General features: G+C 43.9%; 2 protein-coding genes across 3 annotated transcripts; one reads left to right on the top strand and one right to left on the bottom strand.

Annotated features, from left to right (window-relative positions):
* The first annotated feature begins 19,545 nt into the window (after positions 1 to 19,545).
* Positions 19,546 to 30,800, top strand: LOC139159677 (major histocompatibility complex class I-related gene protein-like). Of its 2 annotated transcripts, XM_070737000.1 has the most exons (7): positions 19,546 to 19,762; positions 22,174 to 22,410; positions 24,388 to 24,660; positions 25,086 to 25,373; positions 25,972 to 26,040; positions 28,251 to 28,402; positions 29,587 to 30,800. In XM_070737000.1, exons 1-7 carry the CDS (start codon positions 19,615 to 19,617, stop codon positions 30,064 to 30,066), a joined length of 1,647 nt encoding a protein of 548 aa, XP_070593101.1. In that variant the 5' UTR covers positions 19,546 to 19,614; the 3' UTR covers positions 30,067 to 30,800. The 2 variants fall into 2 exon arrangements, with proteins under 2 accessions (XP_070593101.1, XP_070593102.1); XM_070737001.1 differs by lacking the exon at positions 22,174 to 22,410 and having other exon boundaries at positions 19,619 to 19,762.
* Positions 30,801 to 44,749: 13,949 nt separating this feature from the next.
* Positions 44,750 to 66,043, bottom strand: LOC139159683 (major histocompatibility complex class I-related gene protein-like). The gene is made up of 7 exons (XM_070737009.1): positions 65,854 to 66,043; positions 64,578 to 64,814; positions 58,122 to 58,397; positions 57,025 to 57,312; positions 55,536 to 55,598; positions 52,428 to 52,528; positions 44,750 to 48,131 (listed from the first exon to the last, which is right to left on the bottom strand). Exons 1-6 carry the CDS (start codon positions 65,924 to 65,926, stop codon positions 52,428 to 52,430), a joined length of 1,038 nt encoding a protein of 345 aa, XP_070593110.1. The 5' UTR covers positions 65,927 to 66,043; the 3' UTR covers positions 44,750 to 48,131.
* Positions 66,044 to 68,365: the final 2,322 nt, after the last annotated feature.

The following is a 68,365-nucleotide window of genomic DNA, read 5'->3' as shown; positions in this document are numbered from 1 at the left end:
CAGAGGAAGGAAGCAAGGAAACTTATGAAAGGGGAGAGTAAGAGAGGAATGAGTGAAGGGAGGGAGGGAGGGAAGAAGGTGGGAAGGAGAAAGAAAAGAAGAAATAGAGGAAGGGAAGGTAAAAGAGAGAAAGAAAAAGAGCAAGAAAGAAAGAAAGAAAGGGGGAAGGGACAGGAACAGAGGAAGGAAGCAAGGAAACTTATGAAAGGGGAGAGTAAGAGAGGAATGAGTGAAGGGAGGGAGGGAGGGAAGAAGGTGGGAAGGAGAAAGAAAAGAAGAAATAGAGGAAGGGAAGGTAAAAGAGAGAAAGAAAAAGAGCAAGAAAGAAAGCTGCAAGCACCCCCCCGAGCCCCCCAGGCCGGCTGCAACCTTTTAAAACACGCGCGCCGCTTCGCAGCTGTCTCCTGAAGCCGAACGCGGAAGTTAGCGTTTGGCTTCAGGAGACAGCTCCTTGGTGCTTGTATCTCGAATTTGGGCTTGTAAGTAGAACAAAAATATCTCTCCCCTCCCAGCTCTTATCTCGAGTTGCTCTTAAGTAGAGCAGCTCTTATGTCGGGGTTCCACTGTATTTATCTTTAAACCTGCTACCTTTCCATATTGTTCAATAGTTTGCAGTAAAGTAGGAACTGTTGTTATCGGTTCTTCTATTATGAACGTTAAGTCATCTGCAAAGGCTTGGACTTTATAAGTTTCATCTCCTACGGTTAGACCTTTTATTTTAGGATCCGCTCTTATTTTAATTAATAGAGTTTCAAGAATCATGATAAATAACAATGGTGATATAGGGCAACCTTGACGAACTCCCTTATTTATATCAAGTGTTGGTAATTGATTGTTGTTCAATATTATGTTAGTTGTTTGTTTTGAATATATAGTATCTATTAAGTTAACAAATTTTGGGCCAAATCTCATTTTATTTAATTGCATTTTTATAAATATCCAATTGATGTTATCAAAGGCCTTTTGAGCGTCTAGAAACATTAAAGATGCTGTCTTACCTGGATATTGTTCATAATACTCTAATGTATTTATTACTGTTCTAAGATTGTTCTTAATTTGTCTCCCTGGTAGAAACCCATTTTGGTCTTGGTGTATTATTCCATTTATAACTCTTTTGAGTCTGTCTGCATAAATGGCGATAAATATCTTATAATCTACATTTAATAATGATATGGGCCTATAGTTGTTAATTTTTTCTGGGTCTGTGCCCTGTTTATGTATTAAAGTTGTCAGTGATTCTGACCAAGATTTAGGAATTTTACCCTCAAGTCTACATAGATTGAAGGTTTCTAACATATGGTTTCTTATTGTTTCATTTTCTATCTTGTACCATTCTGCCGGTATAGCGTCTGGGCCTGTGGCCTTGTTGCTTTTCTGGTTTTTAATTGTTGTTAGGAGTTCTTCCATTGTTATCGGTCCTTCCATGGTGGTCTGTTGGTCTTCTGTTATTTGTGGTAATTTTGAAGCTTGTAAATAGTTAAAGACTTCATCTTCACTAACATTATCTTTGGCATATAGATCTTCATAAAAATTATACACAATATCAGCCTTTCCTTCTGTATCATATTTTATTGTACCATCTTTGTCTTCTAGTTTTTTAATTAATTTTGATTGGCGCTGTTTTCTAAGTTTATATGCTAACCATCTACCTGGTTTATTTGCATGTTCAAAGTAGTGTTGCTTTGCTCTTTTAATTTTTTCAGTTATTTGGTTTTGTTCTATAATTCTGATTTTATGTTTAATTACATTTATTTCTGTTTTTAAGTCTCTGTTCTTAATGTGTTGCTGCGATAAAAATTCTAATTGTTTCAATTCATTTATTAATTGTGCATACTTTAATTTATTTTCCTTGTTATGTTTTGCAGTGTAAGATATTGTTAATCCTCTTATATAAGCTTTAGCTGTATCCCATAAGTTCTGTGGCGTAGTTTCTGAAGTTTTGTTGATTTCAAAAAATATTTTTAATTCCTTTTCGATCCAATCCTTATATTTCTTATCCTTCAATATATTTCTATTCATCCGCCAATTATTCTGTTTGTTATTCATTCTCATAGAAACCACTATTGGATTGTGACCGGCCCATGTATTAACGTCTATCTCTACCTCTCTTATTTGTTCTGCAACTGTTTTTGGTGCCCATACCATATCTATTCTTGTCCATATTTTGTGGGGGTTAGAGTAGAAAGTATATTGTCTCTTATGGGGGTATCTTTCCCTCCAAATATCATTTAACAATAATTCCACTTTCATTTTTTGAAAGGTACTAGGTAGCAAATTCCTTCTTGTTTTTTTGCTTCTTTTCCTTTTATTGTTGCCTCCCCCCCCCCGAATGGTCTAATTGTCTGTTCGCAATAGCATTAAAATCACCTATTATTAATACATTTTCAATAGCTAGGTCTATTATTGTTTGATGTAAATTTTTATAAAATGTCATTTGATCTTCATTAGGAGCATAGATAGAAATGACAGCTAAAGGTCTAGGTTCAATATCAACTTGTACAATCAATATTCTACCCTCATTATCCTTAAATATTTGTTTGGAATTTATAGAATTCTCAACATACATCACTACACCTCTTTTTTTTTTATCTGCTAATGCAGCATACATTTTTCCAATTTTTGGATTCAACAATAATTTTTGGTTATTTTTTTTAATATGCACTTCTTGTAGTATTGTAATTTGAGCATTTTGATTTCTAATTTTAGAAAAAATTTGTTTCCTTTTCCTTGGTTCATTAAGTCCATTAACGTTTACAGAAAAGATTTTTAAATCTTTACTTATTGTCATTTGATAGGTTTTTTGGTTTCTCGCTGAGGTTGAACTCTTCTGGCACCTTGGTCCTGCTCTATTACCTGAGCAGTGGCCCCCAAATCTTCTTCTTGCTGAGTTATTAATTTTTCCCCTGGTTGTTGTTGAACTGGTTGTTGTTCAACCACTTGTTGCTTATTTGCATAGTCCAGGCGGTTGATGCCACTATTTTCAAAAAAGTACATAGCTTGTTCTACATTTTCCAATTTGTATCTTGTAGAGCGCCATGTCAGAGAAAGGCCTTGTGGAATAAGCCAACGGTAGGTTATATTTTCTTTGATGAAAATTCTGGTTAGAAAGTGGTAATCTCTTCTGCTTTCTCTGACACTTCTTGGAACTTGTTTTAAGATTTTTATTTCAACTCCTTGATGTTGGAGTTTGGCATTTCTTGACCAATGGAGTATGTCATCTCGCAGAGCTTTCCTTGTAAATTTGATGTGTATCTCTCTTGGGAGGTTGTGGCGACGAATGTAGCTGTTCGAGATTCTGTAGACTTCATCGATTTCTTTCAGTAGTGCTGTGGGATCCTCTTGGAGTATTCCTCCAATAGTTTCGGCCATAGTCATTTTTAAGTCTTCATCTTTTTCCTCTTTTATATTCTGAAATCGAAGTCCATAAGAAGCTCGTTGCATCTCCAACTGAGTGATTGATTCATCATATCTTCTGTATCTTGCATCAGCTCTCCCTTCAAGGTAGTCCATTCTTTTTTCATTTTTGTCAGATTTCTCTTCAACTTTTTTAACTCGGTCATCACTTTCTTGTAGTGTTTGTTGAATCTCCTTTATCTGGTCTTTCATCTCACCCATATCAACTTTCAATTGAGCCATCTCCATTTTAAATTCTGCCAAGTCTGCTTTTATAGCTTCTCTTTGTTGTGTTGCATCCTCTTTTATGGCCTCTCTTTGTTGGGTGGCTTCTTCTTGGGATTTAAACATAAAGTCCTTCAAAGTGTTTAAAGTTTCTTGTAGTGTTGCAAAATTAGACTGCATTGTTTTATCTTTGTCTTTGTCCTTGGTAGACATGGTTAACACCTGGTGCGACGGAGAAGGATGCGGTGACCCTTGTGGGGAGGGAATTGTTGCTGTAGTTTGTTTTTTAACCGTTTTAACAAAGGTTGAAGTATTTGACATTGTCAAATTTGAATCCGCTCTTTAAAATTTAAATTAATTTAAATTAATTTCAATTTATATGTAGTAAAAGGAAAAGAATTCCTATAAATTCCAAATCTGTCAATCTATTTTGTTAACAATTTCCCTTAAAATATGAGTATATATACCAATTCAATTACCAACAATTACCAACAAAATTATTATTCTTTTTTAAAACTTTAAATATGCAATACCAGAAGGAACAGGTGTAAAGCTTTTTTTAAAAAAAAATAAGTGAAAAGTAAGAGTTAAAAATAAGTAGTCTGGTAGGAAGGCAAGGTAAATAAAAAAAGGGAAAATATTAACTATTCATAAGAAATAAAGGAGAGCATGGAAAAGAAAAATTATGGAAAGAAAAAAAAAGGAGAGGGAGAGAAAAAAGAGGAGAAAATTAATAAAAGGAGTGGAGAGAATTGTTTTAGGGGAAAGAGAAAATAAAAAGGAGGTAATATTTTAATTCAACTAATTAAAATAGAGCAGGGGACCAAGGTTTGTTAACAATGCATATGTTTCAAATCAGGTTTCTTTTAGAACTAGCAGTGCACAAAAAAGAAGAGAAAGAAAAGAATCAAAGAGAGATCAGGAAAAAAAAAGAATAATTATTCAAGAAACACAATTTCAATATCAATATTGTATACTTATGTTCTTCTTATAGGTCCAGTAGTTGTGCTGGAGAATAAGGGATGTAAATCCGAGTCTCAAAGGATAAAGTTATGTTTAGTTCCAATTTCAAGTTCAAATATTATTTTACTGAAAGAGTAGTAGAACCTTGGGACAAACTTCCAGCAGACGTGGTAGATAAAATCCACATTAACTGAATTTAAACATGCCTGGGATAAACATATATCCATCCTAAGATAAAATACAGAAAATAGTATAAGGGCAGACTAGATGGATCATGAGGTCTTTTTCTGCCGTCAGTCTTCTATGTTTCTATGTTTCTATAAGTCCTCAGGCTGCAAAAGAGAGAAAATTGAGAAGTGTTGGAATACATTGTTGTAATGTATTTTGTGCAACAACCACAACAGTATTCAACCAGTTAGATGGTAATGTTTATACATTTGTATCTATGATATACTGTTTGGGTTTTTTTGTATGGAGTAAAGTTTCCTGTTACAATTAAGCCGTAAAGCACAGAATGACAATGCACTTTGTGCTGTAGGGCTATATAAACAGAATTTCTAACAGGAAGTCAACACCCCAGTTTGTATAGGGATGTGTGTTTTCTTTCCTCCTCTTTGCAATCAATTACTCCCACTATGACTTTTATTTATTTATTTATTCATTCATTCATTCATTCATTCAACCAACCGTATTGCATACTTTAGACTCTATCAACCCTATTGCACACTTTAGAGTCATCGGAATATCAAAGCTATTGCACACTTTAGAGTCATCGGCAAATAGGCAAACCTTCCCTACCAAACCTTCCCCTATGTCACTCACAAACATATTAAAAAGAATAGGACCCAGAACAGACCCTTGTGGCACACTGCTTGTAACCTTTCTCTACTTGTGTTGTGATTCAGTCTGAGGCTCCTCAGGGAACGGCTGGAACTCTGCCGGCTCCATGCTCAGAGGGGGAGGACGAGGAACAGGAGGAGGAGGAGGACCAGGCAGACAGGGAAGAGGAATGTCAGGCCGAGGAGGAGGGAGAACAGCCTGAGACCCGCGGGGGGGAGCTCTCCCCAGCGAGTAGCCTGGAATCCTTAGATGAGAACGCACAAGCCATCATAGATATGAGGCAGAGAAGAGCAGCACAACGAAGGGGACAATTAGCCAGGTATTTCCATCCCTAATAGGCAACAGCTGGGTTTGGGTGTGGTTCTCCCCAGAAAGGTTGAAAAGGCTGGCCCGCCCTTCCTGTATTGTGGAGAGTTATGTTTTGGGAGTCCTGTGACCTTGCTTCGATCCTTGGCGTTTTTGATCCTGGCTTGTGGACTTGAAGGCTGAAAACTTGGGGGAGGCGTGGGTTTTTATTATCTACAGTGGTGTGTGTGCCAGCAAGAAGCCTGTTGTATTGTCTGGCCATCGTGACTCTTCTGTGAAGCTTCATAGTATTCCAGTTTGTAAGAACAGTTTTTGTTCTCTGTGTTTGTTTTCAAAAGATATAAAATGACTTTGCTTTTTACCAGCGTGTCTGGATACTCTTTTTAGTTGGTGTTGACGTCTGGGGGAACCCAGACAGAACAACTTGTAACCTGGATAATTCAGTTTGGTCAGCCCAAATTGAATTTTTTCTAGATGCAAATCAGGAACCTTATCTTTTAGTTCAGCCCCAAATGCTGGATTGGGAATTAAAATTTCTTCTGCTGTGTAAGATGGATCTCAGCCTTCATCCCATGCCTAATTAGCTTCCTTGTTTTCTCTTTGATAAACTTATTTTAGAGCACATTAAAAATTATTTTCCCCATTGTTCTAAAATATCTTTTTTTGATTCTTTTTTCTCTCTCTCTTCCCCCTCAACCCCTCTCAAAAATCATTTTGGCAGGCATCAGTGATTATTTTTCCCACTATTTTATGATAGACTGAACACTCAAACCTCTTTCTGCCAAATGTATAAAGGGTGGCTTGTTTGTGTGTGGCAGAAATAATATAGGGATGGGGAGAAAAGGGACCCTATGGAAACATTGCACAATGGAGGCCCCCATTTTGCCACTCACTGGTCCTCTCCAGAGCATCCTTCCTGTATGTCTGCAGCCACTTAACTTAGGTCTTCTCCAGGTAGTCTTTATTCCTATGGGACCATCTTGGATCTTCCTCCCACTTCTCCTTCACCTTCTCAGCTGAGGTGATGGTCTTCTTGTCAAAGCTGATGAAATCTAACCCGTTGTAACCATAGCAGAAAACTCCCTTTGCTCCCATCTTCCCGGAGACTGAAGGACTGCAAAAAAAAAATTACTACCACACTGTGGGCGTGGCTTATTGTATGGGTGTGACTTGATGGTCATGTGACCGGATAGGCGTGTCTTGCCAGCCATGTGACCAGCTGGGAGTGGTTTGACAATCATATGACCAAGGGTGGCTTAAGGGTCATGTGACTGGTGGGAGTGGCTTACCAACCAAGATAAGTTTTCAGATAGGTGCCTGGACTCTTTTTCAGTTGATTAAGTCACATTATTTGAATAGCCATAAAAAGGAGAAATGATAGACAGCAATATGTTTGGAGGAGCACCGTCACATTTTAAAGTTTTGTACTGAACACACAAGGTTCAGTATGATAACAGATTAGGCAAGTAGCTCAATTTTCTTTCATTACTATAAAAGTTCAATTCTAGATAATGATTAAAATGATTAAAGCATTTATGGATAAAAACATACTATTTAATTATCTCCTATTTTAAAAAGTAATTAAGGATCATACTAAGGTACTAGAGAAGGAAGGACAATAAAAAACTATTAAGTATTCAATAAATAGTATATAAACTTACTACCCCCACTGTGTCCCCTCCCCACTGGTGGCAGCAGCCCATCACTGTTCCCAGAGCTCACAGCCCAAAATCACCTGTCAGTAATGATGGGCGAAACGAACCCACACAATTCGGGTCCATACCGAATTTTGCGGTGTTCAGTATGCCAAACCCGAACCTGAAATTTTTTAAAACTTTGGGCAAAGTTCGGGGTCGTGTTCAGCATTTGGAGCTTTGACGTCACCAGCAGGTTGCTAAGGACGCCAAGGTGATCACTTCCTTGATTCCATGGAATCCAGGAAGTGATCACCTTGGCATCCTTAGCAACCTGCTGGTGATGTCAAAGCTCTGCCCCCAGAATCTCTTCATGAGAGGGATTCCCCATTCAGGTTCAAGTTCGGGTTCGGTTTGGGTTCAGTCGAATTTTGCGTGAAGTTCATTCGAACCTGCCGAACCCGAACACCGTTGGGTTCGCCCATCACTACCTGTCAGGTTTGAAGCCCTGAAAGAAATTGAGAGAGAGAGAGGTGGGTGAGAGGATCCTAGAATTCCTCTCCTCAGGACCCTTCCTCTCACCCTGGAAGGGCCATGAAGAGCCATAATGACACAGCAGTTAGAATGCAGCACAGGTATTTCCCAACTTAAAACACTTCATTAGGTGACCATTCAAAGTTATAAGGGCATTGAAAAAAATGTGACATGATCTTTTTTCATAGAATCATAGAGTTGGAAGGGACCTCCAGGGTCATTGGGTCCACCCCCCTGCTCAATGCAGGATTCATTAAACCATCCCAGAAAGATATCTGTCCAATCTCTGTTTAAAGACCTCCAGTGAAGGCGAGCTCACCACCTCCTGTGGCAAGCTGTTCCTCTGGTTTATCACATTGTTAGAAAGTTTTTTTCGGATATCTAATCTAAATCTATTCCCTTGCCGTTTCATTCCATTGTTTCTAGTCCTTCCATGTGTTAATGAGAACAATGCTGATCCCTCTGCTCTGTGACAGCCCTCCAGATATTTGTAGACAGTTATCAAGTCTCCTCTCAGTCTTCTCCTTTGCAGACTAAACATCCCTAGATCCTTTAACCGTTCCTCATAGAACAGGGTTTCCAGACCACTCACCATCCTTGTCACTCTTCTTTGAACTTGCTCTAGTTTGTCTATGTCCTGTTTAAATTGGGGTCCCCAGAACTGAACACTGTATTCCAAGTGTGGTCTTACCCAAGTACTGTAGAGAGGAATAATTACTTCACATGAATGAAATTCTATGCTCCTCTTGATGCATCCCAGGATTGTGTTTGCCTTTTTTGCAGCTGCTTCACACTGTCGACTCATGTTTCATCTGTGATCTTTCATAGTTACAACATTTGCAGCGTTCCCATGATCACCGGTTCAGAATTCAGATGCCTGGCAAATGATTCATATTTATGACTATTGCCACGTCCCAGAATCACGTGACCCCTGTTGTGACCTTCTGGGGATACTAGATTCATTTAGCAAACTTTTCAACTGCTTTGATTCGCTTAACAACTGTGGAAAGAACGGTGATAAAATGGGTCAAAACTCACTTCACAAATGTCTCAGCGACAGAAACGTTGGGCTCAATTGAGGATATAAGTAGAGGACTACCTGTATCGCAGGCTAATTCTGCTAACTGCCAGCAATTCGATCCTGACCTGCTCAAGGTTGACATCTTCACTGCTTTCTGTTATTGCTGTCTCAGTCAAGGAGTCTTAACCTCATCTGGCCAGCAGAGACTCGGTCAGTCTTTCCCCTCTTATTCCACAGGGTGGAAAGTTTTTTTTAATTTTTAAAAAAATCAACTTAAGTGCTTAATGAACAGTACATTCTATGGAAAATATAATGAGGAATAATAAGAGCTAGATAGTAGAGAGGAATTGGAGTCTAAAAGTCAAAAAACATGTTCCAACTTAAATGGTGAAGTAGGAAAGTAGTATATTTTAACCCAAATTATTGTAAAATATATCATATAGTGTCCTTAATGTTTATATTTGTACCTATTCCATATTTGTTCAATTTGATTTTTGTCTTGTTATTTTTTACTTTTATTTATTTTTCTTTGTCTTGGATTTTTTTTGTATTTGTATTTTGTATTTGTGTTTTAACGCTGGAAAATTAATAAAGACTATTTTAAAAAATGAACAGTGCCTTTTCTGAGTCATTTTACTTATACAAGCTAATATCCATGATCATAATAATAAATGTAATGATAATAATCATAACAATCATAACAATCATCATAATAATGATATATTGTTCACTTGTATATAATAATAGTCCGTCATAATTTACTTGTACCTAGTAATGTTCTTTTATCTTCTAGTTTCTACTTCTATTGTCTAACCATTGATAAAACAAATCCCATGTTGAGAAATATTCTGATTTTCCCTTATCCCTGATGCCACTCCCAGGGCCAAGTGGGACACCTGTCGTAGCAGCACCCACCCACCCCTCGCGGGCACTGGCACCTCCCAATCCAGGCAATTTTCAGTCCGCCCCCTTCGGAGCTCCACTGAAGATCTCCGCCCCACCCAACCCCGAAGCTTTTCCAGTTGCCTCCCACTTTTCATCCTGAAACTCAACCCGAAACTCATCGCATTTGACCCACCAGCCCCAAGTGTTAGATATGCTGCCCAGTTACCAGGGTAAAAGTCAAAAGTTCGGATTTGTTTATTGCCTGTTGATTGGTTAGCCTCTTTTGGCACTAAAATTGTAGCAAAGTAAAAGCTGCCTGTTGCTGGGGCTAGTTTGTATAAATACTGAAACTGATATTGTATTGCGCTCTCAATACACACTTGCTAATTGACTGTGTTAAGCTACCTTGTTCCTGTCAGAACAATAAACGTGTTAATTGATTCAGCTTAATTTGAGAGTTATTACACCATGGACTCCAAGCACAGCCCACAGGAGTAAGACCTGGGGGCGCCCATCGCCCTCCGCCTTGCACTCATTTAACAATCTGCTCCACCCTTCCCTCCCGCTCTTCCACACTCAGCTGAAATTCTCTGCCCATCCGTGACAAAGAAACAAGACGCTGCCGCTCCTTTGCTTGCCTGACGCTGCTGCCTAGCCCCCATCTGGAAAAAGAGAGGGGGAATGGATTCGGAGAGCCACACAAGAAGAATTAGCGAGGAGGAGGGCATCGCGGTGGCTGAGGTCACAAAGCAGATGTGCGCTAATCTCCAGGTTGTGAGCAATGTAGAGTCATTTCATTTATCCAGGGCTCGGAAAACTGCAAGGAAGCTGCGCTGTTCATTCTTTCTTTCTTTCTTTCTTTCTTTCTTTCTTTCTTTCCTTCATTCATTCATTCATTCATTCATTCATTTATTTTCTTCCTTCCTTCCCTCTCTCTTTCCCTTCCTCTCGCCCTCCTCCTCCTCCTCCAGTAATATGCAGTGGAGGTGGAGCGAAGAGAGGCGCGCCCTTGGGGACAAAGAACGTGGGTGCCTTCGGTTAGCAGCGCACGGCAGCCCGCGGTCCGAGAGCGATGCTGCTTCCCCGGGCACCCCTCTTGTTCCTAGGGGTTGTGCTGGTGTCCTTCAGACCGGGGTGCTTTTGCGGTGAGTTTGTGGAAGCCTTTGCGAACTGGGGAAAACGGGAAGGAAGCATAATGGGTGAGGCGCCCAACAACAGAGACAAAGCACAGCTGCTCAATACTTACTTTACATCAGTCTTCACACATAAATAACAGCAAATAACAGCCCCGGAACCGAACTCAACACAGACAAAGCTACCATTAGGGACTACTTGAGGGAGCTTAATGAGTACAAATCACCGGGACCTGACGGACTCCACCCCAGAGTCCTAAAATAACTGGCAAACACCATAGCAGAACCTCTTCTCCTCATCTACCAAAACTCTTGGGCCACTGGAGACCTACCAGAAGACTGGAAACGAGCGGACGTAGTTCCCATCAACAAAAAAGGGAAAAAGACGGATCCAAGCCTGACTTCAATACCTGGAAAAATACTGGAGAAAATAATAAAAAAAACAGCTTTGCCACTACCTGGAAACAAACAAGATAATATCCAACAGCCAACACGGGTTTATCAGAAACAAATCATGCCAAACCAATGGAAGAGTCCTGAGGCAGGCTAGGTAAAGATGGTTTCTTTATTCAGCTCTTAAAAGGGGAAGTGACTATCAGTGGAACACGTCTGCTCTACCTGGGGAGAAACCGCTTCTTTTATACATTTGCGGCTCCCGCCAAAAGAGAGCAGCCCGCGCCTGAGCCAATCAGGCACGACTTCCTGTTTCCCGCTCAGACAGCATTTTCACATGGAACAAACTATTTACAAGGATACAACACCCCTCCCTCCTTAGTCAGAATACAACACTCAAGAAAGCCACGTGACGAAGTCCTCCAATCTGCTCGGTCTTCGCAGGGCTCGCTCCGACCTGCGCAGTTCATTTGAGTTCTCGCTTCCAACGGTGGAGGTCGGTTCGCCTGTACTTCCCCAGTGCGGCTGGGGCCTAGTTTGGGCTCCGGCCCGCTGAGTCGATTGGGCAGGCACAACACCGACCTCTGAGGATGAAGATGGCTCGGCGTCGCTGGAGGACCCTTCCTGACTGGATAAGTCCATTTGAATGTCCATTAATGCGGGTTGCGCGTTACAGTCTATTAGAGTGGGAGAGTCTGTTTTAGCGGTTTGTTCAGGGGAGGTTTCAATGCGCTTTCGTACATGGTCAATGTGCCGCTTCCACATTCGACCATCATCCAATTTTACAATGTATGTTTTAGGAGCAGTTTGTTGTACAATTATTCCCTTCATCCAATTTAAACCCCCATCAAAATTCTTTGCAAAAACACTTTGACCCAAATACAATTGTCTTTCAGGGTTCACATACATAGGGTTATGAGTACAAAACCTTGGGTGTAACCTATCCAGTGGGGACCTAAGTTTCCTTCCCATTAGTATTTCAGCAGGGCTTATGTGTGTGTGGGAATTTGGTGTAATATGTTGTGTTAACAAAAATTGGTCCAGATGCTGTTGTACATCTCCAGGGCCTGACCTGCGCAATGCCTCTTTTGCCACCCGAACGTATCGTTCTACGAAACCATTAGCCCAGGGCAAGTAAGGCGAGATGAGAGCATGTCTGACCCCCAAGTTATCTTAAAATAATTCAAATTGCCTGGCTGTCAATTGGTCCATTGTCTGACACTAAGATGTCAGGACAGCCATGGGTGGCAAACAAATGGCGCAGAACCTTAATTGTGGCACTCGTGGTTATATTATTCGTTGCAATGATTTCCACCCACTTGGAAAATGCATCTACTACTATTAAGAAATATTGTGACCCCACTGGCCCTGCAAAATCAATATGGACCCTGGACCAAGGCCCTGCAGGTTGTTCCAACTTTGCTGGAGTTGTTTTTTTGGGGGGGGTTAGGCCGAGACTCTTGGCATGGATCACACTTGGCTACCCACTTTTCAATATCAGTATTCAGACCTGGCCACCATAAGTGCCCCCTAGCTAGGCCCTTCATCCTGACAATACCAGGATGGCCCACATGTAACATTATGAGTACTTTGGTCTTTAGACTCCCAGGAATGATTACCCGATCACCCCACAACAGGCAATCTTTAACATATGACAATTCCAACCTTTTGGTTTTAAAGTCACTTAAATCAGATTCTACAGAGTCATTCTGCCACCCCTTAAGTACACAGTTTACCACCTTTTTCAAAATTGGGTCTTGCTGCGTGTGTGCAGCCACCTCCCTTGCTGTTGTTAATGGGTTATCTTCGAGCTCTATCATTAAAACATCAGCAGATGGGGCAGGGTCCTCTACTAACTCTGCCATTGGGCACCTACTGAGACCATCTGCGCGGTTGATGGTTTTACCCCCTTTGTGAATGAGCTCGTACTGGTATCCTGAGAGGAACAAGGCCCACCTGATTAATCTTGGAGACATAAATGGGGGAGTTGGTTTGTTGGGGGCTAAGAGGCCTAGTAAAGGCTTGTGGTCGGTAACCAATTCAAAACTCCTGCCAAAGAGATAATTATGAAACTTCTTCACCCCGGCCACTAATGCTAGAGCCTCCTTATCTAGTTGGCTGTAATTTCTCTCCGTATTGGTCATTGTCCTTGAAAAGAAAGCAATTGGGGCCTCTGTATTATTTGGCAACACATGTGCCAAGACCCCTCCCACGCCATATGGGGATGCATCGCACGTAAGCCTGACGGGTAGTAAAGTGCTATACTGGACTACTACACTTGCGGAAGTTAACAACTGCTTAATTTGTAAGAAGGCTTCATGCTCAGTTCTCCCCCATGTCCAAAGGGTTCCTTTCTGAAGTAGCTGGTGTAGAGGCTCTGCTGCTGTTGCCTTCTGTTTTAAAAAGACAGAGTAAAAGTTTAGAAGGCCTAAGAATGCCTGCAATTCTGTTCTATTCTGTGGCTCTGGGGCTTCCCTGATGGCTTTTAATTTTTCAGTAGTGGGGTGTATGCCTTCCCCATCGATTCTATATCCTAAGAATTCTACACTGTTGGTTCCCCACACACATTTGTCAGGTTTGATTCTTAGCCCTTTATCTTGTAGTCTATGTAATACTTCTCTTATTCTTCTGTTGAGTTGAGATTGGTTTTCTCCTGAAATTAAAATGTCATCAAAATAGGGAATGGTCCCTTTAATTCCTGACAACAAACGTTCCATTATGCTTTGAAAAATCCCGGGAGCTATGCTTACCCCAAATTGTAATCTGGTACATTTAAATGCACCCCTGTGGGTGACAATTGTCTGTGCGAGTGCTGTTGGTTCATCGACAGGGAGCTGCTGGCAAGCTTGGGCTAAATCGATTTTTGCGAACACTTTCCCTTCCCCCAGGGAGTGAAGGAGCTGTTGTACCACTGGAATGGGGTAAGGGTGATGTTGGAGGGCTTTGTTGAGTGTAGACTTATAGTCAGCGCAAACCTCAAAGAGCCATCCGGTTTAAGAGGCATAACTATGGGTGTTTCCCATGGCCCCTGCTCTACAGGAACTAAAATGCCCTGGCTTATGAGCTTATCTAGCTGTAGGTCAAGCTTGGGAAGGAGCGGAAGGGGTACCCTGCGAGGTTTGAGCCGGACAGGAGGGACCTTGGGGTCAATAGAAAAGGAGATAGGGGGCCCTTTATACGATCCCAAGGTGGGGCTAAACACTTCTGGGAATTCCTGTAAGAAGTTAGGCATGCTATCAGAGTTAACAGTACAGATACCAGAAATTTCAATTCCCAATGGTTCCATCCAAGCCAAACCCAGGAGAGAGTGTCTAGCCCCTGTAACAACAATCATAGGAAGGGTACATTTAACAGTCTTAAACATAATAGGTACATTCACTTGGCCTAGAACAGGTATTATTCCCCCTTGAAAATCTCTAATTACCAATGAGGTTTGTAAAAGGTCAGACTTTGAGAGGCTAGGCATGTACATTATAAGCTTTTCCCACAGCATAATGGTGTATTTAGACCCCGTATCAAGTTCCATAGAGCATGGCTTGTTGTTTAGGAGCAGTGAGATTACAATCTTGCCCCCATTTTTTGTTGCCGTGCTATTCACGGAAAATTGATTGTTACCTCTTGAGTAGTCGCGGTTAGCGGTTGAGTAGTTCTTGCGGCCGGAAAAACCGGGGAAACCGGTTTTCATGCGGTTGAGGTGTTTGATTCTGGAAACGAGGAGGACGAGGAGTGTAGAAAGATTCCTCAGGCAAAGGTGCTCTGCAGGCTTCGGCGATATGGCCGCGTCGGTTGCAGCGGCGGCAAATGGCGTCCCGGAAGGGGCAGCGTTGGCGCAGATGGTTTCCTCGGCAGCCGGCGCAGGGGGCGACGGGGCGAGGGTATCTGGGTTGTCTCGGTTGGTCCTGTTGCAGCAGGAAACAGCTGTCCTCGTTGAGGGCTGGTGGGCTGAGGTCGTCTGGGTCCTCAGCGCGGGAAAACGTGGAGTCGATCTTGGCGATGACTTCTCGCTTGTCGTGCTCCTTCAGCTCTTTGGCAGCAGCGTCGGCGACCTCTGCGGTTTGTGCCAGCTTGATTACTGCCTGGAGAGACGGTTCGTCTTCAGTGAGGAGTTTGTTCCAGACCATGGCATTTCTCATGCCGAAAATTAAGGCATCAGTGAGGCGAGATTCCGGGCTATCAAACTTGCATTTTGAAAGCACCGTTCGAAGACGCGTAGCGAACTGATTAATGGATTCGGATTCGAGCTGGGCCATTCTTGAAAACTGGTGCCGGAAAACGACGGCTGGTTTCGTAGGCTTGAAATGGCTCGCGAGCTTGGTTTGCAGGACGTCCCAAGCAACGGATTTGGCTGGGAGCGGATCGGTGAGAGTCTGGGCGAGATCGAATATTTCTGGGCCGCAGTAGTTCAGGAAGATTGCCCGCTTTCGTTCGGCATCCCTTATTACAGCGGCTTCGAGGAAGATCTCGAACTTGGCTATGTAGGCGTCCCAGGAGGATTTCTCCGGATCGAAGAACTCAGGAGCCCGGCCGATTTGAAGGTTGTTCATATTGCACACGTGGTTCTTCCGTCCGTCGTCGCCAGTGAAGAGTCCTGAGGCAGGCTAGGTAAAGACGGTTCCTTTATTCAGCTCTTAAAAGGGGAAGTGACAATCAGCGGAACACGTCTGCTCTACCTGGGGAGAAACCGCTTCTTTTATACATTTGCGGCTCCCGCCAAAAGAGAGCAGCCCGCGCCTGAGCCAATCAGGCGCGACTTCCTGTTTCCCGCTCAGACAGCGTTTTCACATGGAACAAACTATTTACAAGGATACAACACCAATCTCATATCCTTTTTCAACACCATAACCAAATCGTTAGACCAGCGCAACACGGTGGACCTCATATACTTAGATTCCAGCAAAGCTTTCGACAAAGTCGGCCACCATCTCCTAATCAACAAATTAGAAAAAAGTGGAGTAGACTACAACACATGCAGATGGATCAATAGCTGGCTGACCAACCACACCCAACGAGTTGTCCTCAGCGGTTCCAAATCCACATGGAAGAACGTAGGCAGTGGGTTACCACAGGGTTCAGTCCTGGGCCCTGTGCTTTTCAACATTTTCATCAACGATTTGGACGAGGGAATAGAAGGGCAACTGATCAAATTTGCAGACGACACCAAGCTGGTGGGGGTAGCCAATACCCTAGAAGACAGTCTCAAATTACAGAAAGACCTAGACAAACTAACACAGTGGGCCCATACCAACAAAATGATGTTTAACATCGACAAGAGCAAAGTCCTTCACCTAGGCAGAAAAAACCCTGGACACACATACAACCTGGGAGAAACCCCTCTTAGCAGTAGCGACTGCGAAAGAGACCTCGGAGTCTTGGTGGACAATCAACTAAACATGAGCCAACAATGTGCAGCAGCAGCTAAAAAAGCCAACACAATCCTAAGCTGCATCAACAGGGGAATACACTCCAAGACCAGGGAAGTCTTAATACCACTCTACTATGCCCTGGTCCGACCACACCTAGAGTACTGTATTCAGTTCTGGTCACCACACTTCAAAAGAGACATTGAAACTCTGGAGAAGGTGCAAAAAAGAGCAAACAAGATGATTAACTGATTGGAAACCAAGACTTACAACGAGAGACTGAGGGAACTGGGCATGGATAGCCTAGAGAAAAGGAGAGCCAGAGTGGACATGATAGCAGTCTACAAGTATACGAGGGGATGTCACAGAGAGGAGGGGATCACTTTATTCTTCAGGGCACCAGAGGGCCGGACGAGGAACAACGGCTGGAAGCTGACCAAGGAGAGATTCAACATGGAGATAAGGAGGAACTTCCTGATGGTCAGAGCGATCAACCAATGGAACAACCTACCAGTGGACATTGTGAACTCCAACACTCTGGACATTTTTAAGAGAAGATTGAACTGCCACTTGACTGGTGTACTATAGGGTTCCTGCTTAGGCAGGGGGTTGAACTCGATGGCCTTCATGGTCCCTTTCAACTATAACAATAAATAAATCTGAGTTAGGTCTTTCTCTACCCCATCCCCCCCACTCTCTCTGTCCCAAACTACTTTCCCAAAAGAAAACATTTTCCCCTTCCTCGCGGTTCCCTGAGCTTCGTTTAACCCTGCTGTTCCCCTTGGGTCTTTTTAGACCCAAAACTAATTTTGAGACCCTGTAAAAAGTTTTCGTGGCAAATCTGAAACTTGAAATTCCATGACTTTGTCTCATTTGAGGGGTTCTTTCTAAGTGTGGTGGGGGTTTTGGTGTGTGTGTGTGTGTGTTTAGTTTTTGCTGTGCAAAAAAGTGTTACACATGTTGCCTTCTGGGTCCTTTTAGACTCTGAGTATAAAAAGGTTGGTTCTAACTACTGAATATTTCACTTTATATATCTGGTGGCCTAGAGGTTAATTCTCTGGCAGAGGCTGCCGGATCAAATCCCAGTAAGGGTGTGGCTAGCTGATGAGGCCACAACAAGGTTGAAATGGTGCCATCCTAGTCTCCCTTAATTTTAAAATTTCAACAAAAAACATGTGATACATACACAGAAACATAGAAGATTGATGGCGGAAAAAGACCACATGGTCCATCTAGTCTGCCCTTATACTATTTCCTGTATTTTATCTTATAATGGATATATGTTTATCCCAGGCATGTTTAAATTCAGTTACTGTGGATTTACCAACCACGTCTGCTGGAAGTTTGTTCCAAGGATCTACTACTCTTTCAGTAAGTAATATTTTCTCATGTTGCTTTTGATCTTTCCCCCAACTAACTTCAGATTGTGTCCTCCTGGACCTTATTTAACCCTTTAACATATTTAAATGTTTTGATCATGTCCCCCCTTTTCCTTCTGTCCTCCAGACTATACAGATTGAGTTCATGAAGTCTTTCCTGATACGTTTTATGCTTAAGACCTTCCACCATTCTTGTAGCCCATCTTTGGACCCCTTCAATTTTGTCAATATCTTTTTGTAGGTGAGGTCTCCAGAACTGAGCACAGTATTCCAAATGGGGTCTCACCAGCGCTTTATATAAGGGGATCAAAATCTCCCTCCCTTATATGTTGTGAGCCTCCCTGAGTCCTCGGAGAGGGGCGGCATAGAAATTTAATAAATAAATAAATAAATAATAAATAAACATGATCCAGTTCAGCCAGGGGATTCAATATTTAAGAGGTTCTCCCAGACCTTCAAGAGAATGTTCTCCACGATGCTGCCCTGAGAGTTTCCCATAATCTACAAAGCATCTCTCTGCCATCTGCCCCCGCCCACCCAATAATATTTTCTTTAGTTTATTTCCTTTTCCAGAAATGTGCGGGGATGGGAGGGCAGCATCTTCCTGCCTTTTGCATTGTGCACTCTGTGGGGCACTGTATCTCTTTCCCCCTTGAGTTACACACCTGCACACCTGCACAACCTTGCTGCCCCAACCTCAGAGCCTGAAACCACCAAGAGAGGCTCCTAAAGAGCACCGGATGGAGAGTTGGTGCAGATGTTCATCACCTGAGCTTCTTCTGAGAAGAGCCATGTTTAGCAACTTCATGGCAGTTAACTAGAGTTTCAAAGGGGCAGCAGATGAGGGGCTTCTTCCAGGGGATTAGGGAAGTCCTAACTTGGGCTTTTGCCCCCTCCTATCCCCTCCCCTGTAGCATCCTTCCACAAGCAGGACATCCAGAGTCCCTTCCCATCCTTTAGATGTTAGGGAAGCCCCCTGGGGTGGGGTCTTCTGGCATACAAACATTTAAATAATCAGATATGGGGAATTTTCACTCACCTTCTACCCTCCTTAGTAATGGGGGGCTGTGGAACCACTCCAGGAACTGCCTGTAAGTCAGGGGAGGCCTTAGGGGCTCTGCCATATTTGGAAAGATAGTGACCTCGATGAGGGAGGGGAGATCAAGTTGAACAGTGGAGGAAGTGGAGGGTCGGGCTTAGCTCCCTGGTCTGCCTTGCTGAGAGGCACCGGCCCGCAAATGATTGAGCCCCCACCCTCTCTGATAGCATTGACCCCCCTCCTCCCTTCCTCCTGCATTACCTCTGACCTGGGGCAAGCCTTTCCTCCTGGGGAATGAGGAAGGACTAAGGCTGGCCTATGTCCAGCAGGTGCGGCTCAGCTTTGCAGAGAGTAATTGAACAAACAGAACAGACTTGGCAGGTCTGTTCTAATCCAGAGTCAACTTTTCTGGGTTGGTGGCTAGAGAAAGAGGAGGGAGGAGAGAAGCAAAAGGGAGCGTTGTTTTCTTTTTTCTATTGTTCTTCTGTGAACTTTGGAACACCGTGCGAATGCTCCTCTCATCTGGAACACTTGTTAATACTACTCAGTTGCTTTTAGTTGCAGGTGCTGATGGTCGGAGGATGGTGGTGTTGCAGCTGCCGCCCCTCTTGCTCCTGTGGACTGTGCTGGAGAACTTGGTGCCAGTGGGCCGATGTGGTAAGTTTCTGGAAGGATTTGCGACTTGGTGGGAAGAAGCTGAAAAGCAGGAGGTGGGGGAGGAGAGAAAATGTGTCTTGCCTGTATATTTCCCCCACATTCACATTCACAAACACACACACACACACACACACACACACACACACACACACACACACACTCTGTTGCAAGTTCCTTTCCCAGCAGGAAACTTCTCCCTTCCTTGCTCCTTCGCTCAGCCTCATTTAAAAACTTCTTGTATTAAGTTGGTAACACATTCCCATTTATAGTTGAACAAGGAAGTAACAATGAATGGTGAGCCTTCAAAGTCTCCCCAGCGTCTCCTTTGATTATATGCGCTTCATCTAGTAGCATTTTTATTTCCTGTTATCAACTTATGAAGGAGGGACATATGCATAGCACAAGGAAGGTTTTAATAATTGTGTCGGATTTTGGTTTTGCTGATTAGAAGAACAGAACAGAAAAGAATGACAGAGTTTGAAGGGTTCTTGGAGGTCTTCTAGTCCAGCCCCCTGTAACATTCCAGAAAAATGGTTGTCTGATTGTCCAATCTCTTCTTAAAAACTTCCAGTGTTGGAGCATTCACAACATCTGGAGGCTTTTGTTTCCACTGATCAATTATTCTGACTGTCAGGTGATTTAGAGCAATGATTTTCAACCTTTTTTGAGCTGCGGCACATTTCTCACATTTACAAAATCCTGGGGCACATTGAGCTGGGGGGGGGGGGGGGGCTAAAAAAAGTTTGGACAAAAAACCTCTCTCTCTCTTCTGCCCTTTTGCTCTGTTTCTCTCTCCATCCCTCTTTCTTTCTCTCTTCCTTCCCTCCTCTCTTTTTTGCTCTTTCTCTCTCCCTCCCTCTCTGTCTTTCTCTCTCCCTCCTTCCCCCCTCTCTTTCTCTCTCTCTTTCTCTCTCTCTTTTTCTCATACACCATGCCAGCAACAGCGGCATCAGGCAGTAGCCAGGGATGGTGGCAGAGTGGTCGACTGAAGCGGGAGCCCTGATGGTGGCAGCTAGATGTGTTGCCGGACACTGTACGTGCTGGCACTTCACTGGGCATGGGCATGGTGCTGGCAGGTCCGTTCTGGCCCAGCCAGTGGGCCAGTGCCAGCCCCACAGCACCAGCATGTACGGCGTCCAGCAACATCTCCAGCCGCTGCCATCGGTACCTCCGCCCTGGAGCTCCCACTTGCAGCCGCTGCCTCCCGCGTACTGCCCAGTGCCACTGCTGCCAGCACGCTCCTGTTGCCCTCCTGCCAGGCCCCAAAGGTCAGTTGAAGACGATGCTGCCAGGGAAGCTCCATCTTGGTGGGGTGCTGCCGCTGCCAGTGCCTCTGCCCTGGAGCTCCTGATCGCAGCCGCCACTTCCCGGCTACTGCCCAGTGCCGCTGCTGTTCCCAGCACCCTCCCACCAGGCCCCAAAGCTCACGTGCAGCGAAGAAGGAAGGTGCGAAAAAGAAGGCGCAAAGAAGGAAGCTCAGCTTCCAGTCTCAGAAGCTGAGCTTCAATGCACACCTGACCATGTCTCACGGCACACTAGTGTGCCACGGCACACTGGTTGAAAAACACTGCTTTAGAGAATAGGTTGACTCCCTCTTCTTGGTGGCAGCCACAAAGATATTGGAACACTGCTATCATATCTTCCCAGTCCTTCTTTTTATCAAACTATCATATAAGACTAAAAAGTTATTCTACTGACCAAAAGGAGCGGAAGTCAATGCTTTTCTTTTTCTTTTCCCTTATACTTTCCGCTCTTCCATTTTTCCTCCCTTGTTTTCCCATTACTTTCACTTCTCTTTATACCTCTGTGTTTATATTTTGACAAACTAAGAAAAATACTAAGGAAAAAAAAGGGAGAAGGGACAATAACTTTTGGTGTTTAATTTGTCATCCATTCTGCCCAAAGAGTGAAAGTTAAAAGAGACATGTTTAGGTTTTGCCAAATTCCAATGCATTGGGCTTGAAGAAGTGAAAGTCAAAAGTAAATGTTTAAAGTCCATGTTGACTCTTCCTCCTCCCCACCTCCCAGCATGCAAAAGGTCATCATAAAAGTCAACCTGATCATAAAATTCTGTAAAAACTGCTGGGTGTGGTGCAGGATGCGGAAGTTCCCATGTTCCAGTGAAGCTACAAGCAGCTCCTGTCCTTCAGGCAATGGGCATGTAGAGTCCAATGGGGTCAGGCCCAGAAGGACCTATGTGAGTCCAGAGGGTCCCCTCACCTGCTGTGGCCATGTCCAAAGTCAACCAAAAGTTGCTATGGTCTCCTTTAGCTCCTTTCCTCACTGGAATCCTCCCAAGTAAAACAGAAAATTGGTCTTTGTTGGAGAGTGGCTTTTCACAATAACATTGAAGGAAGAGCTGGAGCTGCAGACTCCCCTCAATTCTCTCCTCCACCTTCTTCCTCTCCCAGGCTCCTCCAGGCATTCCCTGTGCTATTCCTACCTGAAGGTGTCAGAGCCCAGCCAGGGGCTGCCTCAGTTCCTGTCCGTGGTCCACCTGGATGACCATCCCATTGCTCGCTATGACATTCTCAATGGGAAGACGGTTCCTCTTGTGCCCTGGATGGAGGTGGAGGAGATGAAGGCAGTTGAGAGGATGTTCAGAACGGACCTGGAGCAATTATCAGAACTCAACCACCCGACTGAAGGTGAGCAGAGGCAGAACTGCCTTCAAGCCCTGAATTCTCCCTCAAATCTCTTTCCCAGATCTTAACACTTTGGTTATTGGGGAAAGAGGTAAGCAGGGAAATAATAGAATGTGAGAGGCTGGGAAGTTGGGAGGGGTGTTGAGATGAGCCCCACCCCAGAAAAGGACAATATTGTTTCTGCCTTTAACCCCCAATATCTGTAAGGAGCCTGAGAATGAGAGATTCTTTCCTGCAAAGGAAAGCAAGAAACCCCTTCCCCTCCCCAAGATCCTCTCTCTCATGATTGGACCAGAATATCTCCGAGACCGCCTTCTGCCGCACGAATCCCAGCGACCGATTAGGTCCCACAGAGTGGGCCTTCTCCGGGTCCCATCAACTGGGCAATGTCGGTTGGCGGGCCCCAGGGGAAGAGCCTTCTCTGTGGCAGCCCCGACTCTCTGGAACCAACTCCCCCCAGGGATTAGAACTGCCCCTACTCTCCCCGCCTTCCGTAAACTCCTTAAAAGCCACCTTTGTCGTCAGGCATGGGGGAACTGAAACACCTCCCCTGGGCCTGTCTAATTTATGCATGGTATGTTTGTCTGTGTGTATGTTAGTTAGTAAATGGGGTTCTTTTTAAATCTTTTTAAATATTTTAAATTTATTTAGATTTGTCATAATTTGTTGTATTTTGCTGTGAGCTGCCCCACGTCTTCGGAGAGGGGCGGCATACAAATCTAAGTAATAAATAAATAAATAAAATAAACCTTTTAAACAATCAATGAGCCATAAAGGTTCTAACTGGAAGCCCTCCACCTTCAATTCTGGAGACAATCGGAAGTCTGGTCCCCCCCACACACCAAAGAGTCTCCTCTTAGCTGGGCATGCTTTTTCATCTGCCAGTCCTAACCAAAAGCCCTATCAATTGTGGAGCTGACCAGAAAACCTGCCCTTGCCAGAGTCTCCTCTTGGCATGCCCTTCCCACCCCCTCCCCCAACCAGCACTTCCTCTCAAAATTGTGGTGCCGCAGCAGAGGATGAAAGAGCCACATGGAGCTCCAGGGCTGTAAGTTGCTGACCCCTGTTCTAGCCCCACTTTAAGAAGACTAAGTGCCAGCCCAGATCACAGGAAAGACCTCCCACCATTGGAAGAAAGAGAGGATTGCATTGGCAGTTCTGTGTTAGCAAAAACTTCAGAAGAGAAGGATTTAGGGGTAGTGATTTCTGACAGTCTCAAAATGGGTGACCACTGTGGTCGGGCGGTAGGAAAAGTAAGTAGGATGCTTGGCTGCATAGCTAGAGGTATAACAAGCAGGAAGAGGGAGATTGTGACCCCCTTATTTAGAGCGCTGGTGAGACCACATTTGGAATACTTTCCTGTGTTCAGTTCTGGAGACCTCACGTACAAAAATATATTGACAAAATTGAACGGGTCCAAAGACGGGCTACAAGAATGTTGGAAGGTCTTAAGCATAAAACGTATCAGGAAAGACTTGAACTCAATCTGTATAGTCTGGAGGACAGAAGGAAAAGGGGGGACATGATCGAAACATTTAAATATGTTAAAGGGTTAAATAAGGTTCAGGAGGGAAGTGTTTTTAATAGGAAAGTGAACACAAGAACAAGGGGACACAATCTGAAGTTAGTTGGGGGTAAGATCAAAAGCAACATGAGAAAATATTATTTTACTGAAAGAGTAGTAGATCCTTGGAACAAACTTCCAGCAGACGTGGTTGGTAAATCCACAGTAACTGAATTTAAACATGCGTGGGATAAACATATATCCATTGTAAGATAAAATACAGGAAATAGTATAAGGGCAGACTAGATGGACCATGAGGTCTTTTTCTGCCGTCAGTCTTCTATGTTTCTAGGATGCAAGATCTGTTTTCCCTCCCCTGCTGGGATGAAGGGGAAGAAAATATTTGAATCATTTGGGGGGGGTGTCTCTGGGGAGAGGAACTCTAGACAATTCTACCCCTTCTTTCTGCATTTCAGGTCTTCACACCTGGCAAGTGGATTTGGGCTGTGAGCTCAGAGAAGGCGGGAGCAAAATGGGTTTTTTGCACTTTGGCTATGATGGGATGGATTTCATCAGATTTGACAAGGAGACCCTCAGATGGGTGGCCGCTCATCCCAAGGCTGAGAAGGTAAAGGAGACATGGGAGGATGATCCAAGGCGGTCTCAAAGAAATAAATTCTTCCTGGAGGAGACCTGCATTGAGTGGCTGCAGAAATACCTGTCCTACCAGAAGGTGGCTCTGAAGACAGGTGAGCGGCCGAATGGGTTCAGGTTGTGAGATTGTTTTCTAGGTATCCTCATCTTCCCCTCCTCTAGTTTTCTGCTCTATACAGCCAAGCTACCCCACACATGCATGGCACACCATGCTAGTGACCATCAGATAGGCAGTTGTTTAACTTGCAAATAAACAAGTTAATTGAAGTCTGACCGACTTAGTCTGATATATTACACTAAGAGGTTCTGCTATGGTGTTTGAGAGCTTTTTAAAGAAGTAGGGACATAATCCATCAAGGCCTATTTTACCCTTTCAAAAATGAATCTAAAGAGTTCCATGTCCCAGAGGAGGAGGGAGGGAGGAGAGGGAGAGGATGGCAAAAGGAGGTCTTCCCACTAATTAAATTGCCTTGACAGAAACTCTAAAAATCCCAGAAATCAGGTGTTGCTTCTCTTGCAGAGCCTCCAGTGGGGAAAGTGACTCACAAGGTTGTTCATGACAAACTGGAGGTCCTCATCTGCCAGGCCTTTGGCTTCTACCCCAAGGAGATCCAGTCCATCTGGACAAGGGATGGAGAGGCCTGCAAATATGAGACCTTTCATAGGAATGTGGCCCCCAACTCAGGTGGGACCTATTATGTCCAGCTCAGCATTCAAATCAACCCCAAGGAAAGGGATCATTTTCGGTGTCATCTGGAGCACGAAGGCTTGCAGGACCCCCTGGTCTTGGCCTTCAAGGGGGAAGCAGGTGAGAGGCTGAGAAGTTGTGACATGTCAACTCTTGGTGAGATGGGTGACAAGACAGATAGATATACAGACAAAAAGACAGACAGGAGAGATATGAAATACTGCTTTGCTTTCTGGTAGAATTCTCTGCACCAGGTCATTCAAAGCCCTTTTCATCAGGGGAGGCTGGGTTTTTATCAGCCTAAAAAGACAAAAACCACTGTCAACGCCTTCAAGACTGTTCTTTTTTTTTTTTGCAAAACTATAATATTCTGACTATTGCAATCTGCCCAATTCCTCTTCCCTCCATTTATCTCCAGGTAAACAAAGGAGGGATCTATGAGACACATTTATTTAATCTGATTTCTTGGCCCAGACTGAAGCACCATTTATCCGACTGCTGCCTTGGTTGTAGTTCTTCCTTCTGCCCTTCAAGGCCATCTGCTCTTCCTTCTTCAGTTTCAGAGGAGAGGGGAGGGAGGTTTCCTTCAGGTGGGGGCACTTGCTGGAGTCCAGGTCAGATTGGGAAATGTTTCCATTGCTAATATCTCCCTGTCAAGGAACTCAGCATCTGTCTAATCACAACCACGTTTCTCTCTCTCTCTTTCTCTCTTTTTTAGATATACCATTTGTTTCTGTGGGAGTTTGGATTATAATAATCTTGGCATCTGCAAATCTCTTCCTGATCTGTAAGTGGAACACATATATTGACCCCTAATCCTGTGTCTTTCTATGTTGATGGATCTGCTGTGATGGGAGAGAACCTCCCTAACATTTGCAGCCAGGATCTGCATAAGGCCCTTGCCCACAATTCTCATTTTGAATGAGAATTTAAAAGGAAGAAGAAACTCTGCAGCCATTTTCCCATTTCTTGTACATCTCAGAATGTTCATCCTTGCTGTTGTTGGGATGGAGCCCCTTTGGCCTCCATGGACTTTCTTCAGAGGAGCAAATATAAAATACCAGGGGTTCAGGTATCAAAGAAAACAAGTGTCAGAAAAGCCATAATCTTGCCCTGAAGATGATCCCAGTACCTTCTCACCTGGCAAGAGGGAAGCTCTGATGGAAGGTTGGGGTCATGGAGGGAGGAGACTATGTTCTCTGGCTCTGGTTGCAATCCCACTTGGGAACAGGCAGCAACAGAGAGGAAGGTCAAGTGGTGGAAGGAGTCACTGCTTGCTTGACTCAGAGTAAGAGATGTGAGTTGTGGGAAGTGCTTCCTCAATTCACCAAGTGTGGCTCAATGTATCCAGGTAATTTTCTTAGCAACGAAGCAGAAGTGCTTTGCCATTTCTCTTCTCTAGGATGGGCCTTTTGACTTGTTTGCAATTGGACTTGCTTGTTTGTCAGTCTCAGATGCAAGTGCTAAAATGGGATTAAGAACTACCATGTTTGGATTATGTGTGGAATATCATCTGTCTTGTACCAATTTCCAGAGGTTTAACATCTTTGCTTAAAAGTAATTGATGGTGACTAAGGTCCTATCAAGATAGATTGTAAATGATTTAGCTTTACTAGATAAATGGTCAAAGCAATGGAAACTGCAGTTTAATGTTTCCAAATGTAAAATAATGCACGGGGAAAAGGAATCCTCAATCTGAGTATTGTATTGGCAGTTCTGTGTTAGCAAAAACTTCAGAAGAGAAGGATTTAGGAGTAGTGATTTCTGACAGTCTCAAAATGGGTGAGCAGTGTGGTTGGGCGGAAGGAAAAGCAAGTAGGATGCTTGGCTGCATAGCTAGAGGTATAACAAGCAGGAAGAGGGAGATTGTGATCCTGCTATATAGAGCGCTAGTGAGACCACATTTGGAATACTGTGTTCAGTTCTGGAGACCTCATCTACAAAAAGATATTGACAAAATTGAACGGATCCAAATACGGGCTACAAGAATGTTGGAAGGTCTTAAGCATAAAATGTATCAGGAAAGACTTAATGAACTCAATCTGTATAGTCTGGAGGACAGAAGGAAAAGGGGGGACATGATTGAAACATTTAAATATGTCAAAGGGTTAAATAAGGTTCAGGAGGGAAGTGTTTTTAATAGGAAAGTGAACACAAGAACAAGGGGACACAATATGAAATTAGTTGGGGGAAAGATCAAAAGCAACATGAGAAAATATTATTTTACTGAAAGAGTAGTAGATCCTTGGAACAAACTTCCAACAGACGTGGTTGGTAAATCCACAGTAACTCAATTAAAACATGCCTGGGATAAACATAGATCCATCCTAAGATAAAATACAAAAATAGTATAAGGGCAGACTAGATGGATCATGAGGTCTTTTTCTGCCGTCAGTCTTCTATGTTTCTGTTTCTATTATTGGTATTGGGGTTTTGGAGTATAAATCAAACCACTCATGGGGGAGCTTGATCTGTCTTGTACCAATGACAGAATTCCCAGAGGTGTAGCATCATTGAATAAAACTCACTGATGGTTTATTATTATTATTATTATTATTATTATTATTATTATTATTAATATTAATATTTATTAGATTTGTATGCCGCCCCTCTCTGAAGACTCGGGGCAGTTTAGTAGAAACCCCTACTGGGAACAGCCCTGTTGCCCAGCTTAGAATGGCTTCACTGGTGGAGGAGAAACAGGGCTGTGGTGCCCGATAGGAGCTCTAATAGGAACTTGATCAATGATCAACTTGATCGTTTCTCAAACACTCCCATGAATGTCCCTTCCAGTTCCCCATGGTCAGCACCTCTAGACAGCCAACAATTTTGCCTTTCATGCATAATAAACAAATCAAGATGCTGAGTTTTAATCCAGACAGTTTTACCACCTGAGTTATAATCCAGGAAGTTTAAATCTTCAGTTTAAATCCATCTCGGACAGGAGCTGCTGCCCCAGAAATAAACTAACTATCTTCTCTCTTTATCATATGTCAGGCTATGGGCTGGAGTGCAGGAAAAATCTCCATCAGGCAATGACAAATTGCTTTGATCACCTTACTTCAGAAATACTTTGTTCTTCCCCTACTTCTGGCACTGATGATGAAAATCACTTGGCCACAATTCTCCCACCCAAAATGACATCAGAGGTAAGACCTCAATGTTGCTGAAGTCTATTTAAGAGACAAACCATCTACTCCTTCTTCTCCTTCTCTTTCTTCTACCATATCTGTCATCAGACGTTGGTGATTGTGTTGGCAATCCTTTATTATCAACAGCTGCATGAAAAAGTGCTGCTGAATTTTGTCCAAACCTGGTCCTTAGGTTTTGAGGCCATGGTGTCCTTCTTTTGCTTGGATCTCGTTTGCCTTCCATCTTTCCCTGGAGGATTGCATGAACTATGCTGTATTTTTCCATATGTTACATCACATCTCCAAAATATTCTAACTTCCACTTTTTAATGGTTTTTTATGATTTCCCTTGACATTCCCAGGTAGCTTATCACCTCCTCATTTTTCATTTTAGTCAAAACCTGGGGCTTGATAAAATATCTGAGAGCCAACACCTTCAGGGTTGTTGGGGTGGGAAATTCACCCTCAAAGTCTTCCCCATGCAGCCATGTCTGGATGGCAGGTTGTCTGGGCCTCAGCCCCTCCTCTTGGGGAGCCTCTGATTTGGTTGCTCAACAAGGGAAAATCAGTCAAAGCTGAACTTTTATGGCCCTTCAGCTCCAAGGAAGGAGAGTGAGACAGAAAAGTGTCAGAGTTTGTTGCAAAATTAAATCCAGAAAGCACACACACAGGTAACAGCAGGATTGATTTAAATACAATACCAACGGCAGACAACAGTTTCCCTTCAGAGTTCAGAGCAGACAGAGTACAGAGTGGGCTGAGCCACGCCCAGCCTTCTAGCTTAAGTTTCAGATTCAATTCTATGCACAGACTCAAATGTGTTTCAGCTCCCATTGGTTGACTTAGTTGCCATGCCTGTTCATTGGCTGACTTTGTTACCATATCTCTTTCAGTTCATGAATAGTTCAACAATAGTTCTCTGAGAGTCTAAAGTGGGGCACCCTTGGAAAATGGGAGATTTCTGTCCAGGAAGGAAAGGGGAGAATGAGACAGTGAGCTGGAAAAACAGGGGGATGCTTTTCTGGGATAAAGGCTTTATGATGAGGTTGAACTGGACGTATAAAAGAGACAAGAGGAAAGAAACACTGGGGGGGAGAAGTGATGAGTGATGACCCCTTCCTAGAAGATCCCTCTCTCAGAGAGGGCCTGTTTATATGGAGGGGCAATGCAAATCTTTCTCCTCTTTGCTCCCTTCTCCACAGGATTGCTGTGGACAGAAGACAGAGCTAAGGGGAAGAGAGAAAACACCTCTGTTGGCTTACCCAAATGCCTGTTCAGACCATGAGGAAGGGCCATCTCTGGAGACTTCGGAGCGGGGCCTGGAGGAACATCTGGAAGATGCCGAGGCCATCAAGCCAGGAATGGAGGAGCTGGAGGAAGAAATGAGTCGAGGAACCTCACAGGGGCCTCAGAGGAGCAACAGGATGAGTATGGCTGGAGAAGAAATAGGAGAGATGCAGCTACACCTGGAGGACTCACAGACCCAGCCAGAAGCCCAGGATGGAGAAGGATTGCAGCTACAGCTGATCAGGAGGGATGAGAAGACTGAACTGGGGGAGACACAATGGATGTCGGTGAGGCTATTCCATCAGAAGGAGCCTCTTTCCTCCTCATATTGTAATGAACCTAGGTGTTACTCCACTGACTCACCAGGAAGTATCTACACAGCTTGCAGCTGCTGAGCCAACACTCCACACCCACCCGCCAGTATTTATAGAGGGAAGGCAGCTCAGGTCACGCTGTGTTCACCCTAGCACAAGGACAAAAGCACCAGCCTGAAGATGATGAGTGGGACCTCGTTGAAACGTCGCCAGGAATCTCAGAAACCTACATGGAAAGAAATCCGAAAATGGCAACACAAAAGGAAATACAGTAGTAACCACACATCTTCCCATTTGGACCTTCTTCTATCCAGGGTTTTTGGGAAAGAAGCACTTCACACGTTTCCTCCAGAATATTAAAAGGGGAGAAGTAAAAATCTATCTAAAGAGTTTTCTGTTTAAGATACCTTAATAATGTAGTTCATTCAGCATGAAGTGGAGCTTAGTTATGTCATATGAGGATCTATAGTCTGCAATTTTGGGACTGTCGGTGAGTCAACTGCACATCAGAGGACGAGCTGCTACGGGACAAAAATCACAGTTGCTCTTTAAAAATTATGATTTAGATGGACGATTTAAACCAAATCCACCCAGAAGAAAGATAAGACAAGTGACAGAAAAAGAAGCCAACATCTTGAAATATCCTTATACTTATATAAGTATATAAAGTTATGTGAACTGGTCTTGAGATGTAATCAAACTGCACCTTAGGATTCCCACCATTGTACATTTGTATGTTATGTAATGTTTTTATGCATATATTTTTTATGTATATATGTTTATAATGTAAATAATTTTTTTTAAAAAAGCCAGCATCCTCTATTTAATACATATCAGTAATTTGCCATAACCATGTTTTACTGGAGAAAGCCAAGGGTTCCAAAAAACATGATCTCAACAAACAGGTGCCTCTGGCTCTGAATCTTGGTCTGTTACATGCAGTCATGATGATGATGAGGATGAGGACGAGGAGGAGGAGGAGGCAGCCTATCTGCTCCCCCACCCTACTCCATAAAGCAAGGAGATCCTCTTTTGAGAATTTTCAGAAAGGGGCCATGGGCTTATTGAGGAAGGGGCTTACATTCTCTTCTCCATTGAAATCTGCCCCTCTCAAACTGTCAGGGGCACCCAAATCTTAAGAAATCCTCCTTGAGGATTGGTTGAAATCCTGGTCAGGGATCCTTTTGCTCCACCAAGTGCCCTCCCTTTTTGAGTGAGAAGCCCAACTCCATGCTCCGTCCCCTTCTGATTCTGCCCCACCCCAGGTTAAATTAGTGCCTTCTGCTCTCCCATTGGGTTATCCCAAAAGATTATAGAGAAAGAGATCTTGGAGTCTTGGTGGATAATCAACTAAACATGAGCCAGCAATGTGCAGCAGCAGCCAAAAAAGCCAACATTATCCTAAGCTGCATCAACAGGGGGATACACTCCAAGACCAGGGAAGTCTTAATACCACTCTACTACACCCTGGTCAGACCATATCTGGAGTACTGCATCCAGTTCTGGTCACCACACCTCAAAAGAGACATTGAAACTCTGGAGAAGGTGCAGAAAAGAGCAACCAAAATGATTAGGGGACTTGAAACCAAGACTTACGAAGAGAGATTGCGGGAACTGGGCATGGGTAGCCTAGAGAAAAGGAGGGCCAGAGGGGACATGATAGCTGTATACAGGTATATGAGGGGTTGCTACAGAGAGGAGGGGACCACTCTATTCTCCAGAGCACCAGAGGGCCGGACGAGGAACAACAGCTGGAAGCTGACCAAGGAGAGATTCAACCTAGAAGTAAGGAAGAACTTCCTGATGGTCAGAGCGATCAACCAGTGGAACAACCTGCCTGCGGAGGTTGTGAACTCCCCAGCTCTGGACACTTTCAAGAGGAGATTGGACTGCCACTTAGCTGAGGTGCTTTAGGATTCCTGCTCAGGCAGGGGGTTGGACTTGATGACCTGCATGGTCTCTTTCAACTCTAACAATGAATGAATGAATGAATGAATGAATCAATCAATCAATCAATCAATCAATCAATGAATAAATAAATAAATAAACAAACTGTAGCTGGTGCGAAAGATGGCATCCTGTAAATGGACTGGCATGAGAGGGTGCAGCAATGTAACTCCTATCTTGGCACAGGCAAGGGTGGGGTTTGCATGGCCTCTAATGGGGTCCTGAGTGGAACACCAGGTGTTTGTTAATTAATTAATTTATTTGATTTATAGGCTGCCCTTCTCCTTGCCGACTCAAGGTGGCTTACAGGATAAAGTATGAACAAAGATAACAATTATACAATACAGTTAAAACATTAAGAAAAGTGGACATAAAACTCAATGTAAAACAATCGTCCCTCATTCATACTATTGGCCAGAACGAAACTATCGCTCACAGCCTCAGGCCTGCTGGCATAGATATGTTTTTAACATCTTTCGGAAGGTGAGGAGAGTGGGGGGTGGTACAAATCTCCTGGGGGAGTTGATTCTAGAGGACCGGGGCTGCAACAGAGAAGGCTCTTTCCTGCAAACCCACCAGTCGGCATTGTTTGGCCGACAGGACCTAGATAAGGCTGACTCTGTGTGACCACATGACCTCTGGGACACGTGAGGCAGAAGATATTCCCATAAATCATCTGGTCCAAAGCCATGTTGGGCTTTATAGGTAATAACCAATGCATTGAACTGCATTCGGAGACTGATTGGCAGCCAGTGTAGCTCATGGAGTGCTGGACTGATATGGGACTACCTAGGTATGCCCGATATGGCTCTCACGGCTGCGTGCTGGACTAATTGATGTCTTTGAACGTTCTTTGAGGGTAGCCCCAAGTAGAACACATTGCAGTAATCAAGCCTCGAGGTGATGAGAGGGTGAGTGACCGTGAGAAGAGACTCCCTGTCCAAATAGGCCTGCAATTGGTGCATCAGCGAACCTGTGTGAAAGTTCCCCTAGCCACAGCCAAGAGATGTTGCTCTATACTCAGCTGTGGATCTAGGAGGACTCCCAAGTTGCGGACCCGCTCTCAGTGGGTCAGAATCCCCACCCTGAGTAATGGTGTTGCTTGGAACTTAAAAGAGTTCCCTTAAACTCCACTGAAGATCTTTCCTAGCCTGGTAATGAAACCTTCAGAAACCAACTGACAAGCTCAGAGAATGAACCTTCACCCTCACTTTGAGAAAGAGCCGGGGTCAAAATGGTCCATGGGACTAGCCCTCCAATGGGCTCTGGCTGGATTTTCTTTTCCTGCTGACATGGAAGAAGACTCACAGTCATCCAGGCAAAGATGGCAAAAGATTGAATCCTAGTCACTGGATTATTATTTGATAACTTGCAGCAACAGGGGAATACACTCCAAGACCAGGGAAGTCTTAATACCACACTACTGCACCCTGGTCTGACCACACCTGGAGTACTGTGTTCAGTTCTGGTCACCACACTTCAAAAGAGACATTGAAACTCTGGAGAAGGTGCAAAAAAGAGCAACCAAGATGATCAAGGGACTGGAAGCCAAGACTTATGAAGAGAGACTGAGGGAACTGGGCATGGATAGCCTAGAGAAAAGGAGGGCCAGAGCGGACATGATAGAAGTCTACAGGTATACGAGGGGATGTCACAGAGAGGAGGGGATCACTTTATTAACCAGGGCACCAGAGGGCCGGATGAGGAACAACGGCTGGAAGCTGACCAAGGAGAGATTCAACATGGAGATAAGGAGGAACTTCCTGATGGTCAGAGCGATCAACCAATGGAACAATCTACCAGCGGACGTTGTGAACTCCAACACTCTGGACATTTTTAAGAGAAGATTGAACTGCCACTTGACTGGTGTGCTATAGGGTTCCTGCTTGGGCAGGGTGTTGGACTTGATGGCCTTCATGGTCCCTTTCAACTCTAACAATAAATAAAAACTTGAGACGTTTTGGAGAAGAAACCCCTGAAGCTGATGTGGCACGAGGTAGAATCTACCAACAACTTTAGGCCAACTGACTTGCTTTGACCGAGGAAGCTGCTTGGACTGGTAGCAAAATGTTCCAAGCGAACAAATATTGGGCCAGTTCCCAGGATTTTGACACCTTTTGCCTGGATAATTCAACCTTTAGTTTGTCCTGCTTATGAATGAAGGAGGAGAGGTGGGGGCAGAGGCCCAGGAGTGATGATTTCCCTCTGACAAAATCCCCCCAAGATCTTGGCTGAAATCTTCCTTCCTCAAGAAACTGGTCCTCCGCATTTGTCCAATCTCTCCATAAACAATTGTTTTTAAAGGCCTTTTGCCATATGTTTGTACCATAAAAGCTGTGCGGTTACCTAGGGAAAATTGGGAATCCCTTTTCTTGGTGTGCAAGGAACTACACCCAATAGGTGGAAAGTTGTAAGACTATTCTTTCCAAACAAACAAGTTCCAAAATGAGATAGCCCTGTTCCATAGTTGGTCACCTTTTATATAAGTTTGAAAAGTACACACTGTTTATTTATTTACTTACTTACTTACTTACTTACTTACTTACTTACTTACTTACTTACTTACTTACTTACTTACTTACTTACTTACTTACTTACTTATTTATTGTTAGAGTTGGAAGGGACCATGCGGGTCATCAAATCCAACCCCCTGCCTAAGCAGGAACCCTATAGCATCCTAGCCAAATGGCAGTCCAATTTCCTCTTTAAAATGTCCAGAGTATTGGAGTTCACAATGTCCGCTGGTAGGTTGTTCCAATGGTTGATCGTTCTGACCATCAGGAAGTTCTTCCTTATTTCCAGGTTGAATCTCTCCTTGGTCAGCTTCCAGCCGTTGTTCCTCGTCCGGCCCTCCAGTGTCCTGGAGAATAAAGTGATCCCCTCTTCTCTGTGGCAACCCCTCGTATACCTGTAGACTGCTATCATGTCCGCTCTGGCCCTCCTTTTCTCTAGGCTATCCATGCCCAGTTCCCGCAGTCTCTCTTCATCTCTCTTCATAAGTATTGGTTTCTAGACCCATGATCATTTTGGCTGCTATTTTCTGCACCTTCTCCAGAGTTTCAATGTCTTTTTTGAAGTGTGGTGACCAGAACTGAACACAGTACTCCAGGTGTGGTCTGACCAGGGCGTAGTAGAATGGTATTAAGACTTCCCTGGTCTTGGAGTGTATTCCCCGGTTGATGCAGCTTAAGATTGTATTGGCTTTTTTGGCTGCTGCTGCACATTGTTGGCTCATGTTTAGTTGATTATCCACCAAGACTCCGAGGTCTCTTTCGCCGTCGCTACTGCTGAGAGGGGTTTCTCCCAGGCTGTATTTGTGTCCAGGTTTTTTTTTACCTAGGTGAAGGACTTTGCTCTTGTCGATGTTGGACATCATTTTGTTGGTGTGGACCCACTATGTTAGCCTGTCCAGGTCTTTCTGTAATTTGAGCCTGTCTTCAAGGGTGTTGGCTACCCTCGCCAGCTTGGTGTCGTCTGCAAATTTGATTAGTTGTCATGAACTAGTCATGAAACACTCATCACAATATACCAATCACTAAGGGCAATATAATACAAACTGTACATCTTTGGTAGTCATCCCTGTTAGGAATGGATGGATGTAGTGGCTATTTACATAGGCATCACTGATTGACTAATCTAGAGGCAGGAGAAATAAAGTGCTGTCAGTGGCTAGCAGGCTTCAGGGAAGCCCTTAAAAGCAGCTTCCCTGCAGCCTGCCAGCAGCTCTGTATTAGATCTTAGTAGCCGAATAAAAGATGCTGAACTGGTCCTCTGCCTCCCCTCATTTATGCAGAAGTCTAACAATTCCAAAGGCACTTTTGAAAAGGCAACTGGACTTTGTTTTTTGAAGAACAAAGCTCAGCTTTTCTTATTATTCTTATTATTCTCATTATTTATGAGATTTGTATGCCGCCCCTCTCCGTAGACTCGGGGCGGCTCACAACAATAACAAAGACAATGAAAGAACAAATCTAATAATTTAAAAAACACTAAAAACCCCATTATTAAAAGCAAGCATACACACAAACGTACAATGTATAAACTGTATAGACCCGGGGGAGATGTCTCAGTTCCCCCATGCCTGACAGCAGAGATGGGTCTTAAGAACTTTATGAAAGGCAAGGCGGGTGGGGGCAGTTCTGATCTCCCGTGGGAGCTGGTTCCAGAGGGTCAGGGCTGCCACAGAGAAGGCTCTTCTCCTGGGTCCCGCCAAACGACATTGTTTAGTTGACGGGACCCGGAGAAGGCCAACTCTGTGGGTCCTAACCGGTCGCTGGGATTCGTGCAGCAGAAGGTAGTTCTGGAGATTTTCTGGTCCAATGCCATGAAGGGCTTTATATGTCATAACCAACACTTTGAATTGTGACCATAAATTGATCGGCAACCAATGCAGACTGCAGAGTGTTGGTGTAACATGGCCATACCTTGGGAAGCCCATGATTGCTCTCGCAGCTGCATTCTGCACGATCTGAAGTTTCCGAACACTTTTCAAAGGTAGCCCCATGTAGAGAGCATTACAGTAGTTGAACCTCGAGGTGATGAGGGCATGAGTGACTGTGAGCAGTGACTCCCGGTCCAGATAGGGCCGCAACTGGTGCACCAGGCGAACCTGGGCAAACGCCCCCCTCACCACAGCTGAAAGATGGTTCTCTAATGTAAGCTGTGGATCAAGGATGCCCAAGTTGCGGACCCTCTCTGAGGGGGTCAATAATCCCCCCCCCGGGGTTATGGACGGACAGATGGAATTGTCCCTGGGAAGCAGAACCCACAGCCACTCCGTCTTATTCGTGTTGAGTTTGAGTCTGTTGACACCCATCCAGACCCCAACAGCCTCCAGGCACCGGCACATCAGTTCCACTGCTTCGTTGACTTTTTGGAAAAGCACCTTTGGGGCAGTCATGACCTGGATGGCTGAGAACCTTCATAGACTTCCAGAGGCATAGCAACAGCTAAAGTTCAACTAAAGCTTCCAAGGTCTCGGAGATGCTGACTTGATCAATAACATTCCAACATTCCCCCTTTAAAAGACAGGCATTCTTTTTTTTTCAATAACCATAATTTTATTCAGAATATTACAATACAAAACTGCAAAATAATTTTTTTGAAACCAAAACATTAAATAGAAAAAGGTGCATGAGAAATGACAAAAACACAAACACATATACATATATTGTCCTACCTAGTTGAATCATACTAAATATATTGCAACAATAGTATTAAGAGGTAAACAGCAAAGTTAAACTTCAAAGCCTTCCTTTATCACCGGAGTTTTTAAAAAACCCTGCTGCTCTGTATGGATCGTATATGACCCAAAATGAAATTTGAGACCCCGTAAAAAAATTTCCCTGCATATTTGAAACTTGAAATTTCATGGCTTTGCATCATTTTAGGGGTTCTTTCTATGAGTATTTTTTGAGCATTTTTTAAATTCATATAATTTTAAGGCTCCAAATCCCAATTCCCCCCCCCCTTTGGCATTGATATACTAAATTGAACATTCCTTATCATAGGAAAAGTAGAAATGAACTGAAAAAAATGATTCTTATTTGTCAATTATGCTCAGAAAAGGGCCATCACTCCCCGGTCTGCCTGTGTGCAATTATTTTCACTTTTTATATAGATTGAAGATATTTGGAATATCCTTTTGCAAAGTAAGTACATGACACCTAGACAACTAATTTTATGAAAGAAATCCATTTTACTAAAAACAAGTACATAATTTTGAATGCACAGCATAATTTATATATAAAGTGAAAAAACTGCACACAGCTGGAGGGGGGAGCTTTTCTGAGCAAAATAAACAAATAAGCATCCATTTTTTCAGTTCAATTTTCCTTTCATTATGTTCAGAAATGTTCAAACTAGTAATCCAATGCCAAATATAGTAAAATTGTACGCAGTTTGCAGGCTAAGCTATCAATAAATTGAAAAATAAATCACAGAAACGCTGGGCTTTTATGGGTAAAATAAAAATATAAGCATTAATTTTTTCATTTCAATTTTCCTTTCAATGTGTTCAGAAAAACACAGAGAAAAAAGTTTTCAAAAAGACCAAATTTAAGTACCTAAAATAAACCTTTTTTAGTCCGGGTCGTATACGACCCGAACCGTACAAGTGTGACTGTTTCACGAACAGAACAGCAGAAGAGATTGGACAGTCACTTGTCTGAAATGGTACAGGGTCTTCTGATTGAGCAGGGGGTTGGACTAGAAGACCTCTAGGGCCCATTCCAGCTCTAGTCTGATTCTGATTTGTACACACCAACAACAAAGTAGTGTAATCATAATACTGATACTAATAATAGGAGGTAGTAGGAAAGATGAAAAGGATATTAGATAAATATCCTTAGGCATAAGACAGCACTGTGAGAATTATGCTGGATGTTCAGCAGAGTATTGGCACAAAGACAGAAACCATCTCTATGTCTGGTTGTTTTGGCATGCAATGTCCTATAGCCATGATGGCGACCCTATAGAAACATAGAATATTGATGGCAGAAAAAGACCTCATGGTACATCTACTCTGCCCTTATACTATTTCCTGTATTTTATCTCAGGATGGATATATGTTTATCCCAGGCATGTTTAAATTCAGTTACCATGGATTTACCAGCCACGTCTGCTGGAAGTTTGTTCCAAGGATCTACTACTCTTTCAGTAAAATAATATTTTCTCATGTTGCTTTTGATCTTTCCCCCAACTAACTTCAGATTGTGTCCACTTGTTCTTGTGTTAAAGGGTTAAATAAGGTTCAGAAAGGAAGTGTTTTTAATAGGAAAGTGAACACAAGAACAAGGGGACACAATCTGAAGTTAGTTGGGGGAAAGATCAAAAGCAACATGAGAAAATATTATTTTAGAAGGTGCGGTTTGATGGTCATGTGATGGCGGGCGTAGCTTGATACTCATGTGACTGGGAATGGATTTGCAGTCATGTGACTGGGTGATGGGTTGCTGGGTGATCATGGGTGGGCATGGTCAATTTGACATCACTGATCTCAAGGGTTAAGGTGCCTGGCCTCACCTCTAAGGCCTCAATGGGATACAATTTCCCTGTCTATTTACCACTACTGAACATCCAAAACATACGATTTAATCCTATGTATATATGTTATATGTGTACATATTAGACACATGTGATACACAGGCACACGAAAAAATACATTATTTACTATATATACTGTATGTGAACAGAGAGAGAGAGAGAGCTCTGTTGTAATCATAGATTTATAAGCACTGAAATTAAGGAATAAGATATTACTGGAGAGTGATATTTAAGCCTAAATTATGTGCTGTATTAAAATCTTACTTCTTCCTCTATGGAAAGGCAGCCCAGGCTGAGCAAGCATTGTGCAGAATCATGACCATGTATGGAAAGCATTTAAAGAAAACATATAGAACTTCCATATAGGGAAATATATGGTATGCATTACTGACATTCCTTTGCAATCACACAATCATGGGAAAAAGCAAGGAATGAAGCCTTTGTTTATTACTTAAAGAGAAGCTTGCCTTATAAGGTACAAAAGTAAATAGTTGCTGGAGGATGGTTTAAATGTATGTGGCGCTCGCTAATTGGTTATTCTGTACCACATGTCAGAACTGTCAATACACAATAAATAGGAGACACCTGGATCCATTCTTGGTCGTCCTCCCAAAAACTTTCTCTCTGTCGCTTCATTCTGATGTGACCATATCAAGGCATGCTGTGCCTTCCCCGAGGGCGACCCACTGGGGGAGGGCTGCATGCCTTCATCTGGTGCCCTATCCGACGTGATCCAGATAAAGGACACGTTTCCTGGTTCGTCCTGACTCATCCACAAAGAAGAAGAAAAAAAGAGGGAGATGAACGTCTGTGCACCCGAGGGCTAGCTGTGAGTATACAAAGAGCCTCTTAAGTGAGTATAGGATCTGGATTTCTTAAGTTTGCAGATAGAGCATTTTGAGGAATTCAGTGAAATAACCAGGTCATCCTTATTTAATTTTGAAAAATACTGGGAAAATTTGTTTTTGCTTTCAAGAAAGGAGTTAGTTCATTTACTAAAGTATATTTATCAAAATTGTTTCACATATCTGGAAAAAAACATGCTAAATTGTTTAATTTGGATAAAAGTGGAAGCTTATTTTCATGGTGTGCCAAAAGCACCCCTGAAAATACTCTCCACATGTTATAGAATGTCTTTAAATTCATGACAATGTAAAAGGAGGGGGGGCATGGATCCTCCCCTGCCATATGAATCAGCACAAAAAGTTCAGAGACTTCCAAAATGTATCCTGTAATTTTTTCTGTTCCAATAGCACCAGAATTGGAAATAAAGGTGCTATGGTCTAAGGGTTAGAGCAAACTTGAAGAATAGGAAATATTCTAGGAGATATCCTCTTTTTGTGCTTTGCCTGTTAACATTTTTAGAGACCTGAATAGAGCTTTGCCTGTTAAAATTCTTAGAGAGCTGTTATTCTCTAGGGCATTCAAATCCATTCATAGTATTACTGGGACATGTACCTTTGCCCCAAGTGATTGGAGGGCAGCTACAAAACTAATTAATATTAAACTTTGAATTTTTTCCCTTGTTGTAAAAAAGCTTTGGGAGGGTTAATCAGTGTCCTGTTGAATCCCCTCTCCCAGCGGCGGCAACTCCAGAAACAACAATGCAGGGAAACTAATCATGGGGCAATCTACAAAGGCTGAAAAATGCTTTCCATTCTCTTTTTGTGATTTCAATGAAACTTTTACTAGAGAAACTGTGGACATGCAAATCCCAGGTTCAACTTATTTTTTCTATTGATCATTCTAGTAGTTCTAATCTTCCTTCAACTTTGCCTTTGTTATTCACATCGTGAATTTATTCCACTTGGAGTTCTTGTCTCACCTTTCTTGATTTACTCTTTTGATCTCTCTTGTGTGTATTGTGTATTCTTCATTGATTTTTAAAGGTGGAAACTATTTGTTGCTACTGCTATTCCTGTTATCAGTAGGGAATGGCTTTCAGTAACCTCCCCAGATTCAAAAGTAACGGTCAAACCTGTTATTTTGCCACTCAATTTAAATTTGTGGGGAAGAGATTTGATGTCACAATTTGATGCACGTTTGATTTCTACTCTTTGTCATGTCTGTTACTCCTCTTTTTAAAACTTTTTTAAGTGATACCCCTTTGTGGGTGGATCAGCTGCTCATGTTGAATTGGTTTAAAAACCATTTCTAAAAAACCCATTGCTTTTTGCCACTTTGATTACTTAGGGATGCAAGCGTTTTAGACTTTTGATTGGCATGGAAACTTTTTAACTTTTTATCCCTTGTCTCTTGAGTATATGGAAAAAATTTTGAATTCTCAGATCTCCAATTTGCCTTGGCAGATTGGCCAAGTCAAGTATTGTATCACCTACCCTCAGACTCTAGATTGTTTTTGATAAAAATGGTTCCTGTAAAAGGGAACTTCCCTGCTCCCCTCAACCTCTGCCAGAAGCACTCACAGTATTTGCTAAGGACAGTAAAACAATTTGGTGCTAGTACTTGGCAATTTCAGGGAGAATGGAATGTTTTGACTACCATCCCCCAAAACCTCAGCCCAGCATGCTGAGCTTGCTGCAACTATTCTAGCTTTTATTTAGTTTAAAGATCAATTCTTTAATTTGATATCAAATAGTTTGTATGTTACTCAGATAGTTCAAAATATTTTTGAAGCCTATCTTTCTCCTTTTATGGAGTTTTCTTTGATAACATTGTTTTGTACACTACAGCTATTAGTTCATCAATGAAAATTTTTTTTCTTTGTTGCCCATATTTGCAGCTACCAGCCATTTCCTGGTATATTACTGGAAGGAAATGATTTCCTTGTGGCTCCCACTCCATGGGAGAATCATGCATTTTTTCATCAAAATAAAAAGTGCTCATTAAACAATTTGGTATTTCATTAAATGAAGCAACAGCCATTAAACAAAGGATTTCTATCCCTATGGGGGTTAATCCCCAGGGCCTTAAGGCTGCACAAATTTGGCAAATGGATGTAACGCAATACTGTATCCTTCATTTGCCCCCTGGAAATAAATTCATGTTGATAATTTTTCAGGGTTTATTATGGCCACACCCCGAAAGGGTGATGCCACTAAGCAGGTCATTAATCATTGCATTTGGACTTTTGCATCGTTGGGACGCCCAAAAGAACTCAAAACTGACAAACCAATCTGGATTAAGGGGTAAAGGTCCCCCAGCCTCCCGGCGGTGCAAGACATTATTAACATTTCTTTGTTCACTTTTAAATTTTTGAATCTTTCCGGAATGATTCCATTGTCTGCAGTTGAAAGTAATTTTTCAGCTCCCTCGTCCTCCCTAGTTCGACCACCAGTCTACTATTGAGAACTGCCTGATCTGACTTGGCGTGGTCCAGCTGATGTCATTACTGTACTTGGGGGCGAGGTTACGCTGCCATATAATTGGACAGTCGTGTGCTTTGGGTCCCTGGAAGACACGTAAGACTATATTTCCAAAAAAATTAATTAAAAAGGGGAAGTCCCTGATCCTGTTTCAGATGTCCATGACGATGACTGATTCTACAGAGGCTGTCTCTATGTCTGACCTGGAAACTAGGCAAGAGCACCCTCCTACCTATGATGATTGCTGTTCTGAGGACCTATCAGGATACCTTCTACCAAAAGGATGTCAAATTTTGCGCAAACAGATGCCAGGATATCATCTTTCAATATGGGATGAACTCATGGCTCCAATGATATGGAAAAATTTTGTTATTATTTTGTATTGTTTGTACTAATGATACTATGTATTGTCTTTTGCCTTTTGTAATGAACATCCAGCCAGCAAATATGTTTAGTTTAATGCAGTAATCACCACTGCCTGTTACCGCCTACCCAGAGGAATTTAAACGCCTATCATTTCACCACTAGGTTCGTGGTCATGTTATTCCCTCTGGATTTGTTCTCATATGCCTGCTCAAGGCATATAGGAATTCCCTTAATGGGTTTCCTGTTTAATGATGACCAACCCAATGAAAGCATTAGATAGGTCATGTAGAGCAGCGTTTCCCAACCGGTGTGCCGCGGCACACTGGTGTGCCGCGACACACCGTCAGGTGTGCCGCGGCGAGAGGCGGCGGAGGAGAGTGGGCGGATCGGGCGGGCAATGGGGCAGGGGGGAGAAGCCAAGGGCGCGTTTGGCCGGGAGTCCGGGACTGTGTGGCTTTGCGCCATGAAGAGAAAACGGCCGACTTTTCCCTGCTGCCGTTTTCTCTTCATGGCGCAAAGCCACACAGTCCCGGACTCCTCGCCCCAAGGCAGGAGGCGGTGGCGGAGGAGAGTGGGCGGGCAATGGGGCAGGGCGGAGAAGCCAGAGGCGCGTTTGGCCGGAGGCACCGTGGGGAGGCAGGGGCAGGGAGGTGCGGCAGTAGGAGTAAAGGGAGCCGCGGCTGCCCCTGCCTCCCCACGGTGGCAATGGCATCGGGAGTGCTAATAGCGGCGGCGGTGGGAATAGGGGGGGGGGGGCTGCAAGTGGAAGCCTCAGCCCTGGAGCCCCCTCGTACCCATGGCTTCTCATCGATGCCTCTGCCTGCCCGATCCGCGGGAGTGCTAATAGCGGTGGCGGCGGCGGGAATAGCAAGGGGGGGCTCCTGCCCGCCGCTGCTATTAGCACTCCAGCGGATCGGGCAGGCAGAGACATCGACGAGAAGCCATGGGCGCGAGGGGGCTCCAGGGCTGGGGCTTCAACTTGTGGCTGTCCCCGCCAGCCCGATCCTTCCTTCTCTCAAGCTTTTTTGGGGTGCGGCTTCTTCCACAGCAGTGGCTGCAGCGGCGCTGGCGATCCGGCCGCTAGCCGCTCCAAGCGCTGTGGGAACGCCCACCCCTCTCACAGTCCTGTCCCGGGCTGTCAGTAAAGGGGCTGCTTGCTTGGAACATTCAGACTAAGGGAAACCTTCGCTGGCCTCCACAGAGAAGAAAGGAAGAGAGAGAACGAGAGAGAGCAACAGAGAGAGAGAGAGAGAGAGTGATAAAGAACAAGAGAGAGAAAGCATGAAAGAGAGAGAAAGAAAATAAGAGAGAACAAGAGAGAGAGAGACTAAGAGAGAGAGAAAGAAAAGAGAAAGAGAGAAAATAAGAGAATGAAAGAGAGCAACAGAGAGAGAGAAAGAACAAGAAAAAGCACGAGAGAAGAAAAGCAAGAGGGAAAAAGAGATAGCAAGAGATACTGAAAGAAAGCAAGAGAGAGAGAGAAAAAAAGATAGCAAGAGAGACAGGAAGAGGAAAGGAGAGAGAGAGAGAAATGAGAACAAAAAGGGGAGGAGAAATGAGAAAATGATTGAGGCAGAGAATGAGAGGAGAGAGAAACAAGAGAGAGAGAGAGGTGATTCTTGAAGCATATGGTAAAAAGCACCCAAATAATAAGAAAAAAACCCCAGCCCTCACCTGTTTTTGAAAAGAATAAAAGAGAATTAAACCCCAGCCCTCACCTGGTTTTGGAAATGGTTGGAGTGTGTATACATACACACACATAAGGGGGGGAGAGAGACAGGGATGGAAAAAGAGGAGAAGTGAAAGGGAGAAGGAATGAGGGAAAAAGGGAGGAAGAGAGAGAAATGAGAAACATGAGAGAGAAAAGGGGGAAAGACAGGAGAAGTACCCATAAATGAGACAGCGGTATAAATTTCAGGAGGGATGATTGATGATTGACTGTATTTATAAGGGGATGTTACATGGGATTATATATATGAGGGGGTTATTTATGTATGTATGTATGTATGTATGTATGTATGTATGTATGTATGTATGTATGTATGTATGTATTTATTTATTTATTTATTAGATTTGTGTCATTTTGGTTGGTGGTGTGCCCCAGGATTTTGTAAATGTAAAAAGTGTGCCGCGGCTCAAAAAAGGTTGAAAATCACTGATGTAGAGCAACCGATAAAATTTATATTTCTATACAACACTTAGCTTGGGTATGCTTTCACCAAAATACCACTTCACCAAATCAGACTGAGGTGGACATTTGGTCGTTATGTGAGTTTACATTTTACCATACAGTGCAATGTAAAAATTTATCCTCAAGGGTTAATTATGTTTACTCATTTCCTAGTTAGTTTAATACCTCATTGAAATGTTATTTCTTATGACATTATGTTACGTATTTTAATTTCTCTCAGCAAACACAAGCCTTTGTTGCTTTACTGGATTCACTTTGGCGACTTTGTGATAACTATGCCTATAGAAAGTTTATAGTCAATCATACTGATACTTGTACTTTTGGAATGGTGGCATCAGCCATTTCTGTTCACACCACTATTCCTCGTGGTCGATTGCGTAACAAAAGAGAACAGCCACCCCTTACAGAAGGTGGCAACATATGAACGCAAATTGCCAGAGTCCTTATTCCTTCACTAGGAGCGGCAATGAATTATAGAGATTTACAATTATGAAATAATTTTACACTTGCCATGTTTAACATTACCATGGTGAAAATTGATAATAGCTATTGTTTTGATTGTTATTTGTCTTATTTGTTTGTGTTGTTGTATTCAATGCATTTCTTCATTGATGGCTATGTATAGAGATAGTATAAAAATGAATGTGGTACAAAGCATAAGACAACCACTTCTATTTTCCCCTGAGCCATATTATGATGATCCACTAAAAATGAAAGTACCACCACAATTGCCAGGGGAAGAAAATGACTCTGCTTTTTAAATTCTTCATTTGTTTACCAATTTCGTGATCATGAGTACTGCAAAATTAATTGGGACAATCTGCCGTTTTGGCAGAAGCCAAAATATTCTTGGATCCTTTCCTCTCAATAATCATGCTTCTTTAAAAATAAAAACAGAGGAGATGTTGTAATCATAGATTTATAAGCACTGAAATTAAGGAATAAGATATTACTGGAGAGTGATATTTAAGCCTAAATTATGTGCTGTATTAAAATCTTACTTCTTCCTCTATGGAAAGGCAGCCCAGGCTGAGCAAGCATTGTGCAGAATCATGACCATGTATGGAAAGCATTTAAAGAAAACATATAGAACTTCCATATAGGGAAATATATGGTATGCATTACTGACATTCCTTTGCAATCACACAATCATGGGAAAAAGCAAGGAATGAAGCCTTTGTTTATTACTTAAAGAGAAGCTTGCCTTATAAGGTACAAAAGTAAATAGTTGCTGGAGGATGGTTTAAATGTATGTGGCGCTCGCTAATTGGTTATTCTGTACCACATGTCAGAACTGTCAATACACAATAAATAGGAGACACCTGGATCCATTCTTGGTCATCCTCCCAAAAACTTTCTCTCTGTCGCTTCATTCTGATGTGACCATATCAAGGCATGCTGTGCCTTCCCCGAGGGCGACCCACTGGGGGAGGGCTGCATGCCTTCAGAGCTCTTCTAAAAGTATACTAAAAGTATTCACCTCAGCTACTGCATTTGAAAAAAACACACCCAGATTCCACTTTCTGTCACACGATTAACCTTAAATTCTGTACATTAGAACAGTGATTTTCAACCTTTTTTGAGCCGCGGCACATTTTTTACATTTACAAAACCCTGGGGCACATTGAGCGGGGGGAGGGTGGGGGCTAAAAAAAGTTTAGACAAAAAAGTTCTCTCTCTCTTCCTCCCTTTCGCTCTATTTCTCTCTCCCTCCTTCTTTCGCTCCCTTCCTTCTTTCTCTCTCCATCCCTCTTTCTTTCTCTTCCTTCCTTCCTCTCTTTTTTGCTCTCTTTCTCTCTCCCTCCCTCCCTCTCTCTGTCTTTCTCTCTCCTTCCCTCCCTTTCTCTCTCTCTATTGCTTTCTCTCTCTCTCTCTCTCTCTCTCTTAAAAAGCTGCCCAGGGCTATTATTTGACCTTGAGGAGATTAGAAAGCTGTCCAGGGCTATTATTTGACCTTGAGGAGATTAGAAAGCTGTCCAGGGCTATTATTTGACCTTGAGGAGATTAGAAAGCTGTCCAGGGCTATTATTTGACCTTGAAGAGATTAGAAAGCTGCCCAGGGCTATTATTTGACCTTGAAGAGATTAAAAAGCTGCCCAGGGCTATTATTTGACCTTGAAGATATTAAAAAGCTGCCCAGGGCTATCATTTGACCTTGAAGAGATTAAAAAGCTGCCCAGGGCTATTATTTGACCTTGAAGTGATTAAAAAGCTGCCCAGGGCTATTATTTGACCTTGAAGAGATTAAAAAGCTGCCCAGGGCTATTATTTGACCTTGAAGATATTAAAAAGCTGCCCAGGGCTATTATTTGACCTTGAAGAGATTAAAAAGCTGCCCAGGGCTATTATTTGACCTTGAAGATATTAAAAAGCTGCCCAGGGCTATTATTTGACCTTGAAGATATTAAAAAGCTGCCCAGGGCTATTATTTGACCTTGAAGATATTAAAAAGCTGCCCAGGGCTATTATTTGACCTTGAAGATATTAAAAAGCTGTCCAGGGCTATTATTTGACCTTGAAGAGATTAAAAAGCTGCCCAGGGCTATTATTTGACCTTGAAGAGATTAAAAAGCTGCCCAGGGCTATTATTTGACCTTGAAGATATTAAAAAGCTGCCCAGGGCTATTATTTGACCTTGAAGAGATTAAAAAGCTGCCCAGGGCTATTATTTGACCTTGAAGATATTAAAAAGCTGCCCAGGGCTATTATTTGACCTTGAAGATATTAAAAAGCTGCCCAGGGCTATTATTTGACCTTGAGGAGATTAGAAAGCTGCCCAGGGCTATTATTTGACCTTGAGGAGATTAGAAAGCTGTCCAGGGCTATTATTTGACCTTGAGGAGATTAGAAAGCTGTCCAGGGCTATTATTTGACCTCGAGGAGATTAAAAAGCTGTCCAGGGCTATTATTTGACCTTGAAGAGATTAAAAAGCTGTCCAGGGCTATTATTTGACCTAAAGTGTACTTGTTATACCTCGCCAGGCAACGGGCTCAATTTGGACACTGACACTAATGGTGGATCCATCAAAATGAATCCCCCAGGCATTTTTAGTTTAAATGCTCTCCAGATATGCAGATTTTGGATATCAAAATGGGGTTCCAGTTGGGGTTCCATGTATGGAAATCAATCCAACCATTGGAGGGAGGCCACTTCTAAATTCATGAGAGATGTCCATGTTGCTGCTTGAGCAATTGCTGTTTGACCCATTCTTCTTTTTCCTCTGAAAAAGGATCTTTACCTTTTGATAAGCTTTGCAGTTTTCAACAGCTACCTGTTTAGGAAAAAACAATTCCAACAAAATAAGTATGTTTGGAGAATGTTCATTTTAGTTCCACGTGCTGTGAAAAGACCCCCTTCCCTCCAAAATATCCTGTTGCACAAAGTCCAAAAGGATGCTGAAAATCATTATAATTATTTAAAGGGAAAAGATGAAAGTTCCAATTTCTGGGCTGAAGTTATTGGAGGACAAAGGGTTAATTTTAACATCTTTCTTTCCCTGGGAAAAAGGCCCAAATAATCATTGATGTAATAATGAATTACCATTTCCCATTCCCTTAACAACCATTGACTCACCATTATTACTGATACTCACCATTGAATAAGACACTTAGTGATCCTGATATTTATAAACATAATTATTTATTAACAATAATTATTATTTTTGCGCTAACAATGCTGACTGGCCGAGATTTCTGCCAATCAGCAATGGCAGACAAAAGTTTGGCGATAACGTATGACATCATCGGGCAGGAAAAACCGTGGTATAGAAAAAACCCGTGAAGTATTTTTTAATTCATATTTTTTGAAAAACCGTGGTACAAGCTATTCGCGAAGTTCAAACCCGCAAAAATTGAGGGAACACTGTACTTCCAGAAAGCCACATCAATTTTAACAGCATCTGTTCAAGTACAGTCTAAAACAGTGATGACTAACCTTTTTTTCCTCCGGTGCCAAAAGAGTTACACTAGTGCCCACACCCATAATTCAATGCCTGGGGAAGGCGAAAACAGCCTCCCCTGCCCCCCGGAGGCTCTCTGAAGGCCAGAAATGGATTCTTTCCCAATTTCTGGTGGGCCCAGTAGCCTCATGTTTCACTCTCCCCGGGTTCCAAGGGCTTCCCTGGAGCCGGTGGAGGGTAAAAACATAGAAACATAGAAACATAGAAGACTGATGGCAGAAAAAGACCTCATGGTCCATCTAGTCTGCCCTTATACTATTTCCTGTATTTTATCTTAGGATGGATATATGTTTATCCCAGGCATGTTTAAATTCAGTTACTGTGGATTTACCAACCACGTCTGCTGGAAGTTTGTTCCAAGGATCTACTACACTTTCAGTAAAATAATATTTTCTCATGTTGCTTTTGATCTTTCCCCCAACTAACTTCAGATTGTGTCCCCTTGTTCTTGTGTTCACTTTCCTATTAAAAACACTTCCCTCCTGGACCTTATTTAACCCTTTAACACGTTCCCAATTCCGCTGGAGGCTCTCCGGAAGCCAGAAACACCTTCCCAGAACCTCTGGCACACACATGCACATTGGTGTTGAGCTAGGGCAGTGGTTCACGTGCCAGCAAATATGGCTCCGCGCGCCACCTTTGACACCTGTGCCATAGATTCGCTATCACTGGTCTAAACTGTAAGTGTCCTGTTTTAATATTAAGATAAGGCAGCTGAGTTAAACTCTGACTTAGGTCGTGTTTGGAGTAGATCTATTTAAATAATTGGGAGGAGTTAGTCTGAGTACATTTAAGAAAACTTTCTGGCATTAATATACTGCCATAATGTACATTTCTCCAATTCTTTACTATTTCTATGGGTCAGACACACATGCACAGAAATACACAGCAAACAGTGTACAGTGATCCCCCGCTCGTTGCGAGGGTTCCGTTCCAGGACCCCCCGCAACGAGCGGGTTTTCGCGAAGTAGCGCTGCGGAAGTAAAAACACCATCTGCGCATGTGCAGATGGTGTTTTTACTTCCGCAGCGCTAGCGAGGAGCCGAAGATTGGGGGCGGCGCGGGTGTTTTAAAACGTCCCCGCCGACATGGGGGGCTTGCTAGCACCCCCCCGAACCCCCAACCTGGGTTTGGGGGGGTGTTAGCGAGCCCCCCATGTCGGCGGGGACGTTTTAAAACACCCGCGCGCCTTCCAAACTGAGCCCTCAAGCCAAGCGCCAAAAGCGAACTTCTGCGCTTGGCTTGAGAGCTCAGTTTGGAAGGCGCGCGGGTGTTTTAAAACGTCCCCGCCGACATGGGGGGCTCGCTAGCACCCCCCCGAACCCCCAACCCGGGTTTGGGGGGTGCTAGCGAGCCCCCCATGTTGGCGGGGACGTTTTAAAACGCCCGCGCTCCTTCCCAACTGAGCCCTCAAGCCAAGCGCCAAAAGCGAACTTCTGCGCTTGGCTTGAGGGCTCAGTTGGGAAGCGGCCCGAGCGAACGGCGTGGGCGGGAGAAGGGCGCGCGAGCCGCGGGCGCGTGGGCAGGCAGGCTGCGGACAAGCCGTTCGCTCGGGCTGCTTCCCAGCTGAGTACTCAGCTGGGAAGCGGCCCGAGCGAAGCGGCAGCAGCGAGGAGTTTGCGTGGGCGGTGGGGAAACTCCTCGCTGATGCCCGCCAAGAGGGGGAAGACCTAGGGAAGCCGCCCAGCAGCTGATCTGCCCGGCCCATCTACGCATGCGTGCCCATAGAAAAAAAGGCACGCATGCGCAGATGGTGTTCTGACTTCCGGGTTCAAAAATCGCAAATTACCCTGTTCGCAATGGTCGGGGACGCAATAACCGGGGGATCACTGTATACCATTTGTACTGTTTGCTGGGAGACAAATTCTTGGAGACAGAGGCAGAATTTTTCCCCCTTGTTTTCCTTCCCTGGAGCATTTTACAATCCGGTGCATTTTACACTCCGAAAAATATGGTACAGTGATACCTTGTCTTACAAACTTACTTGGTTCTGGGACGAGGTTCTTAAGGTGAAAAGTTTGTAAGACGAAACAATGTTTCCCATAGAAATCAATGAAAAAGCAATTAATGCATGAAAGGCCAAAATTCACCCCTTTTGCCCGCTGAAGTGCCCGTTTTTGCGCTGCTGGGATTCCCCTGAGGCTCCCCTCCATGGGAAACCCCACCTCCAGACTTCTGTGTTTTTGCGATGCTGCAGGGGAATCCTGGAGGTGGGGTTTCCCATGGAGGGGAGCCTCAGGGAAATCCCAGCAGCGCAAAAACGGATGCTTCGCTGGCAACGGAATTCCGGAGGCGGGGCATCCCAGCGGCGGCGGTGGGTTTGTAAGGTGAAAATAGTTTGTAAGAAGAGGCAAAAAAAATCTTAAACCCCGGGTTTGTATCTCAAAAAGTTTGTATGACAAGGCGTTTGTAAGACGAGGTATCACCGTAGTTCTAAGTTGCTTCTCTCCTTGATTAGTTTCCACCCATTGCTTCTTGTTCTATTCTCAAGTGCTTTGGAGAATAGCTTGACTCCCTCTTCTTTATGGCAGCCCCTGAGATATTGGAACACTGTGCTATCATGTCGCCTCTAGTCCTTCTTACCCTTCTTAACATTTCATTCTTCCAGACTCAGCCTCTAACATCAGGAGTTAGACTCACAGATAGCAGCAGAATCATCTTTTAATTATTCCTCTCCCTTTGTGTCCTACATAATATATTTTTTTCTTTGGGGAAATAAAAAAAAAAAATCATCAAAATTATTAGTCAACCAGTGAAAGGCTACCAAAATTTATTTATTTATTTGTTTGTTTGTTTGCTTGTTTGTTTATTTATTGATCGATCTGTCTGTCTGTCTGTCTGTCTGTCTGTCTGTCTGTCTGTCTGTCTGTCTATCTATCTATCTATCTATTTATTTTTATATGCCACTCAGTCCCAAAGGAGATTCACAGATAGAAACATAGAAACATAGAAGACTGATGGCAGAAAAAGACCTCATGGTCCATCTAGTTGCCCTTATACTATTTCCTGTATTTTATCTTACAATGGATATATGTTTATCCCAGGCATGTTTAAATTCAGTTACTGTGGATTTACCAACCGCGTCTGCTGGAAGTTTGTTCCAAGGATCTATTTCTCTTTCAGTAAAATAATATTTTCTCATGTTGCTTTTGATCTTTCCCCCAACTAACTTCAGATTGCGTCCCCTTGTTCTTGTGTTCACTTTCCTATTAAAAATACTTCCCTCCTGGACCTTATTTAACCCTTTAACATATTTAAATGTTTCAATCATGTCCCCCCTCTTCCTTCTGTCCTCCAGACTATACAGATTGAGTTCATTAAGTCTTTCCTGATACGTTTTATGCTTAAGACCTTCCACCATTCTTGTAGCCCGTCTTTGGATAGCAGCAGAATCATCTTTTAATTATTCCTCTCCCTTTGTGTTCTACATAATATTTTCTTTTCTTTGGGAAAATTAAAAAAAAAACATTTATCAAAATTATCACAGTAAACCCAGTGAGTCTGAAAGTGTATTTCCCACTCCAACAAGCCAGGTAGTCTCAGCTCCCGAGTGTTTATGAAGCCCGGAGCTTTGTCTCATAAATAGACTTCATCATTAGTCAGGCTCACCTATTGAATCTCATCTTCTTGTGAGTGAATTCCTGGAGAAATGTGAGGAGATGAAGTGTAGTATTCTTGATTGTATTTTTTCCTGCGTCTCCACCACCTGTCTGATAAATGGCAAAAAAAAGAAGGCGGCTTGTTTATTTCCACCTGGGCTGGATTTAAGCTGAAGACCACCAAAAGCCCCAGACAGTGTAATAGCAATAACCATAGAAGTCATATACCATTTTTATGTATCTGGTGGGATACAAAGAAACAGAGATAACCTTATTTTTACATTATTTTAAATATATTTGTACTTAGTAGTTATATTGTATTAGACAGCGATTATTAACAATATAAAGATAAACTCCTTCTTTCCTCTTCTACCACTTCTCTTTTTCTTTCTTTCTTCATAGTTCATTTCAAGTCATAATTTTAAAATTTCTATATATTTTTAAATGTTTTAGATGTGTTTTTCACTTATTATCTTACAATTGATTTATCCAAGTATTTTATAATTAATGATAAAGTTAGTTCATTTTTTTTCTTTTTTACTTATTAGATTAGAATAGAATAGAATTTTTATTGGCCGTGTGATTGGACACACAAGGAATTTGTCCTGGTGCATATGCTCTCAGCGTACATAAAATAAAATATACATTTGTCAAGAATCATATGGTACAACACTTAATGATTGTCATAGGGGTCAAATAAACAATGAAGAAGCAATATTAATAAAAATCTTAGGATATAAGCAACAAGTTACAGTCATACAGTCAACATGGGAGGAAATGGGTGAAAGGAATGATGAGAAAAACTATTAGAATAGAAGTGCAGATTTAGTAGAAAGTCTGACAGTGTTGAGGGAATTATTTGTTTAGTAGAGTGATGGCGTTCGGGAAAAAACTGTTCTTGTGTCTAGTTGTCTTGGTGTGCAGTGCTCTGTAGCGACGTTTTGAGGGTAGGAGTTGAAACAATTTGTATTATAAATATAAAGATGACTTCCACTTTGAGAGGAGCGATTGTCACTCCACTAAATGTTACATGTAATGTATGTTTTGTCTGTCTTTGCAATTTAATAAAAAATATTTAAAAAATAAATAAAGTACAAGTATTATCATCCTGAAAAAAGAAGAAGTCATATACCATTTTACAGCTCTAAGTGGTTTACAGTGTCAACTTCTTGCCCCCAACAATGTAGGTCCTCACTTTATCCACCTCGGAAGGATGGATGGTGGCGTCAACATTGATCCCCATTCAGGTTTGAACTGCTGGCAGTGGGCAGAGTCAGCCTGCAATACTGCATTCTAACCACTATGTCTACAGGTATCTGGATTATTATTCAGCATCTTGGAGATCTATGTGCGCCTAAATCTATTTGTTATTGACAAAGAGCAACATTGTTGGCTGTCAAAAGAGGCTGACCAGGGGGAATATTGATGAATAATCAAGTCGAAAATCTTCTCACTCCTAACAGAGTAAGGAATAAGATATCCCAATGCTGTTTCTTCCACTACTGATGAAGCCATTCAAAGCTGGTCAAGTAGGGCTGTTCCCAGTAATACTAAATGGTCCTTAATTTGTACTGAATCATCATAAGTGAAGCAACAGTGAGGAATATCTTTGCCATTTCCTTTTCTTCATGTCTTGCTTGCTTGCCAGCCAATGGTTGCAGTTGTGAGAGTCTATCCCAGTGATAGCAAACCTTTTTTGGATCACCTGCCAAAAGGTGGGGAGCACGAGGGGGTTCACACACGTGTGTATCCACACCCAAATTCCATGGCCCCCCTGCATGCGCCCATGACCCTACCACTCGGCTCCCAACAAGCAATGTCTGTTTTTCGCTGTCCCCAGGCTTCAGAGCCTTTCTATGAGCCTGAGCAGGGTGAAAATGGCCTCCCCCCTCGGAGACCAGAAGTGGCTGCTTTCAAGTTGGGAAACGGCCCATTTCTGGCCTCCAGTTTAGTGGGGAAGCCCGTTTTTGCCCTATCCAGGCTCCTAGAAAGGCTCTGGAGCTTGAGGAGAACCTCAAGAGGCTGAAAACAGGCTGTTTCCCGACTCCAGTGGGCTCAGAAGGCCCAAAAATCAGCTGTGCATGCTGGACCTGAGCTTGTGTCCCCACTGATATGGCTCTGTGTGTCACTTGTGGCGTGCGTGTCATAGGTTCACCATTATAGCTCTATCCCATATGGTTTTATTTCTACTCCAAAGTCTAATTCCAACCTAGCTAGATCTAAGAAGAAACAACTAGATCTAAGGAGAAACAACTTTCCATAACAACTGTTATGGAAAGTTAAGCAAGTCTGACTAGTTTGGCATTTGCAGTCAAGGAAGACAAATCACAAGCGGGTCAAAAGGCCCATCTTCGAAGAAGGAAATGGCAAAGCACTTCCACACTGTTGCTGAGCATATTATGTGGGTGTGTATGGAGAAGAAACAATGGATGGAAACTAACCAAGGAGAGAAGCAGCCTAGAACCAAGGAGAAACTTCCTAACAATGGAAGTGTATAGGTATAGAAACAAGGTCAGCCAATGGGAGCTGATTGGTAACTGAAACAGTTTTGGAGCCTGGCCTTTTCTTAGGCTTAGCTTAACTCCCTGTATAGAGGGGGTTCTCTTTGTTTCAATTAAGCTGGGCTCAGCTCTGTGCTAAAACTGATCTAGTCTGTCCGTTGAATTGAAACTGAAATTCTTCTCTGCTCTACTCTGCCAGTGTTTGTACTTATTTATAATCTCTCCTCTCTACTGCGTTGGAAGAACCACTCTTGGTATTGTGTATATGTCCTGAGTGTTCTTATATAGAGAGAGACGTTAATGAATCCTGCTGTACCAGTTATCTGGGTGTGCTTTTTAGATTTGATTGCTGCAACAAACTCTGACAAAATCCTCCCAGACAAGAGGAAGGTACACCCTTCTGAGATTTAGAGGAAATGGGGGGAAAAAATACCTGCATCGTTTTCGTCTTCCTTTCTGACTCCACTTCCAAATGTTGTAAATGGGGAAGGGTCTTGTGGAGAACATGGGGGAAATTCTCAGGAAGGCCCTGCCAGCCACAATAGCTCAGTCAACACAGAAAGACACAGGGATGGCGGGAAGGGGAGAGAGTCAGTGGACGTGTTTGGTTCACTTACATAGGAAAAGAATCCCGACTCCCAAGATAGCCACAACTCCCAGAAGAATCCACAATGTGATAGCTAAAGAAGGAGAAACATGGTTCTGATTAGAGAGATACCGAGATTCCTAAAATAGAGATGCTGAACAGTGGAAGACATTCACAACCTGCACTGCCCTCCAAAAGGTGCTCCCACCCGAAGAAAGCCTCCCCTCTCCTCCAAGGCTGCAGAGGGAAGAGAGAAGGCCCTTGAAGGGCAGAAGGAAGAACTACAATCAATCATCTCATAACCCCATGTCCAGTCAACGAAGCAGTGGAAGTGATGTGCCGGTGTCTGGAGGCTGTTGGGGCCTGGATGAGTGTCAACAGACTCAAACTCAACCCGGATAAGACGGAGTGGCTGTGAGTTTTGCCTCCCAAGGACAATTCCATCTGTCCTTCCATTACCCTGGGGGGGGGGAATTATTGATCCCCTCGGAGAGGGTCCGCAACTTGGGCGTCCTCCTCGATCCACAGCTCACATTAGAGAACCATCTTTCAGCTGTGGCGAGGGGGGCGTTTGCCCAGGTTCGCCTGGTGCACCAGTTGCGGCCCTACTTGGACCGGGACTCACTGCTCACAGTCACTCATGCCCTCATCACCTCGAGGTTCGACTACTGTAATGCTCTCTAAATGGGGCTACCTTTGAAAAGTGTTCGGAAACTCCAGATCGTGCAGAATGCAGCTGTGAGAGCAGTCATGGGCTTACCTAGGTATGCCCATGTTTCACCAACATTCCGCAGTCTGCATTGGTTGCCGATCAATTTCCGGTCACAATTCAAAGTGTTGGTTATGACCTTTAAAGCCCTTCATGGCATTGGACCAGAATATCTCCGAGACCGCCTTCTGCCGCACGAATCCCAGTGACCGATTAGGTCCCACAGAGTGGGCCTTCTCCGGGTCCTGTCAACTAAACAGTGTCGGTTGGCGGGGCCCAGGGGAAGAGCCTTCTCTGTGGCAGCCCCGGCCCTCTGGAACCAACTCCCCCCAGAGATTAGAACTGCCCCTACTCTCCTTGCCTTCTGTAAGCTCCTTAAAACCCACCTTTGTCGTCAGGCATGGGGAAACTGAGACATCTCCCCCGGGCATATATAATTTATGAATGGTATGTTTGGATGTATGTTTGTTTAGCAAATGGGGTTTTTAAATATTTTAAACTACAATTTAGATTTGTGATGAACTGTTTTATTTTGCTGTGAGCCGCCCCGAGTCTGCGGAGAGGGGCGGCATACAAATCTAAATAATAAAATAAATAAAATAAAATAAATAAACCTTTGCTGTTAGGTTACCACTTCCAACACCTCTGCAAGAAATCACTTCTCACGTATCACTAAATACAGGACTACACCTGAAAAGATGAAATGATGTAGCATACAATTCCTCCCCACCACCACCCTTGAATTATTGATGTAACATTTACTTCTATGCAAAGTTTTCTTCTCCACATCACAATCCCGTCAGCCTCTCACCTGTTTTGTCCTTGAGAGCTAAGAACACGGGCTTTTGCAAGCCCTCATGGTCCAGGTAACACTGAAAATGGTCCCTCTCCTTGCGGTTGATCTCAATGCTGAGCCAGACATAATAGGTCCCGTCTGAGTTGGGGGCCACATTCCTAAGGAGGGTCTCATACTTGCAGACTTCTCCATCCCTCATCCAGGTGGCCTGGATCTCCTTGGGGTAGAAGCCAAAGGCCTGGCAAATGAGGACCTCCAGGCTGTCATCCACCACCTTGTGGGTCACCTCCCCCACTGGAGGCTCTGCAGAAGAAACAACACCCGAGTTCCTGGGTTTGCTAGACACAGTCTAAGGTTAGTTGGGGGAAAGATAAAAAACAACATGAGAAAATTATTATTTTACTGAAAGAGTAGTAGATCCTTGGAACAAACCTCCAGCAGTCGTGGTTGGTAAATCCACAGTAACTGAATTTAAACATGCCTGGGATAAACATATATCCATCCTAAGATAAAATACAGAAAATAGTATAAGGGCAGACTAGATGGATCATGAGGTCTTTTTCTGCCGTCAGTCTTCTATGTTTCTATTATGATTTAATTGACAGGAAAGGACTCATTGGGCCATGCTCTCCATCTCCACCTCTGAACCTTTGGGAGCCTTCAAGATGAAGCATTGAAGCTCTTCAGATGTATTTTTGAAAGGGTTAAATGGAACTTGGGGTGAAGCTCTCCAATTGACCACCATAGATGCTTGGGCTTTGATTTCATTTATTCCTCCCGCACAAAAAAAAATTGAATTTGGTCAGTTTGTTCCAGATAAAATTCAGGAACTGTCTGTTGTTGCTTTTTCCTCCTGACCCAAATTCAGGACATTTGTTTCTTCTACAAGATTTTTTTTTAGGGAAATAGAATGAGACTTTAAGCATGAATTTAGTTACTCAGTTATTTTATCTCTTAAGTAATTATTTTGGGTGCATTGAAGAATATTTTTCATTTGTAATGTGACTCTTTTCTGTGACTTAGCTAGGTAAACTTGCCTTGGGCCGAAATAATATGGGGAGGAAGAGTCTACAGAAACTTACTCAAGTTTTTTACCCCCTTTTGCCACTCACCAATCCTCTGGGGAGTGTCATTCTTGTATGACTGGTATCTCTGCAAACACTCAATGCAGGTCTCCTCCAGGTATAATTTTTTCCTCTGAGCCATTCTCGGATGTAACTCCCACTTCTCCTTGACCATCTGAGCCTGGGGCTGAGCTGCCACCCATCTGAGGGTCTCCTTGTCAAAGCTGATGAAGTCCCACCCATTGTAGCCATAATGCAAAAACCCTCCCTTGCTCCCGTCTTCCTTGAGCTCACAGCCCAAAATCGCTTGCCAGGTGTGAAGCCCTGAAAGAGACCCAGAGGGAATGGATGTGAATGAAAAGGGTCCAGGATTCCTCTCCTTAAATCAGGGGTGTCAAACTGAAGGCCCTGTGGGCTTAGATCTGGCCCGCGGGAAACCCACTGAAGGACGGGCCTACTGTGCTTCTGCCACTGAAAATGGAGCTCAGGGAGGCTGCGTGTGATCCTCCTGATTTAGGCCACAGTGGTCTACTGGAGCCCTTTGTCAATGAAAACGGAGTTCAAGGAGGCTGCATGTGGCCTGCCTGAGCTCTGTTTTTGTTGGCAGATGGCTGCAGGAGGCGGTTGTGGCCTAAAACAGAGGCCAGGAGGGCTGCAAGCTCCATTTTCTCTGGCAGAGGGCTGCAGGAAGACACTCTAGTCAAATAAGGAGCCTCAGTGACTGATGTTGAACTGGTTACGCCCATTCCAGCCACGTCCAAGCCCACCCACCAGCCTCCAATCCTGATGCAGCCCTCAATGAAATTGAGTTTGACACCCCTGCCTTAGACCAGTGGTCCCCAAACTACGGCCCGCCGGTGATTGACAGGAGCACAGGGAAAAGAGAGCAAGAAAGAAAGAAAAGGGAAAGAGACGGAGGGAAAGAGAAGTGGAGAGGAATGAAGGAGGGAAGGAAGGAAGGAAGGAAGGAAGGAGAAATGGAGGGACAGAGGAAGGGAGGACTTTTTTCTCTTAACATACATTCAAACAATACAGTGTACCATCTAATTTTCCATGAATAAAATGCGGTATCAATCATCAAAAAAGTTGCAAAAGTTTTTTTTCTAATTTTGTCATCCAGTTACATTCATTTTTTAAATTAAATTCCTTCCTTAATGTTCCTTCAAAAAGTACACCACCAATTACTTTTCTAACTTATTAACCATTATGCCAAAGTGCTTCCTTCTTTCTTTATACATTTTTCTTTAAGCCAAGAAAATATTGTATTACCAATCAGATGTTAACAAAAGAAAATTAAAAACAAAACATAAACATATATGAATTTCAGACTTCTTCCCCCCCTCTAAATAGTGCATTCCTATTTTGTTTTTTACTTTAAGATAAGGTATGTGCAGTGTGCATAGGGATTTGCTCATAGGTTTTTTTTTATAGTCCGGCCCTCCAACAGCCCGAGGGACAGTGAACTGGCCCCCTGTGTAAAAAGTTTGGGGACCCCTGCCTTAGACAGTATTATACTACAGCCCCTTTCCCACCTGGGGAGAGATATAGAATTTCTCCCTCCTCTTTTTATTGCACAAGAAGAAATATCTTCTACTTCAGTTAATCTTGTTTGGCCACCCACAGTCTGTGCAGAATATGTAGGTGAAGGAGAAAACCAGGGAGAATGGAGTGTCTTTCTGTTGTATCCTGAAATGGCTACCTTGTAACGCTGTAAATAGTTTGTTCCTCTTTTTCCAGCGCTGTCTGAGCCCAAGCAGGAAGTCGCTCCTGATTGGCTCAGACGCGGCCGGCTCTCGCTTTGGCGGGAACCGCAAAAGTATAAAAGAAGCGGCTTCTCCCTGCAGAGCCAGTCGGTACTCGCTGAATCGTCACTTTACCTTGCTGAGCTGTCACTTATTCTCTGAGCTGAATAAAAGTACCGATTGCTCAAACCCTGTCTCTGGGTCTACTTCACTGGCGACGAACGAACGGAAGAACTTCGCGTGCAACATGGACAAAATCCAGATCGGCCAGGCTCCAGAACTTTTCGATGCCGAGAAAATGACTTGGGACGAGTACATGGCCACCTTCGAGATATTCCTCGAGGCGGCGGGAATGCAGGACGCCGGAGCCGATCGCAGACGGGCTATTTTTCTAAACTACTGCGGCGCAGAGATCCGTAGACTTGCCCAAACTCTCACCGAACCAGAACAAGCAAGAGCCACAGCGTGGGACGTCCTTCAACAGAAACTAGCGAGCCATTTTAAACCAACCAGACCAGCCGTGGTTTACCGGCATCAATTTCACATGATGGCTCAGAGAGAAACCGAGTCAATAAGCCAATTCACAACGCGGCTTCGAACGGTACTCGCTCAATGCAAGTTTCAAGATCCGGAAGCTCGCCTCACCGACGCCTTGATTTTCGGCATGAAGAACCACACAGTGAGAAGTAAACTCCTCACCGAAGATGAGCCGACTCTACAAACCGTAATCAAATTAGCGCAAACCGCGGAAGCAGCCGACGCAGCGGCAAGAGAATTAAAAGAGCACGGAAGGCGAGAAACCATTGCCAAAATCGACGCCGAGTCTCCCAGCGCCATGGGAACAGACGTCCGCGGCCAGCTAACTAGCAACGGGGACGACTGCCTCCTCCTGCAAGACCAACCGAGACACCCTAGAGCTACTCATCCAGCCCCCTGCGCGGGCTGCCGGGGAAATCACCAGCGCCATCGATGCCCGTTCCGCGACACCACTTGCCGCCGTTGCAACCGGAGAGGCCACATCGCCATCGCGTGCAGGGCAACGGCACCAGAAGAAACTTTTGCCACACAACAATACCAGCGACCCCAAAACCACCCCCCCCAATCGCGAGAAAGGAGACCGTTCCGCAACTCGAGTCAAAGGAATTACCCCACCGCTAACCGAGACTACAATAGAGGTAACTCTCAATATTCCGTGAATAACACGGCAACCAAAAAGGGGGCTAAAATTGTTATCTCGTTGTTGCTAAATAACCAGCCTTGCTCAATGGAGCTAGATACGGGTTCGAGATATACCATCATGCCCTGGGAAAAATTTAAGCTATATATGCCTAATGTGTCTGAGGCTGACCTAATTCAAACCTCTTTGGTGATCAGAGACTTCCAAGGGGGGGTAATCTCGGTCCTGGGAACTGCAAATGTACCTATTGTATTTAAGAATGTCAAATGTACCCTTCCCATGCTTATTGTGACGGGGGCCAAACACTCCCTGCTAGGGCTAGCATGGATGGAACCGTTGGGGATTGAAATTTCGGGTGTGTGTAATGTAAACTGTGATATTATGCCTAACTTTGTGAAAGAGTTCCCTGAAGTGTTCAGCCCCACCTTAGGATTGTATAAGGGAACCCCCATATCTTTCTCTATTGACCCCAAGGTCCCACCAGTTAGACTGAAACCTCGCAGGGTTCCCCTCCCGTTTCTCCCCAAGCTAGACTTACAGCTGGACAAACTCATTAGTCAAGGTATCTTGGTCCCTGTGGAACAGGGGCCATGGGAAACTCCCATAGTGACACCCCTGAAGCCAGATGGCTCCTTAAGAGTTTGCGCTGATTACAAATCAACCCTGAATAAGGCACTCCAACACCACCCCTACCCCATTCCGGTTGTGCAACAACTCTTACACTCCCTGGGGGAGGGGAAAAGGTTCGCAAAGATCGACCTGGCGCAGGCTTACCAGCAACTTCCGGTCGATGAACAAACAGCAAACGCTCAAACAATTGTAACGCACAGGGGGGCTTTCAAATGCACGAGGTTACAGTTTGGGGTGAGCATAGCCCCAGGGATATTCCAGAGCATCATGGAACGCCTATTGTCAGGGGTAAATGGGGCCATCCCATATTTTGATGACATCTTAATTGCAGGGGAAAACCAGGAACAAGTGAACAAAAGAATAAGGGAAGTACTTAAGAGGCTACAGGACAAAGGGTTACGAATCAAGCCTGATAAATGTGTCTGGGGAACTAACAGTATTGAATTCCTAGGATATAAAATAGATAAGGAAGGTATCCACCCCACAACTGAGAAGCTGAGAGCAATTAGAGAAGCCCCAGAGCCACGAGATAAGAGTGAGTTGCAAGCATTTTTGGGCCTCCTTAATTTTTATTCCGTTTTTTTAAAGCAGAAGGCAACAGTAGCAGAGCCTCTCCATCGTTTACTCCAGAAGGAAGCCCGCTGGACATGGGGGAAAATTGAACGTGAAGCCTTTGCTCAAATAAAAAATTTACTAACTTCTAAAAGTGTAGTAGTCCAATATAGTGCCTCACTACCCATTAGGCTCACGTGCGACGCTTCGCCGTACGGCATAGGAGGAGTCCTAGCTCACGTTCTACCTAATCAGACAGAGGCCCCAATAGCATTTTTTTCAAGAACCATGACCAGCACGGAGAGAAATTATAGCCAGTTAGACAAGGAGGCTCTGGCATTAGTGGCAGGGGTAAAGAAGTTTCACAATTACATTTTTGGAAGAAATTTTGAGCTAGTCACTGACCACAAACCCCTACTAGGCCTGCTAGCCCCCAACAAGCCCACTCCACCTTTTATGTCTCCAAGACTAATCAGATGGGCCCTTTTCCTCTCTGGGTATCAGTATGAGCTCACCCACAAGGGGGGGAAGGAAATCAATCATGCAGACGGCCTCAGCAGATGCCCCATAGCAGACCTGGTAGAAGACCCTGTTCCAACCACAGACGTGCTAATGATAGAACTCGAGGAAAACCCACTAACCACAGCAAAAGAGGTAGCTGCACACACGCAGCAAGACCAAATCCTGAAACAAGTAGTGAACTGTGTTCTAAAGGGATGGCAAAATGATATTGTTAAACCTGAATTGTGTGATTTTAAGAACAAAAGGCTTGAATTGTCATATGTAAAAGGTTGTTTGCTGTGGGGGGATAGAGTGATCATCCCCAAACGCCTAAGGGAAAAGGTACTCAGAATGTTACACGTGGGCCATCCTGGGATTGTCAGGATGAAGAGCCTAGCAAGGGGGCATTTATGGTGGCCAGGGCTTGATGCTGATATTGAAAGTTGGGTTTCAAAGTGTGACCCGTGCCAAGAGTCTAGGCCCAATCCCCCCAAAACAACTCCGGCTGAGTGGGAACAGCCTGCTGGCCCTTGGTCTAGGATCCACATTGATTTTGCTGGCCCAGTGGGGTCTCAGTATTTCCTAATAGTGGTTGATGCTTTCTCCAAATGGTTGGAAATAATAGCAATGAACAACATAACCACAAGTGCCACTATCAAGGTATTGAGCAGACTGTTTGCATCCCATGGTTGCCCTGATCTATTGGTGTCTGACAATGGACCACAACTAACAGCCAGGCAATTCGAATTATTCCTAGATGGCCTGGGGGTCAGACATGCCCTCATCTCGCCTTACTCGCCCTGGGCTAACGGGTTGGCAGAACGTTACGTAAGGGTGGCAAAAGAGGCATTGCACAGGTCAGGCCCTGGAGATGTGCAACAGAACTTGGACCAATTCTTATTAACCCAGCACATTACCCCTAACTCGCACACACATGTAAGCCCTGCAGAGTTATTGATGGGGAGAAAGTTGAGGTCACCACTAGACAGGTTAAACCCAAGGTTCTGTTTGAATAATAACCAAATGTGCATAAAACCAGAAAGAGAAATGTATTTGGGTCAAAATGTATATGTAAAATGCTTTGATGGAAATGTAAACTGGATGAAGGGAATTATTGTTAAGCAAAATGCACCCAAGACTTATATTGTTAAACTGGAGGATGGTCGTTTGTGGAAACGACACATAGACCACATTCGGAAACGAACTGAAAACCAATTACAACAACCCGCTGACTCGGACTCTCCCCCCTCAACAGACTTTTATACATTGCCCGAACTAAGAAACACGCAGAGAGACTTATCGGGCCAGGGGGAACCATCCAGCGACGCCGAGCCATCCTCGTCCTCCGAGGCCTTCGTTGGGCCCGCCAGGCCTAGTCCGCCGCACCGGGAGAACAGCGGCGAGCCATCCTCCACAGTCAGTGGCGAAGGAGAAAATGGACTGCGCAGGTCAGCGCGAGAGTCTCGAAGGCCTCACCGATTGGACGACTTCGTCACGTGGCTTTCTTGATGGATGGGTCCAACTATGAGGGGAGGGGTGTTGTATCCTGAAATGGCTACCTTGTAACGCTGTAAATAGTTTGTTCCTCTTTTTCCAGCGCTGTCTGAGCCCAAGCAGGAAGTCGCTCCTGATTGGCTCAGACGCGGCCGGCTCTCGCTTTGGCGGGAACCGCAAAAGTATAAAAGAAGCGGCTTCTCCCTGCAGAGCCAGTCGGTACTCGCTGAATCGTCACTTTACCTTGCTGAGCTGTCACTTATTCTCTGAGCTGAATAAAAGTACCGATTGCTCAAACCCTGTCTCTGGGTCTACTTCACTTTCCTTTGCAGGAAATGAAAAAAAAACCCTCATTATTTTGCCCCCTGCGGGAATTGGGAGGCTAAAGAAGTCACTGCCCTTGCTAACCTCCAGTCTGGTTGTCCAGTTTTGATAAATTCTCCAAGTCAATTCCAATCACCCATTCAAGGGCCTGAAATGTCTCCACCTCCATCCAGGGCACCAAGGACTCCATCTTCCTGGTGAAGGTGTCATATCGAGCAATGAGCTGGTCATCCAGGTAGCCCCTGATGAAGGAGGTAAGCATCCCCTGGTTGGGCTCTGGCAGATACAGGTAGGAATAACACAGGGAGTGTGAAGGGGAGCCTGGAGAGGGAGGAAGGAGAATAAGGGAGTATACACTGCAACTACATCCTTTGCAAACTTTTATTGTTACACAGCAGCTCTCCAACAAGTGGATCACCCTCGTTTGGACCTCCTTGGGAAAGGTCACGCCTATAAACCTGACCACCTCCTCCCCACCTCTGACTAACCTTGGAATCATCTGGCCAGACCCACATCTCCTTAAGATGCCCCTACAGCTCCTCTGGGACCCTGGTGGGGGGGGGGAGTTCCAGGCAGTTTCTTGTGGGCCTGACCCTAAGCTAAGATCAGTGAAGGGCTACCAATTTTTTTTTTTACCACCACACTGTGGGCTTGGCTTATGCAGGACGCCCTACATTTTTTCAGTGCAAATTGGGTGCTCTGGGGTGGAGGTCCCTTTTCACTATCCCACTGCATTCCTCCCCACCAGTAGCCCACCCCTCGCTAAGATTCTGTGCAGTAGGGGGATCCCCCAAATCCCACTCTTGGCTGACCCCGCCCACTACGCCCCTCCCAGGAGTCCCCAGGTGGCCTGTTTTGAATGCAGGTAAGTGCAGGGAACTTGAAGGTTTAAGAAGTGTGAAAAACGAGCCTCCCAGAAGTTCGAGAAGACCTCCGGAAGCTGGGCAGGAAAAACTAGGCCACGCCCACTCAGTAACCGGGCAGAGAACCCCTTGCTAAAATTTTTGGAGCCCCCCCTCTCACCCCCTCTTATCAATCTCGAACAGAGTCCGGGAGACCCTATGTTCCTCAGATACGCAACCTTCCGAGAAGCGGGAACGCCCCGAAGAAGACTTACTTTCACTTTCCCCTTTCCCAGAAATTAGTAAACAGGAACCGATTGCAAACCAAGCACTCCATAAAGTATTAAACGAAGCTCGGCGAAATGCGATGAAAGGAAAAATGTTTTCTTTTGGGAAAGGAGTTTGGGACAGAGAGATGGGGGGAATGGGGTAGAGAAAGACCCAGCCCAGATCGTGCGCCTCACCCATTCTGCTTCCTTCCCGCTTTCCCCAGTTCGCAAAGGCTTCCACAAACTCACCGCAAAAGCGTCCCCGTCCGAAGGACGCCAGCACAACCCCTAAGAACAAGAGGGGCGCCCGGAGAAGCGGCATCGCCCTCGGAGCACGGGCCACCGTGCGCCGCGCACCGGAGGCACTCGCCTTCTTGGCCCCATGGGCGTGCCGCTCTTCGCTCCACCTCCGCTGCGTAGTACTGGACGAGGAGGAGGGCGAGAGGAAGAGAAAGAAGGGAAGAAGGGAGGAAGGGCGAGAGAGAGAGGGAAGGAAAGAAAGAAGGAAAGAAGGAAAGAAAGAAAGAAAGAAAGAAAGAAAGAAAGAAAGAAAGAAAGAAAGAAAGAAAGAACAGCGCAGCTTCCTTGCAGTTTTCCGGAGCCCTGGAGAGATGAAATGGTTCTACATTGCTCACAACCTGGACATTAGCACACATCTGCTTTGTGACCGCAGCCACCGCGATGCCCTCCTCCTCGCTAATTCTTCTTATTTTATTTTTATTTATTTATTCATTTGTCCAATACACAAATACATAGGAAGAAAATAGACATGAAGTAATATATATAAGGGTAAAAGTGAACATAGAGGAGAAGATATATGAAAGGAAGGAAAATATATATGAGATAAAGGAAAGACAATTGGACAGGGGACGAAAGGCACACTAGTGCAGCAGCGTCAGGCAAGCAAAGGAGCGGCAGCCTCTTGTTTCTTTGTCACGGATGGGCAGAGAATTTCAGCTGAGTGTGGAAGATGGGGAGGGAAGAGTGGAGCGGATTGTTAAATGAGTGCAAGGCGGAGGGCGATGGGCGCCCCCAAGTCTTACTCCTGTGGGCTGTGCTTGGAGTCCTTGGTGCTGGTGAGTCGATGCGGTGAGTTTCGGGATGAAAAGTCCGAGGAAACTGGACAAGCTGCTGGGTCGGATGGGGCGTAGATCTTCAGTGGAGCTCGGAAGGGGGCGGAGTGAAAGTTGCCTGGATTGAGAGATGCCAGTGCCCGCGAGGGATGGGTGGGTTAGAAAAGGTGCTGCTATGACAGGCATCCCACTTGACCCTGGGGATGGCATTGGGGATAAGGAAAAATCAGAATATTTTTCAACATGGGATTTGTTTTATCAATGGTTAGACCAGTGTTTCCCAACCTTGGCAACTTGAAGATATTTGGACTTCAACTCCCAGAATTCCCCAGCCTGCGGACGCTGGCTGGGGAATTCTGGGAGTTGAAGTCCAAATATCTTCAAGTTGCCAAGGTTGGGAAACACTGGGTGTTAGACAATAGAAGTTGAAACTAGAAGATAAAAGAACATTACTAGGTACAAGTAAATTATGAAAGACTATTATTATGTACAAGTGAACAATATATCATTATTATTATGATTGTTATGATTGTTATGATTATGATCATTACATTTATGATTATGATCATGGATATTAGCTTGTATAAGTAAAATGACTCAGAAAATGCACTGTTCATTTTTTAAAATAGTCTTTATTAATTTTACAGCGTTAAAACACAAATACAAAATACAAATACAAAAAAAAAAACCCAAGACAAGAAAAAATAAATAAAAGTAAAAAATAACAAGACAAAAATTAAATTGAATATGGAATAGGTACAGATATAAACATTAAGAACACTATATGATATATTTTACAATAGTTTGTGTTAAAATATCTTCATTTAAGTTGGAACATGTTCTTTTGACTTTTAGACTCAAATTCCTCTCTACTATCTAGCTCTTATTATTCCTCATTATATTTTCCATAGAATGTACTGTTCATTAAGCACTTAAATTGATTTTTTAATTATTATTTTTTTTAAAAAAAAACAACCCACTTCCACCCTGTGGAATAAGAGTGGAAAGACAGACCGAGTCTCCCTCTACTGGCCAGATGAGGTTAAGACTCCTTGACTGAGACTATTAGCAATAACAGAAAGCAGTGAAGATGTCAACCTTGAGCCTGTCGGAATCGAACTGCTGGCAGTTAGCAGAATTAGCCTGCGATACAGGTAGTCCTCTACTTATATGCTCAATTGAGCCCAACGTTTCTGTTGCTGAGACATTTGTGAAGTGAGTTTTGACCCATTTTATCACCTTTCTTTCTACAGTTGTTAAGCAAATCAATGCAGTTGAAAAGTTTGCTAAATGAATCTAGTATCCCCAGAAGGTCACAAAAGGGGATCATGTGACTCTGGGACATGCCAACTATTTGAAAACTTATCTTGGTCGGTGTTGTGCTTAGCTCTGGCCCAGCTCCTGCCCCAAGGACTGTGGATGTGGGGGAGACATCCACATGCTGCAAGCCTGTTTTGCCCCCAGTGGAATCTGATGATGAAGGCTCCTCTGACCAAGAAGACATGAGTGACAGGGAGGAGGAGAGTGTGGCAGACAGCTCAGAAGGAGATCAATTATCTAGCTCCTCCTTGGATTCAGAACAAGAGTTAATGATACAGCCACGCATGTGGAGAGCGATGCATAGGCAACAACAACTGAGAGATGATTATCAAAGAAAATGAGGCCACCTGTGGTTGGGTGGGGCTCTG

The sequence above is a fragment of the Erythrolamprus reginae genome, chromosome 2 (genome assembly GCF_031021105.1).
Source record: "Erythrolamprus reginae isolate rEryReg1 chromosome 2, rEryReg1.hap1, whole genome shotgun sequence".
Taxonomy (NCBI): domain Eukaryota; kingdom Metazoa; phylum Chordata; class Lepidosauria; order Squamata; family Dipsadidae; genus Erythrolamprus; species Erythrolamprus reginae.
Note: the sequence above shows the minus strand (reverse complement) of the source record. Positions and strands in the feature narration are given on the sequence as shown.

Excerpts from the sequence above, each read along its gene's own strand:
- LOC139159677 (XM_070737000.1), top strand. The coding sequence starts at position 19,615 with ATGCTCCTCTCATCTGGAACACTTGTTAATACTACTCAGTTGCTTTTA. Across the intron at positions 19,763-22,173 it reads GGTGCCAGTGGGCCGATGTG|GCTCCTCCAGGCATTCCCTG; the intron begins GTAAGTTTCTGG and ends TTCCTCTCCCAG. Across the intron at positions 25,374-25,971 it reads GGCCTTCAAGGGGGAAGCAG|ATATACCATTTGTTTCTGTG; the intron begins GTGAGAGGCTGA and ends TCTCTTTTTTAG.
- LOC139159683 (XM_070737009.1), bottom strand. The coding sequence starts at position 65,926 with ATGCCGCTTCTCCGGGCGCCCCTCTTGTTCTTAGGGGTTGTGCTGGCG. Across the intron at positions 55,599-57,024 it reads AGCTCTCAAGGACAAAACAG|CTATCACATTGTGGATTCTT; the intron begins GTGAGAGGCTGA and ends CTCCTTCTTTAG. Across the intron at positions 52,529-55,535 it reads AGTCGGGATTCTTTTCCTAT|ACAGGTGGTGGAGACGCAGG; the intron begins GTAAGTGAACCA and ends GCCATTTATCAG.